The sequence below is a fragment of the Salvelinus namaycush genome, chromosome 9 (genome assembly GCF_016432855.1).
Source record: "Salvelinus namaycush isolate Seneca chromosome 9, SaNama_1.0, whole genome shotgun sequence".
In the NCBI taxonomy this organism is placed as follows: domain Eukaryota; kingdom Metazoa; phylum Chordata; class Actinopteri; order Salmoniformes; family Salmonidae; genus Salvelinus; species Salvelinus namaycush.
In genome coordinates, this window is record NC_052315.1 from 51,963,393 (window position 1) to 52,035,481 (window position 72,089).

Here is a 72,089-nt window from a genome sequence, read left to right on the forward strand (position 1 = left end):
TTTGCCAGCTAGATATCTTACAACGATTAAGTTAACTGTCTAAAATGTGCTAAATGCTCCACAGTTGTGCATTTGGTTTGCTAATTTAGTAGCTAGTTAGCTATCTAGCTAAGTGGTTAGAAGAGAATCCCCTCCTGGATCAAGAACCTTGCTGGCTAATATTATTTTTTTGCATGCAGCAAACTGGGAGTAGCAGTGGAGGCTGCTGAGGGGAGGATGGCTCATAATAATGGCTGCAATGGAGCAAATGGAATGGTATCAAACATGGCGGCAGGTAGCCTAGTGGTTAGGGCGTATGGCCAGTAACCGAAAGGTTGCTGGATCGAATCCCCAAGCTGACAAGGTAAAAATCTGTCGTTCTGCCCCTGAACAAGACAGGTAACCCACTGTTCCTAGGCAGTCATTGTAAATAAGAATTTGTTCTTAACTGACTTGCCTAGCTAAATAAAAATATGGAAACCATATTTGATACCATTCCACCTATTCTGCTCCAGCCATTACCACAAGCCCACTCACCCCAATTAAGGTGTTGTATACTTATACAGTTTAGGTCAGAAACTGTACAAAATGTTAGCATTTGGTTAGCATTCTCTATAGGATTTTACGTGTACTTGTTAACATTGCTAACTTTCAGATTACAGAGTATCAGTGGGGTGAAAACTGCGGCACCTGCGTTCAGTGCCGGTATTACCGTATATACCGGTGTAACAATCTGGATACCACCCAAGCCTAGTGTGTGAGTTTGCTTATATCCTTGGTCTCTTGAGTAAGCGTGTTCATTTTGAAAAACACTCAGATGGGCTCTGGAGATGTCTTTCTTTGAGAGTGGCCAACATTGCTTTCCACGTGACCAAATAAACATTGCCTAACAATCTACCCCCTGCTGATGTCAAATACCAGGGCTGCCAATCACTCTGAGTCCCAGACCCAGAGTACCTTCATTATCAAACCCAAATCTCAAAAACCGACTATATTCGTTTTCTCTGACCAGCTAATGCTTTGACTCCCTAGGGTCTTTGGAAAGCTTGGATTTGGGGAGGGATATCTTGGGACAAATCAAATCTCACAAAAAGTCCTTTGAATGACTTTAATCTCAAATGGCAGCCATCCAGGACTTCAACTTCCCTGCTTTCTAAATCACTGATTTAAGACTAAGAGGTTTAGTCAATTTGTTATGGAGCTGTACGTATTCAGTATATATCACACAAAAAGGACCACATTTCTGAACCGAAGTAGTCCAGTAGTCCAAAGAGCAACACTCAAAGTATCTCAGTCTGAAAATACACATATGGTTCATGTTTTGATGATGTTGCAATTGTGAGGTTGGCATAATGCCTAATAGGCAAGAAGACAGAATAATAGACAAGACTTTGTAGCAGGACCAAGCTCTATTGTGTAGCCCAGGTATTCCCAAACTGGGGTATGCGTATCCCAGGGGTACGCGCCATGCCGTCGGGGGTACGCCAAATAAAAATGTCATTCACATTTTTATATATATATATATATATATATATATATATATATATATATATATATATTATTATTATTTTTTTTTTATTTTTTTAATTGTACTTTTTTTTCCTTCACATTTTCAAACAGTCCATTGATATTTTCCCACAGGGCTATACATTTGAGTGAAGTTTTTTCTCTCGCCTGAGTAGCCTCGTTTCACTGCCAAAGATAAAATTCAACCATCTAGTCTTCAGCGAAATAACAACACAATGTCAAATACAGGTAGCCTAGTCAAATAATTAACATCCAATCACATTAACCGTTACTCTCTCGCGGGAATTCCACTAACGGTCCGTATGTAACCAAACGCAGCTGCTGCTCATGTTGCTATCAGTACTGATGGCGCAAAAGCCATGACAAGGAGACATAGTGGAATGGTAACGCGCGTTCAAGCCGTTGCTCCCGACGCCACTTGGGTACACTGCAGCATCCACCGAGAGGCTCTTGCTGCCAAGGGAATGCCTGACAGCTTGAAAGACGTTTTGGACACTACAGTGAAAATGATTAACTTTGTTAAAGCAAGGCCCCTGAACTCTCGTGTATTTTCTGCATTATGCAATGATATGGGCAGTGACAATGTAACGCTTTTAAAACATACAGAAGTACGTTGGTTATCAAGGGGCAAAGTATTGACATGTTTTTTTAAATTGAGAGACGAGCTTAAAGTTTTCATTACTGACCATCATTTTCACACAACTGGGCTATCTGGGTGATGTTTTTTCTCGCCTGAATGATCTGAATAGTGAATTACAGGGACTCTCCGCAACTATATTCAATGTGCAGGACAAAATTGAGGCTATGATTAAGAAGTTGGAGCTCTTCTCTGTCTGCATTAACAAGGACAACACACAGGTCTTTCCATCATTGTATGATTTTTTATGTGCAAACGAACTCAAGCGTACGGACAATGTCAAATGTGACATATAGCAAAGCACCTGAGTCAGTTGGGTGCGCAATTACGCAGGTACTTTCCCAAAACGGATGACACAAACAACTGGATTCGTTATCCCTTCATGCCCTGCCTCCAGTCCACTTATCGATATCTGAACAAGCCTCATTGAAATTGCATCAAGTGGTTCTGTGAAAATGTAATTTAATCAGGAGCCACTGACAGATTTCTGGATTGGGCTGCGCTCAGAGTATCCTGCCTTGGCAGATCGTGCTGTTAAGACACTAATGCCCTTTGCAACCACGTACCTATGTGAGAGTGGATTCTCAGCCCTCCCTAGCATGAAAACTAAATACAGGCACAGACTGTGTGTGGAAAATGATTTAAGACTGAGACTCTCTCCAATACAACATTGCAGAGTTATGTGCATCCTTTCAAGCACACCCTTCTCATTAACCTGTGATGAGTCATTCACCATTTTCCATGAACAAATAAGGTTTCATATGTAAGATGGTTAAATAAAGAGCAAAAGTATTGATTATTATTATTATTATATTATTATTTGTGCCCTGGTCCTATAAGAGCTCCTTGTCACTTCCCACGAGCAGAATTGTGACAAACACTGACACTCATTCTTGTTTAACAAACATATTGTATAGTGTGTGTGTGGCAGGCTTACAATGATGACAAAAAACAACATCTGAGAGTGCGCTGACCCTGGTGCTAGAGGGGGTGCGCAGCTGGAGGTTCAATGGCTGGAGGGGTAGGGGACAATAAAAAGTTTGGGAACCACTGGTGTGGCCAATGCATTTGGTCTCCTCTCCTCAAGAGGTTCACCGACACCATGATAATGCCACAGATATAAATCAAATCAAATGTTATTGGTCACATACACATATTTAGCAAATGTTATTGCAGGTGTAGCGAAATCCATATAGAAGTGATGTGACACACGAATTTGATTCTGCGTGGGTTTCAGCCATGTAATTCGGGAATGAAAGAGAAAAGTGGTTGAGAAAATAGGACTACATACATGCAAAGCAACTTCATTTTAGTGAGCCCCGTGTTCGGGTGCAGATGGAAGAAAATATGTTTTTCCTTGCTCCTGGCATTTCTGCTGGTGAGCCTTTCTCAAAGGATGCCCTATCTGGATCTATCTCTGGGTTCAGTTGTGTCACAGAAACACCGACAGAGGACTCCCCAAACCCAATGACAGCTCCAACTCCACTGAGGCTGCACATTTGAAATGCATGATAGGACATGATGGTCCTGGGCAGAGCCAGAAATGTCTTGGGGGGGCCAGTGACTGTTATGTAATGTGTTTCTCATATATGCTTCTCTGGCTGCTTTGACTGTGCCGAAACTGTTCCAAAGCAATGAGGGAAACATTTACTGACATCATATTAACTTACTTTCGGGACTATTACACTGGTTCCATTGTGCCAGGCATGCTCAATCAAGTAGTTGAAGTATCCGAGAGAGAAAAAATACTACTTCAACTCAGGTCTGTTATGGTATACAGCAGCAAAGGCCCAGAGGAGCCTTATCCTTCCTCATACACCAAGTCAGAATTTGGTCCGACTTTGCAGGGCACGGGACAGCAGAAGATGCATAACATTAGCAGTCCAGTTTATAGGATTCAGAAACCTATCAAAATGACAAGCATCCCGTGAAATCCTTCTGACAGTTCGCGTCAGATTTATGAAACTGAATACGTTGGGTTGAATTGGCTCTTGGCCAACAGTCCAGCATGTCCATTGCATCTGTCATATTGAATCGTTTATACCTCATCTATCATAGTGCAGACTAGGCCGTCGGTGGAGTCTTCAGTAGCAAAAAATACGGCGAAAACCCAGGCAGGACGCGCCCATGACATGGTACCTTGGCTGACAACCTGGCTGACATTCTAGTGGTTGAGGTGATTGCCGGATGATGCTGTGATATGCTACCGCCGTCTGTTGGGGCTCCAACTAGCAGGCTACAATGAACCCAGCGACCTATATTTTCTGCTCCGGATAGTTCACAATAATTGAAATGTTAATCTCGCAGGGATTGGTCTGTTTACAGTGAATCGCCGACTGTTTCTAAATCAATTACTAGGAAAGAATAGGTGAAGCATTAGATATCCTGCTGTCTAGCCTATAATAACAATATCCTAACGTATAGGGATAGATATTTTATATGTTTAAGGTTTTATGAATGTCATTCATTAACAACGCACACACAGGTGTGTAGCTAATCATCCGTAACGTGAATCAAATGCAATCACACTATTCCTGCCTTCAAGACCGTGGAGCCAGCGCACTGTCTTGTCTGCCCGTGCATGGAAAATGCATGCCACCAAAGTCACCCAGAATAACGTTTTATATCAATGTGCAAGCAGCATCGACTCAAGATCGTCTGTATAGTCTCCGTTTTGCAGTCGCGAATAATAGAGCGAGAATGCAAGATGCACAAACTTGTCTAAATTGTACACGATTCTGCATTGCGGTAGGCTCCATCACTTCGTCCCCATCTCAATCATTGTAAACAACACTGATCCCCCTTGCTTGCCCAGTGCTGCAAAGACACGGCTTTTCTAGGGGGGTAAAAAAATCTAATACATAGAATCGCTGAAGCTGCTCATCTTCTTACCTGCAATAGCGAACGATCCGTCCGTCCGTGTACATTCACGACTCACGCCTGGGTCATCGCCGGGTGCTCAGGAACTAGGAGCAGGGAAGAAACTGACAGGCAGCTGCGTCTCTGCCTTGTCCTCTTCGATTGGACGGATGGCTATAGGGGGCGCTATACGGAACTTTCATTGGGCAACAGGAGCAGCCACCCAGTCCAAAAGATGTGTTCATAACAGAAGAGATCTGACAACATAACGGAGGATCGATCATAGCTAAGTGATGTTTTACATATTCTGCAGTGTGATGGTATCGTTTTCATTTTGCCTAAACATGAACTGTACCTGGGTGATGTCAGTACCTCAATGAGAAAATGCAGTAGCCTATTTTAATATTAAATAGCATACCACTGGGCACAGACATCAATTCAACGTCTATTCCACGTCTATTCCAACGTCTATTCCAATTTCATTGAAATGACGTGGAAATAACGTTGATTCAACCAGTGCGTGCCCAGTGTGCAGGCATCATTATATATGTTTTAAAAATGAGAACGACATTGCCTGAAGCAGTCTACGTAAGTGGAGATATGAGAGAGATGTAGGCTATTATTTTCTCCATCGTGCATCAATGCCCTAAGGTAAAGTGAATGGCCTTGGTGACACGCATGTTGTCATGCGTACTATCACATTGCTCCACATCAAGATTAGCGGAGACAAACAAGGCTCACAGAGAGTAGGTCACTAGTAATTTTAAAAAGTTAAATCCCAATCCACATGACCTCCTCAAAACATGTCTACAAGCATTGCATATTGCTGTGAATGTATACAAGATACTTTAAGGCCCTCAATTATATTTTGGTACCAATGCTTATGCTTAGGCCTACAGTGAAAACATTTAAATCAGCAATGATGACATGCTCAAAAAATGTCTAGGGACTGTGTACATTGTATAAAATATAAGGTCCTCAAGGATATTTTGCTACCAGTAATCCAAGATTTGTATGTCAATCTTTTTCGAATAACTGTCATTCATCTGAGAAACATGGCAGTGTATATACAGTAGGATATGAATGGCATTGTCTTCTATCAATCTCCAGGGTGACTCATAAACAGCTACCACCCTCCTGTCTTTCTAGAGAATAGATAATTGTCACATATGTGGTAAAGAAAGTGCAGAGACAGAGAGCGAAGGTGAGAGACAGAGAGAGTGAGAGACAGAGAGAGTGCGAGAAAGAGAGTGAGAGAGACAGAGAGAGACAGAGAGAAAGGGGGGAGGGAGACTTATGAGAGAAGAAGAGTGAAGAGACTGAAGAGGAGAGGGGGGATGTCGTGATTTAACCCTCTACTGACCCCCTTTGGGACTCAACCCAAGGTATCTCCATCCCTGAAACCCAAATCCACATGGGACGTGTGTGCGCTCGTGTGTGTGTGTTCAGGTTGGTGGGAGGTGAGGACGGGGATACAATCCCCACGGTGCCATAAGGATATCGGGTGGAGGGGAGGAGACAGAGGGCATTAGTGTCAGAGTATTAGAACAAAAGCACTCTCACTTTTATCACTCTCACCCCAAGGAAATAGCTCCTTCGATTAGATAGAGATGCAGGGGGGAACCATCACATTAAAGGGGCATTTCATAGCATTTTGCATGACCCTGAGACTTTGCCAGGAAGTAAACAAAGGCTTGCCAGTGGGATAGCTATGAGGCGTATTTGCAAAATAGGCCGATTAACGGTGGGATATCAACAACAACAAAAAATAGTAAAATTACCCCTTAACGTAGTGCCATTTCAGTCCCTGCCGGAAGCTGAGCCCGCGGTTTATGGGGCCGTTTAAAGTCCCAGGGAGGGTTAAGTAATGTACCGTTTGCAACTCCCTGCTGATTACTGCATTAACCCAACTTTTCATGTGTCTCTCCTCAGGCCAGTGGTGCCTGGTCCCCTCGCTAAGGCTGGACCCAGTGACTCCCCTCCTCCTCCGCTGGACATCGAGGGAGGTCCGGCGTACTCGGTCTTGGATTCGAGGCATCGGGCGGGGCGTCTCCTGTACCTCATCGACTGGGAGGGGTACGGCCCAGAGGAGCGGTGAGGGTTTCCTGCGATGGACATCCTGGACAATTTGCTGACCAGGGATTTTCACCGCCGGCGCACTGACCGACTTGCACCTGTGGTCGTCTCAGAGGCCGGTGACGTCCTTCTCGGGGGAAGGGGAGGGGGTACTGTCATGGATCTCCCCGGTACTGCTGCTCATTCTGTTCACCAGCTCCGGAGGTCTACGTCACCGGCCTTCTAGGCGACACTGAATTTGATTCATTACCACCAACCCCGGACTGTCTTGTCTCATTATGCACACCTGGTTCCCATTCCCCGATTAGTATGTGTATATATGTGCACTCTATTCCACATTGTCCTTGTTGATTATTGCCCCATGTCCGTTGGTCTTGTGAGTACAGTACCTGTGCTCTGTTGTGTGTGTATATATATATATACACACAGTGGGGCAAAAAAGTATTTAGTCAGCCACCAATTGTGCAAGTTCTCCCACTTAAAAAGATGAGAGAGGCCTGTAATTTTCATCATAGGTACACTTCAACTATGACAGACAAAATGAGGGAAAAGAATCCAGAAAATCACATTGTAGGATTTTTAATGAATTTATTTGCAAATTATGGTGGAAAATAAGTATTTGGTCACCTACAAACAAGCAAGATTTCTGGCTCTCACAGACCTGTAACTTCTTCTTTAAGAGGCTCCTCTGTCCTCCACTCGTTACCTGTATTAATGGCACCTGTTTGAACTTGTTATCAGTATAAAAGACACCTGTCCACAACCTCAAACAGTCACACTCCAAACTCCACTATGGCCAAGACCAAAGAGCTGTCAAAGGACACCAGAAACAAAATTGTAGACCTGCACCAGGCTGGGAAGACTGAATCTGCAATAGGTAAGCAGCTTGGTTTGAAGAAATCAACTGTGGGAGCAATTATTAGGAAATGGAAGACATACAAGACCACTGATAATCTCCCTCGATCTGGGGCTCCACGCAAGATCTCACCCCGTGGGGTCAAAATGATCACAAGAACGGTGAGCAAAAATCCCAGAACCACACGGGGGGACCTAGTGAATGACCTGCAGAGAGCTGGGACCAAAGTAACAAAGCCTACCATCAGTAACACACTACGCCGCCAGGGACTCAAATCCTGCAGTGCCAGACGTGTCCCCCTGCTTAAGCCAGTACATGTCCAGGCCCGTCTGAAGTTTGCTAGAGAGCATTTGGATGATCCAGAAGAAGATTGGGAGAATGTCATATGGTCAGATGAAACCAAAATAGAACTTTTTGGTAAAAACTCAACTCGTCGTGTTTGGAGGACAAAGAATGCTGAGTTGCATCCAAAGAACACCATACCTACTGTGAAGCATGGGGGTGGAAACATCATGCTTTGGGGCTGTTTTTCTGCAAAGGGACCAGGACGACTGATCCGTGTAAAGGAAAGAATGAATGGGGCCATGTATCGTGAGATTTTGAGTGAAAACCTCCTTCCATCAGCAAGGGCATTGAAGATGAAACGTGGCTGGGTCTTTCAGCATGACAATGATCCCAAACACACCGCCCGGGCAACGAAGGAGTGGCTTCGTAAGAAGCATTTCAAGGTCCTGGAGTGGCCTAGCCAGTCTCCAGATCTCAACCCCATAGAAAATCTTTGGAGGGAGTTGAAAGTCCGTGTTGCCCAGCAACAGCCCCAAAACATCACTGCTCTAGAGGAGATCTGCATGGAGGAATGGGCCAAAATACCAGCAACAGTGTGTGAAAACCTTGTGAAGACTTACAGAAAACGTTTGACCTCTGTCATTGCCAACAAAGAGTATATAACAAAGTATTGAGATAAACTTTTGTTATTGACCAAATACTTATTTTCCACCATAATTTGCAAATAAATTCATTAAAAATCCTACAATGTGATTTTCTGGAATTTGTTTTCTCATTTTGTCTGTCATAGTTGAAGTGAACCTATGATGAAAATTACAGGCCTCTCTCATCTTTTTAAGTGGGAGAACTTACACAATTGGTGGCTGACTAAATACTTTTTTGCCCCACTGTAGATCATGCTCAAACTCTTCCAGGCACAGACCTGACTAATGAGACATGCTGGGTGCGGTCAGCAGAATAGACCAAAATGTTGTCTATATTAACCACTACGCGCCGTCCCAGCATGTCCCGAAACACTTTGTTAATAAAGGCCTGGAAGACTAAAGGAGCATTAGACAGGCCAAAGGGCATTATGAGATACTGGGGCTCTGTTCTGTTCACAAACTGTCCCCACAGAGCCCCAGGACAGCAACACAATTAGACCCAACCAAATAATGAAAAAACTCAAAGATAATTACTTGACACATTGGAAAACAGAGCAAACTAGAATGCTATATAAAAAAACATTTGGCCCTAAACAGAGTACACAGTGGCAGAATACCTGACACTGACCCAAACTTAAGGAAAGCTTTGACTATGTACAGACTCAGTGAGCAGAGCCTTGCTATTGAGAAAGGCAGCCTTAGGCAGACCTGGCTCTCAAGAAAAGACTGGCTATGTGCACACTAGCCACAATATGAGGTTGAAACTGAGCTTTAACTCCTTCCAAATGTATGACCATATTAGAGAGACATATTTCACTCAGATTACACAGACCCACGAAGAATTTGAATTTAAACACAGACACCCTCATAGATATCATCCTGACCAACCTGCCCTCTAAATACACCTCCGCTGTCTTCAACCAGGATCTCAGCGATCACTGCCTCATTGCCTGCGTCTGTAATGGGTCCGCGGTCAGATGACCACCACTCATCACTGTCAAACGCTCCCTAAAACACTTCAGCGAGCAGACCTTTCTAATCGACCTGCTCCGGGTATCCTGGAAGGATATTGACCTCATTCTGTCAGTAGAAGATGCCGGGTTATTCTTAAAAATGCTTTCCTCACCATCTTCAATAAGCATGCCCCATTCAAAAAATGTAGAACTAAGAACAGATATAGCCCTTGGTTCACTCCAGACCTGACTGCCCTTGACCAGCACAAAAACATCCTGTGGCATACTGCATTAGCATCAAATAGCCCCCGCGATATGCAACTTTTCAGGGAAGCTAGGAACCAATATACACAGGCAGTTAGGAAAGCAAAGGCTAGCTTTTTAAAACAGGAATTTGCATCCTGTAGCACAAATTCCAAAAAGTTCTAGGACACAGTAAAGTCCATGGAGAATAAGAGAAACTCCTCCCAACTGCCCACTGTACTGAGGCTAGGAAACACTGTCACCACCGATAAATCTACGATAATCGAGCATTTCAATAAGCATTTTCCTACAGCTGGCCATGCTTTCCACCTGGCTACCACTACCCCGGTCAACAACTCTGCACCCCCCACAGCAACTTTCCCAAGCCTCCCCCATTTCTCCTTTCTCCTTTACCCAAATCCAGATAGCTGATGTTCTGAAAGAGCGGCAAAATCTGGACCCCTACAAATTAGCTGGGCTAGACAATCTGGACCCTCTCTTTCTAAAATTATCCGTCGCAATTATTGAAACCCCTCTTACTAGCCTGTTCAACCTCTCTTTCATATCGTCTGAGATCCCTAAAGATTGGAAAGCTGCCGCGGTCATCCCCCTCTTCAAAGGGGGTGACACTCTGACCCAAACTGTTACAGACCTATATCTATCCTACCCTGCCTTCCTAAAGTCTTCGAAAGCCAAGTTAACAAACAGATCACCGACCATTTCGAATCCCACCTTACCTTCTCCGCTATGCAATCTGGTTTCCGAGCTGGTCATGGGTGCACCTCAGTATCGCTCAAGGTCCTATAAGACATCATAACCGCCATCGATAAAAGACAATACTGTGCAGCCATATTCATCGACCTGGCCAAGGCTTTCGACTCTGTCAGTCACCGCATTCTTTTCGGCAGACTCACCAGCCTTTGTTTCTCAAATGACTGCCTCGCCTGGTTCACCAACTACTTCTCAGATAGAGTTCAGTGTGTCAAATCGGAGAGCCTGTTGTCCGGACCTCTGGCAGTCTCTATGGGGGTGCCACAGGGTTCAATTCTCGGGCCGACTCTTTTCTCTGTATACATCAATGATGTCGCTCTTGCTGCTGGTGATTCTCTGATCCACTTCTACCCAGACGACACCATTCTGTATACTTCTGGCCCATCTTTGGACACTGTGTTAACAAACCTCCAGACAAGCTTCAATGCCATACAACACTCCTTCCGTGGCCTCCAACTGCTCTTAAATGCAAGCAAAATTAAATGCATGCTCTTCAACCTATCACTGCCCACACCCACCCGTCTGTCTAGCATCACTACTCTGGACAGTTCTGACTTAGAATATGTGGACAACTACAAATACCTAGGTGTCTGGTTAGACTGTAAACTCTCCTTCCAGACTCACATTAAGCATCTCCAATCCAAAATTAAATCTAGAATTGGCTTCCTATTTCGCAACAAAGCATCCTTCACTCATGCTGCCAAACATACTCTCGTAAAACTGACTATCCTACCGATCCTTGACTTTGGCGATGTCATTTACAAAATAGCCTCCAACACTCTACTCAGCAAATTGGAGTCGTGGCCAAAAGTTTTGAGAATGACACAAAAATTAAGTCTGCTGACTCAGTTTGTATGATGGGAATTTGCATATACTCCATAATGTTATGAAGAGTGATCAGATGAATTGCAATTAATTGCAAAGTCCCTCTTTGCCATGCAAATGAACTGAATCCCCCAAAAAACATTTCCACTGCATTTCAGCCCTGCCACAAAAGGACCAGATGACATCATGTCAGTGATTCTCTCGTTAACACAGGTGTGAGTGTTGACGAGGACAAGGCTGCAGATCACTCTGTCATGCTGATCGAGTTCGAATAGCAGACTGGAAGCTTCAAAAGGAGGGTGGTGCTCGGAATCATTGTTCTGTTAATAATGGTTACCTGCAAGGAAACACGTGCCGTCAGCATTGCTTTGCACAAAACGGGCTTCACAGGCAAGGATATTGCTGCCAGTAAGATTGCACCTAAATCAACCATTTATCGGATCATCAAGAACTTCAAGGAGAGCGTTTAAAAAAGAGAGAGAGAGAGCAACATCTGCAACATCTATCAGAGGTCAGAATATAGTAATTGTAGAGGAATACAAATATCTGGGTATCCTTTTGGACAATAAGCTTCAGTGGAGTAAATGTACAGACCTGATCTACAAAAAGAGCCAGCAGAGACTGTACTTTCTCAACAAGCTCGGATCTTTTAATGTAGACTGTACTATATTGACTCTGTTTTACAAATATTTTATTGAGAGTATTTTAACTTCTTGTATTGTTTGTTGGTTTGGCAATGCCACTGTCAGCCAGAGAAATATGTTGAGACGGATTATCACCACAGCAAGCAAGGTACTTGGAGTCAAACAGACAGGCCTGGATGAGATCTTTAAGGTCAGGGCCCTCGGTAAGGCTCACAAAATCATTTTAGACCCAAGCCACCCCCTGTACCAGGACTTTGAACTATTCCCCTCTGGGCACAGGTATAGGGCACCCCTCAGCAGGAAAAACACAACTAGACAATAATTTGTGCCCGGTGTGATATCCCTCCTAAATAGCTCGGGCTAATGTTCCTATCGACTCCGTAAGGCCAGCAGGCTAGTCTTTAAAATAAAAAGTTTTATTTATATATTATTATAATTATTATAATATTTTTTTATTGGTATGTAACTGTTATGAAAGTTGTATTGTCAATTTTGTTTTTTATTTAAACGCCACTTTAAATGTGTCCATGACACTGCAACAAAATTTCCCCATGGGGACACTAAAGTCAGTAGTAGTAATAGAGATGTCGTGTATTTTTTCAAACATCTCCTTTAGTAGATTATTGACCTCGTAGATTGGCAGATTATCCAAATATTTCCCTTCATTCTTCCTCTTTTTCTTCCTGTTAAAAGCAGGCAATGCACAGCCTGACATGGAGCATACCACAGGCTTTTATCTGAAGAGGCAGTAACAGCCAGGAATGAATGGCTAATGGGTGTCATGGCAGACATACTGTCGACACAGAACCTCTGATCAGTCCTCAGAGGGTTCATAAGATTGGTTTATTCATAGAATTTGCAATGCTCCGTTTGCTTCCATTGCATTGCTGTTTAATTAAAAACATTATGAATATTAGAACAGTCAGAATTAAGTTTTACAATAAAGATAGAATGGACATTGAAGAAGATGATAATATTTTATTCATTCATTATATTTCAATTTACTTGGAAATTCATTATTTCACTACGTGGAGAAACTTAAATACAAATAAATTGTTAGTAAAAACCTTGAAACTGTTTTAGAATAAGAACACCAAACCATTTTCAATACTGTCACAAAGTGGAAGAGTTTGGCGGACCTTGTGCTGCTCATATAACCAACATAAACCAGAATGACGCAGTACATCGAGGGGTACTTATCTTACACTCCAAAGTCCATTACATCTGAAGGTTTCCAGAGTACTGTATGGTTTTATTTAGTACAAAATAGGGACATTTCAGAAACACACAACTATATAGCTGACAAATGAAAACCATCCAAATGTGAACTCATGAGCAACTTCTTGTCCTGTTAGTTACAATAATGTACAATGTTCACAGCAAAGTAAAAACAAATACAAACAAAAAAAAATATATGTATTCTATAGAAGTAGTCTATATTGAACACAGCTCTCTCAGCCAGTCAAACCTTCACATGCACAGTTCTGCCTCTCAGGCTCTTAAAGGGATAGTTGATCAAATGTTGTCATTTGGGTGAACTATCCATTTAAGCTCCTCTAGCAGTGGTTTTCTGTACAGTCAATTAGAGTATATATTTACAAATGCAACAAATAATGTTCTGCACATCTATCACTCCAGTGTTTAATTGCTAAATTGTAATTATTGCGCCACTATGGCCTATTTATTGCCTTACCTCCCTAATCTTACTACATTTGCACACACTGTATATATACTTTTCTATTGTGTTATTGACTGTACGTTTGTTTATCCCATGTGTAACTCTGTGTTGTTTGTGTCGCACTGCTTTGCTCTATCTTGTCCAGGTCGCAGTTGTAAATGAGAACTTGTTCTCAACTGGCCTACCTGGTTAAATAAAGGTGAAATTAAAAAATTTAAAATAAACTAATTTAGTTAAACTCCCATATCTATTGGGTGAAATACCACAGTGTACCATCACAGCAGCAAGATGTGTGACCTGTTGCCACAAGAAAAGGGCAACCAGTGAAGAACAAACACCATTGTAAATACAACCCATATTTATGTTTATTTATTCTTCACTTGCTTTGGCAATGTTAACATATGTTTCCCATGCCATTAAAGCACTTACATTGAATGAGAGAAAGAGAGAGAGAGATGTGTATTTTTTCAAACATCTCCTTTAGTCGATTATTGACCTCGTAGATTGGCAGATTATCCAAATATTTTCCCCTTCATTCTTCCTCTTTTTCTTCCTGTTAAAAGCAGGCAATGCACAGCCTGACATGGAGCATACCACAGGCTTTTATCTGAACAGGAACAGTAAATCAGGTGGATGGACAGGGGGGAGGCAGTAACAGCCGGGAATGAATAGCTAATGGGTGTCATGGCAGACATACTGTCGACACAGAACCTCTGATCAGTCCTCAGAGGATTGGGATGATAGGGGGGAGGAAAAGAGGGAGAGTTGGGGATAGGAAGGAGTGGTAGGGGTGGGACAGGGGATGGGGAAGGGAATAAAGATGTAGGGATGGGGTTGGGGTAGAAGAGAGGAAGGATTAGGATAGGGACGAGATGGACGGGAAACGGGGGGGGTTTGGAGGGGGAAGGTTGGGTTTATGCGGTCGACGCTGGAGGATTGAGAACGGGAGATGGCTGAAAGGAGACGGATGGAGGGAAGGGTTGTAGGTTTTAAGAGGGCAGCTGCTGTTTTGGTGGTAATGATCACCAGTAAACACACATGATTATGTTGCCATGAAAATGAATTGCTAAGCTTCTTACCAGGAAGCCCATGTAACCGAGGACCAAAAAGAAAACAATAGCAAATGGGACTGTGTTGTGGCGTATGACCATGTGGTAGAATAATGTCCAATTATTTGGTTATGTTGCAGATATATTGACATTGGTTCGTGCCAGTTCACTTACCTTTGGTGCTCCCAGCAGATCATTCCGCATGTCATGATTTTATTTACACAACATCATCCATCCTATGAAAATCTGTTCAACGAAAGTTGAAATAAAACGTGTAAATGTTTCAAATCAAGTAATAGTTGAATTTGGATGTACACTTCTGCGCTAGTCACGGGAGGTTGGTGGCACTTTAATTGGGGAGAACGGGCTCGTGGTAATGACTGGAGCGGAATCAATGGAATGGTATCAAATACATTAAAAAAAAACATGGTTTCCAGGTGTTTGATGCCATTCCATTTGCGCCGTTCCGGCCATTATTATGAGCCGTTCTCCCCTCAGCAGCCTCCACACTGGGTGATGCTTTTACTTCACATTGAGACGGTAATGATCCTGTTTATTTTCTCATCCGTATGATTGCCTTTTAATCACTAGGTGGCAGTAAAGGCTAGAATTAAAAATCTGTCGTCCACATATTGTATGACGAGATGGCAGTCCACAAATGGCAATTACCATCTATAAGATACTGTATAAGGATTAGAGGACAATAGCCACCTTTCTGTGTTAAAGTCATGATTGTTTTCGTTCATTTCTATCCACAAAATAATACTTGCTGGTCCAATTGCTGGTGAGGAAAGTTTCCCGTTTGAGAGCATCCATTTAGTTCTCTCTGTGCATCCAGGAAGATTTGAATAGCTGTTATATCAACTGCTATAATTACTGAGAAAGCATTCGTGAAATAATTACGCCCAATGAATTTAACCATGCAGTAGAAAGAGAGAGAAGGCAAAGTGAACAGAAGGCAAAGTGTCCTTGCCAAACGGAGAAGTGGTCCAGGAGCCCCCCCACCAGACGTTCTTGCTTCCTGACACCAGTGCAGTGTGCTGTGTGTGTATGTGTGTGATGGCACACCAGATGGTCTGTGTGCTCGCTCCCAGTTACACCCATACATACAGTGCATGACCAAAGTGGAAACGGAAGGGTCAACAAGTGAACGCCAACAAATATGGCTGAACTGTTCTGTTTCATCAGTACTCTCTCTGTCTCTATTCTCACACATTATCTCTCTCCCTGTCTGTGTATGACTCTTTCTCTCCCTCTCTCCTCTTTGCCCTCTCTCTCTCCTCTTCCTGTCTCTCTCTTCCTCTCTCAGCCCCCCGCATCTCTCTGATTCGGAGGGGTTTAGTTAAGTGCAGAAGACACATTTCGGTTCAATCCATTCAGTTGTGCAACTGACTGGGTCTCCCGATTCCTTTCCCACTGTCTCCAGTTTACCGTGAGGCTAGCAGCATACTTCAGACTCTACGGTTGACTTAATACTTTCACTGCATTGCATAAGTCGCCTGCGTCCTTTGGCTCGCAGCATAGGGTGGTGTTGTATCACACCGTGCTACCCTGTGATCTGCTTGTTTTTGGAGCAACTACTCCTACCTGTTCCTGTCAGGGAGTGTCTTAGCCCTGAGGCGGCTTGTAAACTGACTTGCGTTTTCATTTCACCCAAGTTCCCTCGTGTAGTCCTTCATCTCAAAAAAAGATCCCAGGTATAATAAGCACCCCCAAAGTGTTTAGCATTCGTCTCATACCAAAATCTGGTTTTGCACTCACACACACGCTCACAGACCTCCATCCCCCAATACAGAGTGCAGTGGGAAAAGAAGTGATGAGAGATCCAGAGCGAGAGATTCAGTATGAACCCCTCACCAACACACACACACACCTTATCTCCCAGTTCTGTGAAGGTGTGAAATCATCGTCCTCTTCATTGATGCTTATTCCCATTGCCAAGGAGTTGGTCTGTTGTGGAGCAAAACATACTGCTGCTATGACACTTTATCGTAGTGTAATATAATAGAATATTTATGGAGCCATTGTGTAGCACCTACTTTATCATGCCTTCATAAGATTGGTTTTATCATAGAATTTGCAATGCTCCGTTTGCTTCCATTGCATTGCTGTTTAATTAAAAACATTACGAATATTAGAACAGTCAGAATGAAGTTTTACAATAAAGATAGAATGGACATCGAAGAAGATAATAATATTTTATTCATTCATTATATTTCAATTTACTTGGAAATTCATTATTTCACTACGTGGAGAAACTTAAATACAAATAAATTGTTAGTAAAAACCTTGAAACTGTTTTAGAATAAGAACACCAAACCATTTTCAATACTGTCACTAAGTGGAAGAGTTTGGCAGTCCTTGTGCTGCTCATATAACCAACATAAACCAGAATGACGCAGTACATCGAGGGGTACTTATCTTACACTCCAAAGTCCATTACATCTGAAGGTTTCCAGAGTACTGTATGGTTTTATTTAGTACAAAATAGGGACATTTCAGAAACACACAACTATATAGCTGACAAATGGAAACCATCCAAATGTGAACTCATGAGCAACTTCTTGTCCTGTTAGTTACAATAATGTACAATGTTCACAGCAAAAAAAAAAAAAAAAATTGTAACAAAAAATGTATATTTATTCTATAGAAGTAGTCTATATTGAACACAGCTCTCTCAGCCAGTCAAACCTTCACATGCACAGTTCTGCCTCTCGGGCTCTTAAAGGGATAGTTGATCAAATGTTGTCATTTGGGTGAACTATCCATTTAAGCTCCTCTTGCAGTGGTTTTCTGTACAGTCAATTAGAGTATATATTTACAAATGCAACGAATAATGTTCATTAAAAAAAAACAACGTAAAACTTGATGCAAGTTAAGAAATATTTTTTTTCCGATCCCTTCCTTATCACGCCAAAGGCCATCAAATGTAGTTAGTATAAGTGACTAGCATGAATATTATCCCCTCAACACGCACGCACACACCGCGCAAAAATATGACCAAACACTTCGTAGATGACCCGAACCTTGAAAAAAATGTACAGAGCATTGACCGTGTCCAATATGGCAACCCTAAGCCGCTTATCTGAGGGAGAAGCATTTTGAAGCTTTTCAAAAGATGACTGTATGAATTATTCCTTAATTTATGGAGTCCTCCATCCTTTCATCCTTCCTAGCTGAACCCATCATCCTCAGAGTATGACTATTGCTTCATGGGCATTCCACTCACTGAACTCTGAGTAAAACGGTCTTTTTGTGAATGAATCTAGACTGAACTGAAATCAGAGTTCTGTATTAAAAAGGCACAGTACTGCTGAAGGCCACCCAGCACCACAAATAAAACGCAACATTTTTAAAGAAAAGCAAAAGAAAAGAGTTGGATGTCAATACGTGCACTTTGGGTCTCACAGGAAGCGCCATAAGGTCACCGTCAGGGTCATGTGATGTGCAACCACAGGAAGTAAGGTCACGTGCAGGTCAACGGTTATGATGATGATGATGATGTCATGATAGCATGCTGCACTTCGGCATTTGCAGTGATCAAAACAAAGGTGACATGTGAGGGCCAGTGGAGGCTGGTGGCTTCCTGGTGTTTGATACCGTTCCGTTCATTTAACTCGAGCCATTACGATGAGCCTGTCCTCCCATTTAAAGTGACACCAGCATCCCCTGGTGGGGGCGTGGATGCAGCGACTCATGTAACTTGAGTCATGCTTGATTGAGCCTGCTTGGAGTCGGAATTATAGATTCAGGCAGAAGAATACTTTTAGAAGCTCACTAGACATTATCCTGCACTGTAAATGCAACTGTATAAACTGTACAAACAGCCCCCGTCTTGCAAAAAGACAATGAATAATATTCATATACTTAGTGACACGTTTCACCACCATGTCGACAGACACTGACGCCTCCTTACGGTTGCCCTGGAGGGAAAAGTACCTCTAACACACACAATAATATCAAGATAATGCTTTGACCGGAAAAACAATATGGCAAACCCAAATAATTCAAATGTGTACCGCATAGTAGTTCAAGATAGATAGACAATACCTTCCATGTAATAATCTACTCATTTGTGTTAATATATGTTTGTACATCATTTCAGGAAGATGTCTGGTTCTAAGTGTCGCTACTAAGTCAATAGGCTACAGAGAATAAAACAGTTGGAATAGTCTCCACAATCCCTCCACAAATTCAGTGATTCCCAAATGATAACGTACAATCCTCCAGTAGTGTCCTGCAGCATTGCGTTAGTGTACAGAATCTCACACGTGTCTGTTATGTGTCTCTTAAGAAGTCTCCTATGTGTTTGTGACAGTAGTGTGCGGATGGGTGGGGCATGGGATGACAATAAGCCACAAGGTGACGTGAGGAACAGCCCTGTGAAGATGGCGAATAGAACAGCCACTGGAGAGCCCCTACAGGTTTGGATGTCCAAATGTCTGGCTACACAAACCTACGGGCCTGGCTGTTTAACCAGCTGGCTACAAAGGAGTTCAGTTTACTGCAGCACCACCTACTGGCCTGGCTGCCTATCCCTCCACCTGGCTGACCTACTGATCAACCAGCTGGCTACACAAAGGAGTTCATAGCGGAGGTATTAACAGGGGACGGGGCCTCAGAGCTTTCGTGACCCCCAGCAGTGTCCCTGGCGGAGCTCTTTCCGCTATACTGTCCGATAAAAGACCCATCCTCGTTGAACTGGCCGTCACCCCCATCGCCGCCGTAGTCTACTAAACTGTCGTCACTGTTGTCCCTGTGCACCGTCCCGTTAGACGGCGTGCGGCTCCCTTTTAACGGCTTATGGTCCTCAGTGTCACTAGGAGAAAACGACATGCAGGTGAAATGATGACAGATGTAAACAAGGAGTTTAGTGAATGGCGTTTTCTTTAGATGGAGCACTGAAGAATTTCCAATTACTTTTACTACCATTACCCAAGTATTGTAAAGAAAGATAGCCTGGATTCAAATGTGTCTAATTCCAGAAAAAACATATATTATTTCACAGCTTATGAAAATATTTGTTTATATCCTGAATTGGGTTGAAATTTGGACTCAGAAGGCACTACTTCTGACAGTATCGTTTAAAAAAAAATCTAGCCCCAAGTCTAAAAAAAATGATGTGAGCGATTAGTTGGTTTTCATCACGCAACAGGGGAATACAAGCAAAATCATACCCATTCCAAATTTCCCCTGAAGCCATGACATGAGGTGGAAAATAATACATATTTGCTGTATTGCTAGACATAAACGTTTCTCCCCAACAAAAGTTGCAATGACAAACTGAAAATCCAAAGATGTAATAAACAATCACATGAAAAGCGAATTAATTGTCAGCCAAACATCCCCAAGCATAAATAACAGACAATCACACTTTTGCAAACAAATGAAGAAACTGCAAAGAAATCTTTCTTTGAGGATTAACATTAGTTAGTCAACATTCAAATCAATGTCAGGTGATGACTCATGACAGTGAAGAGCAGGTGGACTCTCTTTCATAAAGCCTTCATAATGCTATCACACTTGTATTACACCTGTTATAGCCATTCATAACAGGTTATGTCAGCTAATAAAACTATTTAACAAGACTCCAACGTCATCAGGATGCAATCCTACTGCAGATTAACGACTGAAAGCACTGCAGTGGACACCAATGATGATGATAAGTTATGACACCACTATGTAGGCTTTGTGACAGTTAATGACAGTTTATAGCACAGACAAGGACAGTGGTGTAAATCTGGGGTGGGTTTACAGCAGGCCTTTTTCTCCAAGTGGCAGTAAGTACTGTTTATCAGAACGATATCACAGTATAGCAGCCCTTTGGTCACTCCTCTCAGGCCGGTCTTGCAGTGCCCTTCATTACCTTGTCTGAGACCTACATACCCCAATTAACAAGAGTGCAGAGGAAGTGATCACGCAGAGAGAGATAATCACAACCCCCCCACCCACCCACCAGCATGCACAGATGAGACAAGCCTGCACTGGTTGCTAACCCATCTGTGTTTTTCATGTGGGTTTTACTGTTCCCTTCTGTGTCTAAGCACACAGCACCCACACATCCATCCAAACATAGCAGTATGTATCTTTCTTCAACATCACATTGCCCCCTTGTAAGTGTAGACACTGGCGCATTCAAGGTCAATAGTTACACCATAGTTACAGGATTTATGCACGCCTGCAGTCAAACCGGAACAGCTTAGTAGAGTTAGATGAGTATTTATTGACATAAAAGCTCCATGGTTGGAATAATGGCATGGATGGAACATTTGATTTCCTTTCACAAAGGAAATAACAAGTAATATAGAGTATATTACACATTTAGCCTTGTGTTATATTGTCTAATACTTGTCATTTCAACAACATACACTCTGTTCTATTGTCTATTATTTTGCTATTTGAATGGACAGGTTTAGCTTATTAGTAGCGTATTGTCTCTCACGTTATGATCGTGAACGAGATAAGAGTTATGTGGACCGAATAAGAATAGCTTTTTTGCCTTGTTGAAACTTGACATAACATCTTCCACTCCAACATGGCCTTTTAACTCCAACATGGCCTTTTAACTCCAACATGGCCTTTTAACTCCAACATGGCCTTTTAACTCCAACATGGCCTTTTAACTCCAACATGGCCTTTTAACTCCAACATGCTGATAGCTTCATACTGGATGACATACTGTACATACGTATCTATGACTTCATTCAAGACATTATTGCCTACAGCGAGTTTTATATACGATCTTCATCACGCCATGCACATCACACAACATTATATATCCATAATTCCATATACACTGTGTAAAGTATGTGGACAGCCCTTCAAATTAGTGGATGAGGCTATTTCAGCCACACCCGTTTCTGACAGGTGTAGAAAATGTTGGTGGAGATGGACTAATGGTCTGGGGCTGTTTTTCATGGTTCGGGCTAGACCCCTTAGTTCCAGTGAAGGGAAATCTTAACACTACAGCATACAATGACATTCTAGATGATTCTGTGCTTCCAACTTTGTGGCAACAGTTTGGGGAAGGCCCTTTCCTGTTTCAGCATGACAATGCCCCTGTGCACAAAGCGAGGTCCATACAGAAATGGTTTGTCGAGATCGGTGTGGAAGAACTTGACTGGCCTACAAAGAGCCCTGACCTCAAACCCATCGATTCCCTTCGGGATGAATTGGAACGCCGACTGCGAGCCAGGCTATAATCAGTGTACGACTTCACTAATGCTCTTGTGGTTGAATGGAAGCAAGTCCCTGCAGCAAATGTTCCAACATCTAGTGGAAAGCCTTGCCAGAAGAGTGGAGGCTGTTATAGCAGCAAAGGGGTGACCAACTCCATATTAATGCCCATGATTTTGGAATGAGATGTTCAACAAGCAGGTGTCCACATACTTTTGGCGGTGTAGTGTATTTATGTATTACAGCATAGATAAATATGTTCTATAATATACATTCTATGTTTAAATACATGATACAAAAAGTAATAATATCAAATATAAGAAGGGAAAAAAACTTCATATAAATTGGGAAAAAGCTGGACTAGTACAAAATAATGTTTCCAAAAACGCTATACATAATAAGTAAAGTGCTTCATTTTTCTTAATATCTGCGTGCATGGTTGGAAAAGCAAGCAGCCTAAAAACAGTTAGAAGGCGCTATAGCAAGCATAACTAGATTACTGCAGTTAGTCAGAGCTTATATCAACTGGGATGAGTGTACTTACTGTACAGTATGCATATGTATGCAAATATTAATTTATTAAGTATGTACGTATATTCCATAATACAAAAGCTACTATATATTTATATGCACAATGTATTTGTTACAAGGTACTCATTTGGTTCTAAATGTGAAATTAGTGGGGCAGCTATCTATGCATGCCAGCTTGGAATACTGAAAAAAAAAAATCAAAAAAGCTTTTAAAAGTCCCCGAAAAACCTATACCCCGAAAACGTAGACCTGAATAATACTGTATATCCTGCTTATCGAATGACGCAACACAGTCAAACACACTACAATATCAATCTGGCCCCCAAGCCACCAACGCACTAAGCGGAGAAGAATCCCTCCCCGTCCTTGTCCCTTACCCAACCTCTTCCAGAAGAAGAGGCTTGTGCTTTACAGTGTAGCTCCAAAGGTCTGCAATGCCAGAATCCGTTAGAACGATGGTAGGCCCGCGGCAAGTGGAGGTCAGCTGTTAGGATGGGGAGGCCAGAGCGCCTGCCTTGCTGACAGGAACCAGGTCTGGGGAGGGAGCAAGGGCTTGGGGGGGTGGTTGGGGGGTGGGGCTTGGGGCAGGGAAGAATTAGGGCCAAACAGGCTCCAGGAGAGTCATGTTTCTCACCTGTATTCCCCGAAAGTACAGTCATCCTCTTTCATGGGCTGGAACTCTGGGTCTGTGTGCGCGTCCTCCTTTTCTTTCACTGGGGGAAGAGATTCATCAAATGGGTCTTTTTACTTACGGCCTAAGATGGGTGATGGATATGAAGGCGACAACGTGTGTATGCGTAGGTGTGTGCTGTGTGTGTATGCATGCGTGTTTGTGTGTCAACCAAAAGTACCCACCTGGGTATTTTCCTCCCTTGTTTCTCTGTATGAAGCAGATGATGAGGAGAACGAGGATGAGGAGAGCGATGGCACACATCAGGCCGATGAACCAGCCCTGAGTAGCAATGTCCACCTGTCGGGCTGCCATAGCTGGTCAGGCAGAGAGGGAAGGAAGAGACTATCAGAAAACTGTTCATGACTGGCCTGTTGCTTTAATTGAGAAAGGAAATATAAGTAACGTTTAGTTCCTGTACTGGAGTACAATGAAAATCTAATGCACAATAAAGTTTTGTTAACTTCTAAGTGTTTTAGACATCTTCTATTGTAATCAAGGCTACTAAAGGGGATACGAACCAACAAGTTGTGGAGGAGACATAAGTGCATGATAGTATGAAAGTAGGTTTCCAAAGAGCCCTTTGTAAGTATTTTATTGTTTGGAAATTGTTACATAGTGTTACTGCAAAAGACAATTGGTGTGTTAGTGATGTTATGTTAAACATCTCGTCTCGCGGAAGCTACAGGCACATGAATGCAGAGCGTATTGAAGACGGCTAACAGCTCGACTTCTACAGTGCATGACGCAAACAACATTCGCGTCCCCACACCACACACAGTACACACACATTACAAACAAAACCAAATGTTAACCACAGCGGGAGAGAGAATTAGGTGGATTATTAGACAGTTACACATCAGTCTTCTATATCATGTGAATGGTATCCATCATCTATATGAGAATGTTCTTACTGTGCGTCTCTCCAGAAACAAGACTGTGTTCCTAACTTCAACACAAATATGCGAACAGGACAACATCATGCAGGTCAGGAAACTACCAAGTCTACATCTCTACTGAACATGCCTACAGTATGTTTCCATAAGAAAAACTTCAACAACAGATATAGGGATTGTATACCACAGGCACCGAACAGGTTTCTTGAGTAGTGAAGAATAACAAAGCTTCCGCATACACACACGTTTCTCAATCTCTACAACACAACACAGGGCAAGGCAAAGCGAGGCCGGGCGCCAACCGCGTGCTGCCTCACCTGGAATCATCACCAAAAGCTCTTCTGATTGGTGGAGCACCGCTTGGCCGTTGTGACCCTTGGCGACCACGCGCACCCTATAGGACAGGCCCTCCTTTAAGCCCTTCAGCACATAGGCCCGAGAGCCATTTACATACTCTTTCTGCCACTCCTCTTCACCTAGAGAGTTGCAGGACGAAAGATGTACGGCGCACATATTAGGACATCCATTGCAGTCAGTCGAGAAGTGTTCATGTCCTAATACGTACGCCGTACACTGATAAGTTGGAATGGGCTATTGGTGTTCATGCAGAGATGGTTTTTACTTGTGTATCTATTGAAACGCTATAGGCAGAGGTGGGGTAATATATATAGCATCACATATGGTATCTATATTAGATATTACTACATCTGTACATTTGCGTTATGTTATTTCATGGAGTTCTACGAATGAAGTATGGTGATTACAAACATTTGTGGGATGCGTCTCAGTGAACTGGGGTTACGAGACTAAATACTACAGCGTGACTCTTGAATAGGAGACTGAAAAGAGTCTGAAACTACATTATTGGGATTGAATTGATAGGAATGACGCATCATGCTAATTCACTTCCTGATTATTTTCAAGGTATAGGTGTGAGAGAGCCATACTACACACACTGTGTGTTTTTAACCCCTCACTGCTGGTCAATAAAAACAAGTCCAATCGACATTGAACGTGAAATATTATTTGAGACTGTCTATGCTGCTTTTGACTATGAACCATTTGAATAGGTTTGTGCCAACTGTTTAAAGGCAATATTCTGTATTCTGGCCAATCACACAGAGGATATTTGTATTATCCAATCACAGAAATCAGTTTTTGCTCATATCTGGGCACGAGGCAAAGTAACAGCAGCCAGCCTCATAACTGCCAAGTTTTTAATACACCTGCAACAGTCAGTCATTGAGTAGGAGTCTCTTGCCACCTATAATGTTGAAATATACGTGATAGAGGAATATATCTTACTGTTATCGTTCTCTACTATATATTCTACGTAAACATTTTTTTCCGCTCCCCAGTATTCCCAACTGATCAGCGTTCCGTCCTCTCCCACGGAAGAGCTAACGTTCCCGAATGCCGGAGCCGCTGGATGCACTGAGCACAAGAGAAGAAGACAGCAATGAAGCTAAATTCAGCTTCAATAAAATGAGGAGTCTAATTCACCTTCAGATGGTGCGCCTATCTATGCACTCACCTATTGCGGAATATTAGCTCGTGATTCAACATTTACATCCGTCTACATCACAACATAGTCTACAGATCCAAATCAAAACGAGACGGGCTTCGATTTTCCGTTCCAGCTTCTATCACTCTAAAGTCGATCAATAACCTTACAGTTCCTCTGTTGTTCATGAGCCTTTCGATCAAATTAATACGCTAGAGCCTAAACATTTGTAATACACATTCTATAATACAATGGATGATAACATCAAATCCTTGTGAACCGTCAATCAGAAGAGAAGCAACAATATGACGTACTACGGCATGACTGGGAATGTGACAAGGTCTATAGCAGCTGTACCCTTGTGGAATGGGAGGTGTGTCGGAGGAGACCGTGCTACGGGAGGTGAGGGTTGGGCGTTCCCTGGAACAACATGGAGAGGGATAAGAAACATCACACAACACCACAGGCGAAGACACACAACAGACACACCAGCGGCAGAGGTAGACGACACAAACCACAGGCAAAGATCGGCAGTGAGGTTACACAGGTCCATTGGCATGCAGCGGAAGTGCAAACAGACAATCAGCATGTTTGAGGGGGGGGGGGATCAGTTTGAGCAAGGTTCAAACACGCACAATGTCATGCATGGGACAGGCAGCACCAGCCGGACATAGAAATAGACATAGATCAGCAGTTGCAGGGGGAGAGCTAAAGTCTCCATAACGCAGTTAGAAAATAAGACTCTTGAGGTGTCTTGAGTCTGTTGTATGGCAAAAGGTGTTGCAGCAGCCAAAGATGCATCACGTCACATTTGAACGTCTTTATCCAGTTACGGTGAGCTCCAAAAAGTATTGGGACAGTGACACATTTTTGGTTGTTTTGTCTTGTTAAAAAGAAAAATGCGATTTTTTTTTAACCTCTTGGCAATAAGGAAGTGATACCAAAAGCTCAAGAGAAGTTTCACGTGTTTATTAGCAAGGATGCCGTCAGCTGAGTGCGTACATTTAGAAAGCTCACAATCTTATACTCTTATCCCTCTTGTTAGTCAACACCCTCTTGGTAGGTGTCACCCACCCATCTATACATTTTATGACCCCAGTGAGTTTCCCATATCTCCCATGTGGAATGTCCATGGTCCTCCTTCACAGAGATGCTTTGTTAATAAAGGCTCAGATCAGTGTGAGGAGCATCTGTAGGAGGGGTGTGCACTTTGACAACCACACCGACTGAGGGCTGATGCATTAGGACTTTTGAGAGGGAAAAGGGACACAAAAAAGGGGAGAAAGCGGATATAGAGGTCGATGATCTGACCCCTGAAGTCCCCGGATGTGTCCGTGAGTGAGTCTCAGAGAAGTCCAAATGAACATGCTTTAATATCAGTATAGAAGGTGCACAAGGGTAGAGAATGAGCCAACTGTGTTTAACAAAGTACAACTGGAACACAATCCACTATTGTTATTACAACTGCTACACTGAGGTAATATCATGCTTTGGTACGATTCTGTAGACCTTTTCACATGCTAAACGCTAAAATGATTTTGTACATCCACAAACATCCACAAAAACGACCTACAGTACAAAACAGAGTACCATGCTTTATAAACAATTATAAACTGGGTGGTTCAAGCCCCAAATGCTGATTGGCTGAAAGCCGTATACAACGGGTATGACAAAACATTTTTACTCTTCAAATTACGTTGGTAACCAGTTTATAATAGCAATAAGGAACCTTGGGGTTTGTATATGGCCAATATACCACGGCTAAAGGCTGTATCCAGGCACTCCGCATTGTGTCATGCTTAAGAAGAGCCCGTAGATGTATTGGCCATATACCACACCCTTATTGCACACCAGGCCTTATTGCTTAAGTATAAAACACAAAAACACAATCTAGATGTTTGGGGGATGACATTCCTGAGTTGACTTGAAGCATTCAAAATGGTTGACAGGTAATCCTCATATGAATGGGGTATGCATCGATAGAAACTGACTACAGATCAGGTTGTTTTCTGCTTGTGACCATCATCAACACGTTAACACTTACCTTCATCCATGATAGTGGCGGCTTCCTCTGTAACGACAGGCCCTGCTCCCTGGCCTGTTTTGGCATTGAAATAAAACTTGTAACGCGTGCTGTACTTGAGGTTAATGAGAGTGACGGTGGTCTCGTTGGCTGGCAGGGCCAGCTCCTCCACCGGACCCAGCACGTTGGAGATATTGACTGGAAGAGTGGAAGAGGATGTGGCAGGGGTGTAGCAAGATGAGTGGAAGGGGGAAAAGTTGTAGTAAGAAGGGGCAGGTAGATGGATGGATGGGTGGAGGGAGGGAGGGAGGGAGGGAGGGAGGGAGGGAGGGAGGGAGGGAGGGAGGGAGGGAGGGAGGGAGGGAGGGAGGGAGGGAGGGAGGGAGGGAGGGAGAGGTGAAAGAGGGGGCAAGGGCAGAGGTGTAGCAAGATAATACGGGTGGAAAGGTGGGGGGATGGAGAGGTGGATGGAAGTGACATCAGATTATCCATCAAAGCTATGGAGTGGTTCTCACTGTTCGATGATGTCGTTTCTAGCTATCACAGGCTAGACCCCTTGGTACATACACCTCGCAATAATACCGAATACATATGGCGCTAACAAGACATGTAAAGGAGGGCATACTGTGAACAGCAGACAGGACTACAAGCTACAAATAGAAAAGGTACTCCCTGGCTAAGATACTGCTAACCAGTAAAGGTGCTCCCTCCGTCGAAGCTCTGGCAGAACCTCTAGCTCTTGATGCCTACTATTTGATGGCTGACCTAACCCTCCCTCCGTCGAAGCTCTGGCAGAACCTCTTGATGCCTACTATTTGATGGCTGACCTAGCCCTCCTACAGCCAAAACATAAGTATAAGCTATGGAAGCTCACCTGTCTGATATTTCAGGGTGTAGCCGGTGAGGAGTCCGTTTCGGTCGTAGGGAGGGCCCCACTCCAGAGTGAGAGAGTCCAGGCTAGGCTTGGTGATCTTCAGGAAAGATGGCCGCCCAGGGACTGTAGAGCATGACAGGCGCACAGTAAACGACAGCACGTTGTTTGGCAGACACACAGTGAACAACAGCACGTTTATTGTCTGCAAATGGCAATTCGTATGCAGCATAAAAGCATAGAAACAGACCTGTAACCTTAGCTGAATTGGCCTTGACATGATACCCTCGATACGAACAGAATAGAATGTTGGCTCCTCCTACCTCCCTCAGGGGTCTCGAACTGCTGGTTGGAGCTGGCGGGGCCCTCCCCCTTGCCGTTGAAGACCCTGACGTTGAACAGGTAGAGGCTGTAGGGCTGCAGGCCTGGGAGCATGCCATGACTCTTGTTCCCACTGAAGGTCAGGACCTGCTGCTCCACATGGTGTGGGTTGTGTTTGTGGAGGCTCCGCTCACGCCAGTAGTACACCTGGTAGGACACAAAACGACATGCTTTCAACGGGGGATGATCCAGAGCTGTGTGTGTGTGTGTGTGTGTGTGTGTGTGTGTGTGTGTGTGTGTGTGTGTGTGTGTGTGTGTGTGTGTGTGTGTGTGTGTGTGTGTGTACCTTGTATCCCTTAAGACGTCCCCGTACTGTCTTAGGTGGGACAGGCTCCCAGTGCACCTCAGCCAGACTGCTGTTCAACACTAGAACCTGGACATTGTCTGGTGCCTGCATCGGCACTGTGGAAGCAGAGGTTAGAGGGAGTGGAACACAGTTTAGAGGGAGCAGGACACAATGTAGAGGCTTCATTAAACCCACTGGTCTAGTTACAGTAACTCGTCACAGTACAGGTTAAAGGGAGAGATACTTGTAGTCATGTAGTCTCTTTCGACAACTTTTAGTCTGGCAAGTCACGCAAACACATACTGTATGGGTCGGTTTTCAAGACCAAGATCAAACCTAGCCCTGGACTAAAAATCAATTGCAATAAAAAAAATCTATTTAGCATGCTTTTAGTCCAGGACTATCCTAGGCTTAATCTGTGTTCAAGAAACTGGACCATAGTGTCTCCCTAAAACGCAAAGTTGAGTTGTTCCTCACAGTCCTCCCCGGAGTGTCCGGTGACCACAGCTGGCTCAGGTCCAATCCCGTAGTCGTTGATGGCTTGAACCTGGACCTCGTAGGGTGTGAAGGTGGGCGTGCCAGAGACCATGAACTTGGAGACGTTAGCCACGGTCACTGACGTCCACTCCTTGTCCACGTCCTTCTGTCTCCACATCACCTTGTACTGCAGGCCTGGTCCGTTGGCCTGGTGACCTGACATTGGCTGCAGATAAGATGAGAGAAAGTTTAACCGCATTGTAATTACTGAATCCGAAGGTAATTCATTAGTTTGGCTAAGAGTACATCAGGCACCATCACCCTTACACATACAATGATGCTTACCTTCCATGAGATCACAAGGTTGTCGTGTTCCGTTCCAAAGCCATCAACTCCACTGGGGTTCTCATCAGGAGCTAAATGGGACAAACAAATTCCAATGAAACAAAATGCCAAAATCAACAGCATGCCCAAATCTACATACTGTAAGTCAACACATTACGCAATCAACCACATTAAGCAAGTAAATCCTACAGTCTGTACCTGAAGGGTTGGTCTTGTACATGCGGGAGGGCAATGAGGGGTTGGAGAAGCCCACTTCATTGAGGGCCAGGACTCGGAAGGCGTAGTGGACATAAGGAGACAGCTTAAGGTGGGCCGTGGTCTTAGAGCCCGGAACCAGGGTCAGGTTGTGCCAGTGGCCATGGTGGTGGAGAGAGTCTGTGTATTGGATCACAAACACTGGGGGGGGGGGTAGAAAAGTGGTGAGCGATTGCAGAGAACGCAAGCCATGTTTTTTACACTCCAACCATTAGATTGTATTTGGAATGTATTAGCTAACTCCCGTCTTTGGAGAGTTAACAATCAAATGCAAATAGGCCTAAGCTCTCTGAGCGCACTCATATACTGGATAATTAACAAGAACATCCTGGAAGATACTATCCCCAAACCTGCACATTTTTAAAACCCATGAAATCCATTGTTGAAGACATATGACATGGGTAGTGTGGTGCAAACATAACTAGCAAGTGCTCTGAGTGGTGCTAACCTCATTAAACGCATTCTGAGTTTAACTAGCTACAGTACACTCTCAGGATAATAACGATACAGTCAGCTTCGAGCTTCTGAGAGCTTCTGAGAGTAGGCCAGTAAGGTCATTAACAGACACACGCGCACACATACCGTGAATAGGGCTGTTGTGTTCGTCTCCGGGTATCCAGGTCAGCTGGACACTCCTGGGCTTCTGGTCTGTCAGCTCCAGGTCAGTAGGAGGGTCTGGTTGTTCTGGAGAAGAAACACACAAGACATGAGGAGATAAATCAACTGGGTTTAGGACAGTGCATTGGAGTAGCACTTTAACGACACGACAGCAACGCCACGACTCAATGTTGAGGTTAACGATGAAGCAGCATGCGCTCTCGAGCTGGATGGAGATGACGCATTTTCAGAAGGACCCCGCTGTGTGACGGGATGGAGAGGGAGATAAATGATCTTAGCATTCAAAGGCACTGCTAATTACTTCACACGCACAACCTAGAAGTTTGAATTGTACTACGTCGGTCATGTATCTACTCAACACATGCAAAACAGCATGAGCGTTCGACATATAAGCGGGGGAACGAAAAAAATCTGCAAACCGCAGACAGTAAGACTGAAATCCAAAAGGCCATAAAACACGGTGGTTTAAAATCAAAATGATAGTCCCTCCGGTCCGCCCATCGGTCCAGGGGCTGGTGATATTACAAACAAACAGAATAGATGATCACATCTGCGAGCAGCAGAGCATGCTTGAGTTTGCAGACCAGACTGACAGATCCCACCACACACACAAGCGTGGAAGCATAGCTTAAGCACCCGCTTGTGTGTGATGCTGGTTTACCGTAGACTATAGCTGGAGTAGGAGCTGCCTCTGCCAGGTAGGAGGGCAGGTAGGAGTGAAGTAGGGGTTCAGCGGTTAGTGGTACAATAAGACAGACCACCTTCTCTCTCTCACTGGGTATTATTACACATTTACGACAGAATAATGTTATTTTCCCCCAACAACACTAACCCATACTCTTAACAGAAATGCTGTTATACTTCAAGGAAGGTAAAAACCCAGTTACACTTGTACTTGAAGGATTCACAAAAGCATGTGGAGATTGTTCGTATGAGAGAGTGTACATACCGACAACGATGAGCTCAGCGCTAGCAGAGTCCTGGTCCAGAGTGGTGGCCATGATGCAGGTGTAAGTTCCTGCATCATTCTCTGTCACGTCGGTTATGGTCAGGCTGTCAGAGTCCACCAGAAACCTGGGAAGACATAGTCAATGTCAGTCAGTTTAATGTCTCCTCTTATGTCCTCTTATGTTAGTGTACAACCCTTTTGTTTGGGTTGATTTGTGTGTTTTGTGTATGAAGTCAGGAAGATTAGCCTTGATGGAATAACGGATAAACTAAAATACTGTCACAAGAGGAGACATACTATAAAGCTCGGATTGACCGTTGTAGATATAATTGCATGGTGCTCTATGTTGGAAAATGTGTGTTTGACGACCATTGACCTCTCGTCGTCGGGTAGTTCTCCGTCGTCTTTGACCCAGGTCATGGTAGGGATGAGGGAGGGGTCGTGTTTTACTTTACACTCAAACACCACGTTCCTGTTCCTCTGCACCACCTGGTACTCCGGCTGCTTCAGGATACGCGTGGGCTCTGAGGGGAGAGGGGGTCAGGAAACTCAGTAAAGGAGAGCAGAGTAAGTTGAGTCAAAGGGGTAAGTTGAGCCTCCCTTGTTTCTAGGAAACCATAAACCAAAATTAATCATTTGACAAAATAGTTAGGAAGAGGTCATCATTTCATGGAGTGTCAACCAAGAAACCACATGGGAAAAGTGGTAAGCAAGTTAAGTAAAAAAAAAACGGATTTTCACCAAGTCAAATGAATTTATTGTGTTCAGGTTTCATTATGCTTGTATTTGAACCAACGTAGATATTCAAGATTGTTCTATACATCAGTTGGGGTCTCTATAAGCTTCAATACGAGGTCCTAAACCGAGCATGTAAGTGCATCCTTGTAACTGTGTGGGCTAATATAGTCAAAATGTTTGCTTTGGGGTAAGTTAAACCAATATCCTTAAAATTATTAAAAGACAAAAAAGTGATTGTGATTGTGTAGAATTGTGTTTGGGAAATAAAGAAAGACATTGTTTTAAAAAGATAGTGGTAATATTTCATTCAGTGCAGACATTTGTAGGTGTCTTAACTTACACTGTCCAGCGGCTCAATTTACCCCATACTCGGGTTAAGTTGTACCAAGAGAACACTTTTTTTGGGACAAATGTTTACAAGAATTCTAATTATTTCCAGGGAAACACAACATCCTAAAATATATGTAGGTAACCTATGTTAGAAAGAATACTACATTTCCCTTGACGGAGTAATACTGAATGTAAAACAGGGCTCAGGTTACCCCACTCTCCCCTAAAGGATGAACCCAAGCTTGTTCAGCTGTTATACTTCTTTATTGTAACCGTCCACCAGAAATGATGTCAGGTAGAGTAAGCAGGATATGACAAATATTTTCAGCAACTCTTGGAAGTTGGTTTCAAAAAAGCTAAATAACAAAAAGGCATAAAACAGGGTGTATTGTGGTAATCCTAGGCTCTCACCTTTGACCTCAAGATAGACGTGGTTCTCAGAGATGCCCAGAGAGTTCCTGGCCACACAAGTGTACTTCCCACTGTTGACGGCCTGGGCCACATGTATCTCCAGAGTCCCGTTCTCATGCAGCACGTAGGGGTCCCCGTCCAGGGTGCTGGACCTGCTGTCCTTAAACCTGACAGGGGATAAGGGAACCACCGGCTATGAGCTTCTAAGCCGGGAACATTTTGACTGCGTCACATATTCTCCACCCTTCTCCCACCCCTCCCCTCCTCATCATGGATTTAACAATAGTGGAAACTTTGAGAGAAGGGTGGAAAATCTGGACGTGGTCTTCTAAGAATTCAATGGGTCATGAACTCACCATGTTATTTTGGGGATGGGCGAGCCGAAGGAGGAACAGTCCAGTAAGGCGTGGTTGTTCCTGATCACCTGGTAGACCTTGTTAGCTGGAGTCAGGACTCTGGGTGTTTCAGCTATAGAGACAACAATGATTATATACTTAAATTCTTCATGATAAACCATGTGACAACAATAGTGAGTGCTGAGTTCATGCAGTGTAGATCACGTCAGGATGCAATCCAAAGCAGAGACAGAAAAAGCTGAGTTCTAAATTCAAGTATGTGCTGACTCACAGAGAACGTTGACGAAGGCATTGGACAGCAGATATCCATATTCATTGGATGCGTTACACTGATAGACTGCACTGGATCCAGTCTGGACTTCCTCAAAGATGATGGTGTCACCCTCCACCTTCCTACTAGGGTCCTTAGGTGAATCTATCAAAGGATTAAAACAAGTGTCAAAAGTGTCATCATAAACCTATAAAAATGATTCACTTGAACCTTGTCTAAACCTCACATTGGCACATACAATGACTTCATTGCAAGTATTTGGGGAAATATACTTTAGTGTGTGTGCACAGTGAGTACACTGTACGAGATATAGGCAATGCCTCTCAATCAATCAATCAATACTGAGTACTCACTTTCTATGGGGATTCCGTTCATGGCCCAGGTGATGGTGGGTTTGGGGGTACCACTGGCCCTGCAGATCATATTACCCCTCTCCCTGGGAGCCAGCACCAGGTTTCTGGGGGTACTGATCCAGTACGGGGCCGCTGGGAGGGGAACACAAGGCAAGCCGATGGTTGGGTTATTGATTACCTCACATCACAAAAGGGTCAGCAACAATGGCACAGTGAACAATATCGAAAGGCAGGCAACCGGTTAATGACTGAACCCCCTGCTCCAGATAACACAATTTAAAAATCTATACGGGAGATAGATAGACAGCATACAGCATAGAAGCCCAGAGGGCAGATAGAACAAGTCAGCCTTGCGTTCCCGACCGATTTCAGCCCTGCTCATCACTGACCGTTGTTTTGTGGTGCTATTGAACAGCATAGTGAAAAGCAGACAGGAAAAGTAGGACGACCGCAAGTCAGAAGAGCAGCGGGTTGAATTCTAACCCATGACCACTCTGCTATAGGCTACATGTGTGCCAGCCAGTCAGTGGCACTAACTGCTAAGTCACATGACCAACCTTTGACGGTGACGCGGATGGTGTGGTGTACGGAGGCCAGGCGGTTGCGGGCGGTGCAGCGGTACTCTCCGGCGTCCGCCTCAGACACGTCAACGATACGCAGTGTCTTCTGGAAGTGCAGGAAGGAAGTCCGCTTGGCAGGGAACTCCCCGCTCACCTTACTCCATGACACCTCTGGAGTGGGTCTGGAGGGGGGAGGAGAGGGAGGGTGGGAGGGAGGGGGAGGAGAAAGAGAGATAGGGAACACATTAGAAGTTTCCAGTGAACCCCCCCCCCCTCCTTCTGCTTTCAGAACAGCCTCAATATCTCGGGGCATGGACTCTACGAAGACGTGGATGTCGATTAAGGCATCCCCCCGCACCTCTCTGATTCCGAGGGGTTGGGTTAAATGCGGAAGACATTTCAGTTGAATGCTTTCAGTTGTACAACTGACTAGGTATCTCCCTTTCCCTTTCCCTTTTCCCTTTCTACAAGGTGTCGAAAGCGTTCCACAGGGATGCTGGGCCATGTTGACTCCAATGCTTCCCACAGTTGTGTCAAGTTGGCTGGATGTCCTTTGGGTGGTAGACCATTCCTGATACGGGTAACTGAAAAACCCCAGCAGCGTTGCAGTTCTTGACACAAACCGGTGCGCCTGGCACCTACAGCAATACCCCGTTCAAAGGCATATAAATCTTTTGTCTTGCCCATTTACCCTCTGAATGGCACACATACACAATCCATGTCTCAATTGTCTTGACGCTTAAAGATCCTTCTTTAACCGGTCACTTCCCCTTCATCAACACTGATTGAAGTGGATTTAACAAGTGACATCAATAAGGGATCATAGCTTTTACCTGGATTCACCAGGTCAGTCTATGTCATGGAAAGAGCATAATGTTTTGCACAGTCAGTGTATAAGCACACATACAAAATGGTATAATGCATTAATAATAGAGGTATATTAAAAACATAATACAGGTAAAACAAATGGACATTTTCTCATTGACACTGTGTCCTTACAGTCCCTCAGCGATACACTCCAGCTCCAGGACCTGTCCTCTCAGCACCATCTTGGAGGTGCTGGAGCCAGACGGAATCAGGAAGGTGGGTCTCCTCTCCTCCGCCGAGCCATCTGCAGTCACAGGGGAGGGGTCAGAGACACAGTTAGTCACAACAAGACTTCTACTGTTCTATCTATTCTATTTCTATGGCTCTTCTACCACAGTCAGCGCTGAGCCACTGTGGAGGACCAGGTCAGGGCTCACACTCAAACCCAGCAATTGACTTTCAAAGGTGATTCCTGTTTGAGCAGAGTTTTTAGTGAACCTGATCTCCGCAAGCATATAGGAAAATGGCCTTTAATTAAAAGTCTATCGCTGTGTGAAGGTGCTAAATCTGTATTGGATTGAATCCTCGCCTTCATCACTTACTGTGAAGGTGCTCTTTGGACGAGGGGTACTAAGAGGCGGTATACATTTGTAGAACATGTATTTTCTTATGCAGCTATAACAGTAAACTACTTTCTAGTAGTGTAAGATATGGATAACAAATACTTTGAGGACAATCAAAAGGATTATTGGTGGTTATGATTTCACGAGTTCAACAAATGGCGCTTGTGACTGTGGCAACGATGATACATGTAGACATTAATTGAGGCACATGCAAGCATTACTTTGAGAATCGACTCTCTCCGATTGGCTTTGATGTAGCCTCCTGACAAAATGACTGACTATATCTATTCACACGACATGTATCTTCAGGGTACCAGACAGACAGACACACAGGAAGTGATGCTTTTACAAACAATGAGAAATGAACTGATAGGAGATGAAAGAGTGTTTTAAAAGTGGATTGGGAGGAAAGAATTAGGTTGGCTGGTGTGAAAATAATCAAATAACAAACTGGGGTGTTGGTAGTGGTTGGAACATTCACAGTTTGGAAGCTGTCAATCTACTTTGCTCTAATTCAATATATTACTATAATAGAGAGAAAGTGTAAAGTAATCTACTGAATAAAATACACTGCTCAAAAAAATAAAGGGAACACTTAAACAACACAATGTAACTCCAAGTCAATCACACTTCTGTGAAATCAAACTGTCCACTTAGGAAGCAACACTGATTGACAATAAATTTCACATGCTGTTGTGCAAATGGAATAGACAAAAGGTGGAAATTATAGGCAATTAGCAAGACACCCCAATAAAGGAATGGTTCTGCAGGTGGTGACCACAGACCACTTCTCAGTTCCTATGCTTCCTGGCTGATGTTTTGGTCACTTTTGAATGCTGGCGGTGCTTTCACTCTAGTGGTAGCATGAGACGGAGTCTACAACCCACACAAGTGGCTCAGGTAGTGCAGTTCATCCAGGATGGCACATCAATGCGAGCTGTGGCAAAAAGGTTTGCTGTGTCTGTCAGCGTAGTGTCCAGAGCATGGAGGCGCTACCAGGAGACAGGCCAGTACATCAGGAGACGTGGAGGAGGCCGTAGGAGGGCAACAACCCAGCAGCAGGACCGCTACCTCTGCCTTTGTGCAAGGAGGTGCACTGCCAGAGCCCTGCAAAATGACCTCCAGCAGGCCACAAATGTGCATGTGTCTGCTCAAACGGTCAGAAACAGACTCCATGAGGGTGGTATGAGGGCCCGACGTCCACAGGTGGGGGTTGTGCTTACAGCCCAACACCGTGCAGGACGTTTGGCATTTGCCAGAGAACACCAAGATTGGCAAATTCGCCACTGGCGCCCTGTGCTCTTCACAGATGAAAGCAGGTTCACACTGAGCACATGAGCACATGTGACAGACGTGACAGAGTCTGGAGACGCCGTGGAGAACGTTCTGCTGCCTGCAACATCCTCCAGCATGACAGGTTTGGCGGTGGGTCAGTCATGGTGTGGGGTGGCATTTCTTTGTGGGGCCGCACAGGCCTCCATGTGCTCGCCAGAGGTAGCCTGACTGCCATTAGGTACCGAGATGAGATCCTCAGACCCCTTGTGAGACCATATGCTGACACATGCACATTTGTGGCCTGCTGGAGGTCATTTTGCAGGGCTCTGGCAGTGCACCTCCTTGCACAAAGAAGGAGGTAGCGGTCCTGCTGCTGGGTTGTTGCCCTCCTACGGCCTCCTCCACGTCTGGGGGTCCCATTCTGTGAACTTGTGTGGTCTACCACTTCGCAGCTGAGCTGTTGTCGCTCCTAGATGTTTCCACTTGACAACAACAGCACTTACAGTTGACCGGGGCAGCTCTAGCAGGGCAGAAATCTTGTCGGAAAGGTGGCATCCAATAACGGTGCCACGTTGAAAGTCACTGAGCATTTCAGTACGGGCCATTCTACTGTCAATGTTTGTCTATGGAGATTGCATGGCTGTTTGCTCGATTTTCTAGCCGAATCCACTAATTTGAAGGGCTGTCCACATACTTTTGGCCATGTTGTGTATGAGGATGGCAAAGGCAGAGTCATCATGCAATGGTTCAGCATTTGAAATGATGTTAATAAATAGTTGCTGTCGAAAAGAATGTAGTCTCTCACAAAATGTTATTTCATTGGACAAGTCAGGATCAGAAGTTGGGAGCCGTTTAAGGGTTGAATGTTAGTGGTTTGAGTTCTAGTGTTGGTTTACTACTACGGGAAAGGGTATCACTAGGGTAAAGGGTTAATGCTAGTTATGTGTTTGATTGCTAATATTGGTTGCCAACCAACGTAGGGAGAAATCACTAGGGAAACGGTTAAGGGGTTACTGTAACGTTAGAGGTTGGTATCTAGTTGGTTGATTACTACGGGAGGAGGATGACCACTAGGGGGTACCAAAACTCACCACTAAGAAAATCAGTTTCATTGTATAAAGCAGCAACAGTCTCATTGATTGCATCCACTGTAACAAAACAGGAAATAATCAAACATGCCACATGTTGAAATTGAGTGATAGTAAACAAGCAGTAAAGGGATTGGGCAAAATTAACATAAATGCTTGATTCTAAAATCAAACCGTGTGAACGGAACAAAATACTGGATACTGATCATACATTAAAAAAGCCTACAGTTGAAGTCGGAAGTTTACATACACGAGATATTAAAACTCGTTTTTCAAACACTCCACAAATTTCTTGTCAACAAACTATAGTTTTGGCAAGTCGGTTAGGACATCTACTTTGTGCATGACACAAGAAATGTATCCAACAATTGTTCACAGACAGATTATTTCACTTATAATTCACTGTATCACAATTCCAGTGGGTCAGAAGTTTACATACACTAAGTTGACTGTGCCTTTAAACAGCTTGGAAAATTCCAGAAAATGATGTCATGGCTTTAGAAGCTTTTGATAGGCTAATTGACATCATTTGAGTCAATTGGATGTGTACCTGTGGGTGTATTTCAAGGCCTACCTTCAAACTCAGTGCCTCTTTGCTTGACATCATGGGAAAATCAAAAGAAATCAGCCAAGACCTCAGAAAAAAAATTGTAGACTGGTTCATCCTTGGGAGCAATTTCCAAGCGCCTGAAGGTACCACGTTCATCTGTACAAACAATAGTACGCAAGTATAAACACCATGGGACCACGCAGCCGTCATACCGCTCAGGAAGGAGACGCGTTCTGTCTCCTAGAGATGAACGTACTTTGGTGCGAAAAGTGCAAATCAATCCCAGAACAACAGAAAAGGACCTTGTGAAGATGCTGGAGGAAACAGGTACAAAAGTATCTATACCCACAGTAAAACGAGTCCTATATCGACATAACCTGAAAGGCTGCTCAGCAAGGAAGAAGCCACTGCTCCAAAACCGCCATAAAAAAGCCAGACTACGGTTTGCAACTGCACATGGGGACAAAGATCATACTTTTTGGAAAAATGTCCTCTGGTCTGATGAAACAAAAATAGAACTGTTTGGCCATAATGACCATCTTTATGCTTGGGGGAAAAAGGGGGAAAAGGGTGAGGCTTGCAAGCCGAAGAACACCATCCCAACCATGAAGCACGGGGGTGGCAGCATCATGTTGTGGGGTGCTTTGCTGCAGGAGGGACTGGTGCACTTCACAAAATAGATGGCATCATGAGGTAGGAAAATTATGTGGATATATTGAAGCAACATCTCAAGACATCAGTCAGGAAGTTAAAGCTTGGTCGCAAATGGGTCTTCCAAATGGACAATGACTTCAACCATACTTCCAAAGTTGTGGCAAAATGGCTTAAGGACAACAAAGTCAAGGTATTGGAGTGGCCATCACAAAGCCCTGACCTCAATACTATAGAACATTTGTGGGCAGAACTGAAAAAGCGTGTGCGAGCAAGGAGGCCTACAAACCTGACTCAGTTACACCAGCTCTGTCAGGAGGAATGGGCCAAAATTCACCCAACTTATTGTGGGAAGCTTGTGGAAGGCTACCTGAAACATTGGACCCAAGTTAAACAATTTAAAGGCAATGCTACCAAATACGAATTGAGTGTATGTAAACTTCTGACCCACTGGGAATGTGATGAAAGAAATAAAAGCTGAAATAAGTCATTATCTCTACTATTATTCCGACATTTCACATTCTTAAAATAAAGTGGTGATCCTAACTGACCTAAGACAGTGAATTTTTACTCGGATTAAATGTCAGGAATTGTGAAAAACTGAGTTTAAATGTATTTGGCTAAGGTGTATGTAAATTTCCGACTTCAACTGTAGATATTGGTCATCAAACCTCGTCTGTGAATCTGTACGGTCTGGACAATTTGGCATCATGGCAATCAGTCAGTGGTAAACGCTAGACTGTATGAGAAGGCCTTTTGTTGTTGAGAGTGTACACTATACAGAGCAGTCATGAAAGCAGAGGCTTTACAAATTCAGTTAACTTGGTGGTGGGGCTACATTGCACGTAATGCAGAGAATAACCTGTAAGTTATTTTACAATGTGTCTTTTCATCATAATGACTACTGGACTACTCCTGGCGACGCTGAGGTTGGGATCAGAGATAGGAAACACACTTTCCCTCCTACCCAAACTGACACACACATTCAACGCGCAAGCACGTTCACACCCACACGCAGGAACACACATGCTCGCATTCACTCGTGCACACATGAGCACACGCACGCACTCACGGTTGAGCACTGTGACGGTGATGGGTTGTTTCTGCTGGATGGTCTGTGTGTGAGGAAAGCGGGCGTAACAGATGTAGTCGTTCCTCGAGTCCTCCTTCAGGACGTTGGAGAAGTGCAGGTCTCCGTTCAACGCCTGGGACACACGGATGCTCTGAGGCAGCCTCTGGAAGTCTAAGGGAGGAGAGGAGAGATGTGTTTCAGTCGAAAGGGAAGGGGGAGAGACATGGTTAAGGCCTGGGATATCCTAATGATCTGAGTCGGTCTCTGGGAGACTGAGGAAGAGGTGGCAATTAGGAGGAATGTCAGTGAGCAACAGTTTGGAGACTTTAGTAAATATCTCATTTAATTTCATCAATTACAAGCAAAGAACCCAGAAAGAAACAGGACAGGCAATCTAAGATTTCCCCATTCAGAAACTCGGGTGTTTGCATTTCTCCTTCTCTATGTACAGTATGTAGCTAACAGGCCTAGACATAACAAATAGCATGCGACTTACTGATGTCCATCCAGAAGATGATGGGAGGGGGCAGGCCGGCAGGGGGCCGGCACTGTAGCACCAGAGACACGCCCTCCTGAACGATGATCGGCTCGTTTCTTTCCTTCGACCACAAGGGGGACCCTGAAGAGGTGGAGAGGAACACACCTCATAAGTTAGATAGCCCAAATACACACGAGGAAAACATGGTATACTGTACCAGTATGTGGTTTCTACAGTCATCGGATGTCACCAAAAGGTCTGAGAGAACAAGGGGACATGGAAGTAGTGAGTTCTAGCTACGTGGAAGGAATGAGTTCTAGCTACGTGGCAGGAATGAGTTCTAGCTACGTGGAAGGAATGAGTTCTAGCTACGTGGAAGGAATGAGTTCTAGCTACGTGGAAGGAATGAGTTCTAGCTACGTGGAAGGAATGAGTTCTAGCTACGTGGAAGGAATGAGTTCTAGCTACGTGGAAGGAATGAGTTCTAGCTACGTGGAAGGAATGAGTTCTAGCTACATGGAAGGAATGAGTTCTAGCTACATGGAAGGAATGAGTTCTAGCTACATGGAAGGAATGAGTTCTAGCCACATAGAAGGAATGAGTTCCAGCTACATGGAAGGAATGAGTTCCAGCTACATGGAAGGAATGAGTTCCAGCTACATGGAAGGAATGAGTTCTAGCTACATGGAAGGAATGAGTTCTAGCTACATGGAAGGAATGAGTTCTAGCTACATGGAAGGAATGAGTTCTAGCTACGTGGAAGGAATGAGTTCTAGCTACGTGGAAGGAATGAGTTCTAGCTACGTGGAAGGAATGAGTTCTAGCTACGTGGAAGGAATGAGTTCTAGCTACGTGGAAGGAATGAGTTCGAGCTACGTGGAAGGAATGAGTTCGAGCTACATGGAAGGAATGAGTTCGAGCTACATGGAAGGAATGAGTTCTAGCTACGTGGAAGGAATGAGTTCCAGCTACGTGGAAGGAATGAGTTCCAGCTACGTGGAAGGAATGAGTTCTAGCTACGTGGAAGGAATGAGTTCTAGCTACGTGGAAGGAATGAGTTCTAGCTACGTGGAAGGAATGAGTTCTAGCTACGTGGAAGGAATGAGTTCTAGCTACGTGGAAGGAATGAGTTCTAGCTACGTGGAAGGAATGAGTTCTAGCTACGTGGAAGGAATGAGTTCTAGCTACATGGAAGGAATGAGTTCTAGCTACGTGGAAGGAATGAGTTCTAGCTACGTGGAAGGAATGAGTTCTAGCTACATGGAAGGAATGAGTTCTAGCTACATGGAAGGAATGAGTTCTAGCTACATGGAAGGAATGAGTTCTAGCTACATGGAAGGAATGAGTTCTAGCTACATGGAAGGAATGAGTTCTAGCTACGTGGAAGGAATGAGTTCTAGCTACGTGGAAGGAATGAGTTCTAGCTACGTGGAAGGAATGAGTTCTAGCTACATGGAAGGAATGAGTTCTAGCTACATGGAAGGAATGAGTTCTAGCTACGTGGAAGGAATGAGTTCTAGCTACGTGGAAGGAATGAGTTCTAGCTACATGGAAGGAATGAGTTTAAGCTACTAAATCGCATCAAGCTAAAGGTTAAATAGGTGTATCCAGGTAACAATTATTATCATGCTGTCTTTCCACATGTAACCTTTACCTGCCATGAAGAGAGCATTGATGATGGAAAATACATCTTATTCGTTTCAAGAAAAGAGAGAAAGAGACAGATTGAATGGTCACAAATCAGAGACACGTCAGAGATGAGCTCAGTGGAGAATAGAGTGAGACAGACATGAGGTGATATGAGATGACTGAGAGGTGAGATATCGGAGAGACAGAATGGTGAGAGGCCCAGCCAGAGAAAGAGAGAGGGAGAGAGAGGGCGAAAATGAGAGAGGGAGAGAGGGAGACAGAGAGAGCGAGAAAGACAGAAAATGACAGCGAAAAGGTGAAAGCGATAACACATCTTAGAGATGCTTACTGGACTGTCTGATGACGATATTGTTTGATACTGCAGTCCCATGTTCGTTCCTGGCCGTACACTGGTACACCCCCTCATATGACTCAACCTTCTCTCCACTGATGTCCACCACCAGGGTGCCAGAGTGGGGTCGCATTGTGACCTTGGGGTCCTGGTCAATGTCAAAGTGGGTCCCGTTCCTGGTCCACGAAAAGCTGTAAGTGGATTGATGTCAATGTTAGTGAACATCTAAATCACTTTAACTCTCATTGTAGCACAGAGTATTTTATATAGCTAATAAATTGGCTAATCAATATATCTGTTCGGGATTTAGCCAACTACTTTGCCAATCGACACAAGTGCGAGCGGAATAACAATTGGCTTTGTGTGTGTGTGCACGTGTACATGCGTATGTGTGTGTGTGTGTGTGTGTACCTGGGATGCGGCTTCCCCTTGGCATCACAGTGGATGACGATGTTCTCCCGAGGGTCGATGATGTAATCCTTGGGAGACTGGTGGGTTATGGTTGGTGGCTGCGGCACTACGGCAAGCACAGAGGGACACAGTCATATCAATCCCTGCCCTTTCTGCATAACTAAGTTTTCAACTGTTATTGATCAAGCACACAGCGAGCAGGGCTGGACCGGCTCACTGCACTCAAATTGAATCGGGCTAAATTGCTGACCATAACATTAAGCTCAAATAACCAGTTGAATGACGGGAACATCAAAGCATGCAGTGGACTGAAGTACAGTCCTGGATATTCTGCTTCATAATCATCTTTCTTGAAATGTATTTCTCTCCAAAGGAACAGAAGACGGATTTACTATTTAAAATAACTGATATGAGGAATCATGCCTTTGTGTTCTACGGGACATGACGTTTACCTACTGAATCACAGCAAAACCACACCACACAAAAGAAGCATACAAATCAACAACAAGAGCACTGCATGCAAGTCAGGCCGATGTTCAAATCCACACGGATAAGCGCAAAACCAACAGCAACAATACAAGAAATCCCCAAATTCACAACGCAAAGTGCTCAAGTCACAGTCTCTGTGGTCACACTGAATTGACACAGGCATGGTGACAGGGGAACTTAACTTACATCCTTCCAGAACTTTAGCTTTTCCCCCCAAGAATCCGCATACATTTTTTGACATAATAAAGAGAGCCAGACATTAGTGTTGAAAAAAGAAACCCCCTCTGTTAATCCCCTTCAGAACATGGTGGACAGAAGAAGAGTTAGTTACCTTTTCCAGGCATTAGATAGCTTCCGACACGGTCAATGATTCCAAACATTACTCACACAACATACAGTAGTTATAGTTCCACATTATGACTTTGGGGCGGGTATGGGTCTCTGAGCACTTAAAAAACGACAAGCAAACCTACTCTTCTTACTCAGCGAAGGTATACAAATGCAATGAGGCAACAAGGTATGTGTTCATTACGAAAACCTAAGTAGCCACATTTACAAAAGCCTTGGATCAATAAAGAATATTATTCTCTCTTACTGACTCATCTTACAGACTCTGTACGCATATCAATACAACTTTGACTTTGAGAAGCAGCGAGGAAGAGTGAGGCCAAAGGAGAGAGAGAGAGAGAGACTATGATGTGTTAAGTTCTTACGGTCTAGTGGGAGCCAACAGTTACAAAGAGATGACTCTTTCGAGGTTATTACAACCTCTACCAGACTCCACAGTGCTTGAATGTTCTTGACTGTGATGTGTTAATAGTTCTTACGATCTAGCGGGACCTCCAGAGGGTTGCCGAGGTTACCCAGGAACAGCATCAGGAACACTGTTGCTCTCGCCCTCGTCCTCTCCATGATTGGTTGTCTGACGCAAAGGTCCTCCCCCAGACAGAGATAAGTCCCGCCTCTCCACTCAATCAGAACGCCTCGGCCACGTGCACATACACAACTAGAGAGAGAGAGAGAGAGACATAGAGACATAAAGAGAGAGTGGCAGAATGGGAGAGAGGGAATGGCAGAGGGAGAGAGAGAGAGACATAGAGACATAAAGAGAGAGTGGCAGAATGGGAGAGAGGGAATGGCAGAGGGAGAGAGAGAGAATGGCAGAGAGAGAGAGAGCGACAGAGAGAGAGACAGAGAGAGAGAGAGACACAGAGAAAGAGACAGAGAGAGGGGCAGAGAGACAGAGAGAAACAGAGAAAGACAGACACAGAGAGAGAGGGAGAGAGAGAGACAGAATGAGAGAGAGAGACACAGAGAGCCAGAGAGGCAGAGAGACGGAGAGAGAGATGGATGGATACAAAAATAGAAGGGGAGAGGGAACATACAGAAACATACATTATTGCGATGAAAACCAAATCCAGTATGCATGGTTGTAAAACAATCATGAATATGAGACTGACACACTTCAGAATTACAGTTATATCAATATGTGAATGAGAAAGTCACAATTCACTCTAGAGAGACAGATATAGATGGCTGTTGCTGTGACTGTGGATCGATGGCCCTTGCCATGCAGATGGTGAGGGACTTGGCTGGGAGGCTGGGAGCTATCGTTTTGATCTAGATGTGTGTGTGTGTGTGTGTGTGTGTGTGTGTGTGTGTGTGTGTGTGTGTGTCGTTGTGATGTAGTGCACTGGAATAGGGAGTGACATGGCCCATATGGCTTCATTTAGCTCAGATAGTCACTGCAATGAACTGCAATGACGACAGTACCATTAGGCACCTGCCATATCGATTATATCAACCATCACCCTCAGACGACATCCTGCCAGTGGACAGACACTCTCTGCTCTCCTCTTTTCTCACTTTCTGTCTATCTATCTGTCTATCTGACTGACTGAAATTAAGTCACTGACAGAACACCGGCAGCCGCTGGTCTCAATTCACCCCCCCCCCCCCCCCCCCTCCACCCTTGGTCTGCGGTTTTGAGGCCGGTTGGACAAATTCCGGTTGGACAAAAAAACGGAATTGGAGGCAGCTTATGGTAGAGAAATTAACAAAATTATCAATAGTCTGGCAACTGCTCTGGTGGACATTCCTGCAGTCAACATGTCAATTGCACGCTTCCTCAAAACTTGAGACATTTGTGGCATTGGGTTGTGTGACAAAACTGCACCTTCTAGAGTGGCCTTTTATCGTTCCCAGCACAAGGTGCACCTGTGTAATGATCATGCTGTTTAATCAGCTTCTTGATATGCCACACCTATTAGGTGTATGAATTATCTTGGAAAATGATACATTCTCACTACCAGGGCTGCAAACAAACATTTTAGAAAAATACCCTTTTTCTGCATATGGACAATTTCAGCTCATTAGCCTTCAGTATTTATGCTGCAGTAGTTTATGTGTCGGGGGGCTAGGGTCAGTCTGTTATATATGGAGTATTTCTCCTGTCTTATCCGGTGTCCTGTGTGAATTTAAGTATGCTCTCTCTAATTCTCTCTTTCTTTCTTTCTCTCTCTCGGAGAACCTGAGCCCTAGGACCATGCCTCAGGACTACCTGGCATGATGACTCCTTGTTGTCCCCAGTCCACCTGGCCGTGCTGCTGCTCCAGTTTCAACTGTTCTGCCTGCGGCTATGGAACCCTGACCTGTTCACTGTGATTACTATTATTTGACCATGCTGGTCATTTATGAACATTATAACAGAACATGGCCAAGATGTTCAAATCTCCACCCGGCACAGCCAGAAGAGGACTGGCCACCCGAATAAAATATGCCTGAATAAAATAATTAGATTGTGTCTATAAGTACAATGTAAAGTTACATGAAGATATGGAGCTGAAAATCACATGTGTCAGTATGAAGGGGTTTGGCTGTTGCCAGGCAGCTTAACAATGTAATTATGACACTATCCACCCGGGGGGGGGGGGGGGGGGGGAGAGAGAGAGAGGAAGAGAGAGAGGAAGAGAGAGAGAGAGAGAGGAAGAGAGAGAGGAAGAGAGAGAGAGAGAGAGAGAGAGAGAGAGGGGAAGAGGGAGAGGAAGAGAGAGAGAGAGAGAGAGGGGAAGAGGGAGAGGAAGAGAGAGAGCGAGAGAGCGAGAGAGCGAGAGAGCGAGAGAGCGAGAGACAGACTGAGACTGAATTGCCAAAGCAAAAAGGGAACAATTGCAAAGATGACAGAATAGGAGAATAGGCTTAACAGTTGTCAGTTCCTGGACTGACAATCAAGGATTCTTCTAAATACCAGCCTCTTTCTCTTTCGTAAGCTTGGTAGAGTTATTCACTCACTAGTGCTTTATTTAAAGAGAGTATCCTTGCATCTTACATAAATCAACAGTTGCAACAGTATCCCAAATCATAAAATAGTCTTGATACACTTGGTACGCATGCACACCCTACCCTCAAACAGTAGAAATACTACACAGCTCTAAGGAGGAGAGTGAGACATTTTTGTGAATCAGAAATTGGAGTTTGACCTGTTTTTCTCCTGCTGCCTGCCTTCTTGCCATCCTCCTCCTAAGGCGCCCCAGTGTGTGTCCCACTAAAGCTATAAAAATGGCACAGCTATTTTCTCGGCCTAGGCACTATAAAGAAGACTGCTCTGCTCTGTTATCTCAGCCTGTGATATTTGAATTGGGATTTTATAGGTGTGTTACTCAATAAAGGAATAATATAGTCCAATTAAACCAGCCCTGTCTCCGTCTGTCTTCATCTCCATCTTCCTGCCCCCATGGCCGTAGGGTGAGTCAGGGGCCAGGACTGGGGGAGTCTGGGAGTGAGGCCTCTGGGGGCTCAGCCTCAGACGGATTATACCCTTTTTCACACAATTGCTCAGATATTTTCATTTCACATGGTCCTTTCCAGCACGGTTCCAGCAACTATGGCGGATGCTTAACCAGGCCAGGCCTGTAGGCTACAGCTCGGCTTGCCTTTGCTTGACTCAGTAGTGGGAAATGGAATCAACCCGTACTGCTCCTCAGGCAGCTGATGTATTGGTTGGTCTGGAGTGATCAATTCAGGGCTAGTCTCAGCCCCCAGCAGCCCTGAGCGAATGGCTGGTGCCTGATAGAGTAACGGCGTAGCTAGCGGGAGGAAGATGAAGGAAGGGGTAGAGGAGGGTTAATGTCTTCTACGTGGCCCTGGCCGCTGCTCCCCAGGGGAACCCTGTATTAGTCGCCTAAGGCAGACAATCACGGGGCTGTGTACACCGGCCGACACAACAAGATCCATGGGAGAAAATTCATCAAGCTCATTTGCAATTGCTAGGGCCATGAGGCTAGGAGCCCTGGACCTGAGCCTGAGAGGGGAGTCTGTAGCAGAAACACAGTGTCACGTTTCTGACCTTTATTTCCTTTGTTTTGTCTTTATTTAGTATGGTCAGGGCGTGAGTTGGGGTGGGCAGTCTATGTGTGGTTTTCTATGTTGGGGTTTTGTGTTCGGCCTGGTATGGTTCTCAATCAGAGGCAGCTGTCAATCGTTGTCCCTGATTGAGAACCATACTTAGGTAGCCTGGGTTTCACTTTTGGTTGGTGGGTGTTTGTTTCCGTGTCAGTGTTTGTCGCCACACGGTACTGGTTCGTTTGATCATCGTTTATTGTTTTTGTTCCTGTGTTCAGTTTTTGGGATTTATATTAAAGACACGAACACTTACCACGCTGCGCTTTGGTCCGATCCTTCTACCACCACAGACGATCGTTACACACAGCCTTTATATCAAGCTACAAAGTGTATATGCTCAGTCTCAATTTTATTGTAGTAAAGTGCTGAATGCTCCTTATAAAGTTCATAATGAAAGAGACTGGACAATATACCAGATCATTTACTGTAAAATACATTGTATCGTACGCTAAGTCAATTCACACCGGCCATAAGGTATTGTCAGCACCATCTTTATACCGAGACAACTGAAGATACGTTACAAACGCCACACTGCGGTGGCCACTTTATTTATTTGAAGCCGTGAAAAGTAGCATGGACTGGCTGATTTATAGTATCGAGTGAAAAAAGACCAGGAGGACCGAATATGACAGGCCTGGACGAGGGAGAGAATAAATGTGTTAATTATAATTGGATGTGGAATCCCAAAGCCCCCTGGATTCTTATCTGAGAGGGAGCCATTGCTCTGAGCCAACGCTCCGTACAGAATTAATATCCCAAATTAATGAGGTGTAACAACTCTCCTCCAGCTGGTCAGTGGAGAGGGAGAGAAAAAGAGAAAGGAGGAGGAGAAAGAGAAAGGGGGAGTGTGTGTGTGGGGGGGGGGGGGGGGGTAATAATCCCTAGGAGAAGTGTTGCAGTGTGACAGTCTGGCTCCACTGGGCCCCATACCCCCCCCCCCCCCCACCCACAGTACGACCACTGGCAGGAGAAGTAGAAGACCAACCATGGGACTACGGGCCTACTCATCTCCTGAAAAGCAGAGTGCTTAAAACAAGCAGGCAAAGCACAACTTGTCTTCTCTCTGCTACCTGGGAATTGAAATGTGAAACTGCCACGTAGAGGGGGGGGCGATGTTGACAATTTCCTCCTGAGACGAGAGTCCTTTCGGATACACTTCCTCAACACTCTGTCTCCAAGAGGTCTAAACGAGGAACGAGACATCAAATATTTTCTAGAAAATGTGTTCTGCTCACAGGGGGATGCTTTTTTCCATTTTCCCTATATAATATTCCATACAAAATGATTGATGCTTTGATTTTCCATATACAGTGTGTCTACTGTGCAATATTTATTGTGATCTTAATGCAATTTAGGTATTCAATTGACAGGATGTACATGCCTCTAGAGGTTAGAGGCCTCTAGAGGTCGAGAGGTCGGTGTGTTATACAGCGGTGTAGGACCTGACGAAGATTCAACTCGGATCGAAAAGTTACCTTTATTATGCGTCTGATTAAATCCCAATGAGAACATACCAGCTCTGTGGTCAATCCTTTTGTCCTTTTCCACTCATCTCTGCCAGATCTCCTCCACACCACAACCAACCGGGGTCCAGAAACACCATCCCTACTATACATCTAAAGCCTAAGAACAGACCTAAAGGATTGAGCAATGAGGATGGAGATACTGTATGGTTGGTCACAGACGTGGTTTTTTTTTGTGTTTTTTTTTTACACACCGTATTGGGAGGGAAAAAAAATCCCTGCTCACGACCGACTCCGCTGCCACTGCCGTGTGCCCCTCACACAAACACACCTAGAAACACCCACATGGCACACGTACCACCCGCATCAAACAAACCCGACACTAGCCACTACCCTTAATGCCAAATGATGATGCCTTGACATTGCTCTTGTTCCACCCTAATGCCAAGTGCTGACACAACCAGGGACGCCACAGTCTATAAAGCTCAGATGGCAGCAGACTGCTGAGGCAGCGGAACAGTGAGTAAAACCCAGTTGTTGTCTAGAGCTGATAATGGCCCTTGTAAACGCAATATACTAATACAGCATCAACTGTCCTGTTTGCTATAAGCAGTGTTAAGAGATGCTCTTGACAGGGTGACATGAGGAGACCGTAGACTAAAGCTGGTGAAAGTATCAATACATACTTATATATTATTCGAAGTATAATTCAACTAAAGCAGGACATTGAAGTTGAATTAGACTTTTCCATCTGCTTTCTAATGAGAGAGGGGACTACGGGCTTCCATTAGTAAAACGAATGACTAGTACTAATTACTAATAGTAACTCTAAAGGCATCGTAACACTAGCAGCAACTAGTAACACTATAAACACTATAGTAACACGACTAGTAACTAGTGATTGAGTGGCTTCTAATGTGAGTGGAAACTATGCCATTACTACAACTAACTGAACAGGTTGTTAAGTAACTACCGACAACACTACAGGCATTGAGTGGTCTGTTATTTCAACTTAAATCATTACTGTCAACTAGCTGAGAGGCCAACAGCAATTGCTGTCCAGTTCACCATTCATTAATTTACCCAGATCTCTCCTTCTTCTTTCTTGTATTCGGTTCCTTATTCCAGGGAAACACTCGGCCCTTGTGTTCAATGCTGCATTGAGCTGTCTGGGCACGCACGCACGCACACACGCACGCACGCACACACGCACACACGCACGCACACGCACACACAGGCACACACACACGCACACACACAGGCACACACACACGCACACACACAGGCACACTGCGATGGCCTCTTCAATTAGCCCATTGTCCTTTTCCCAGGGAGAGCCACTTCACAGTCCCCAAACTAATTGGTTTTGTGCACATGTCAGAGGGTGTTAGTGTGTGTGTGTGTTTTGTCAGAGGCTCAACACCACCACAGCACATGGAGCAGTACACACTGCCGGTGGAAGGTGAGGGTCAGACCTGGTACATAGCCCTCCGTTACACAGACCTGGTACATAGCCCTCCGTTGCACAAAGACAGCTCGGTGGACACGGGACAGTTCACACAACAGACGGAGCCGACCAGGAGCCGACAGGGGAACGGGATGTTACCAGGCTACCCTCTGAATGTAATGCAGTGAGAGAAAAGAGAGAGAGAGAGAGAGAGAGAGAGAGAGAGAGAGAGAGAGAGAGAGAGAGAGAGAGAGAGAGAGAGAGCAAGAGAGAGAGAGAGAGGGGTGTAGAAAGAGAGAGAGAGCAAGAGAGAGAGGGGTGTAGAAAGAGAGAGAGACAGAGAGAGAGAGAGAGAGAGAGGTGTAGAAAGAGAGAGAGAGGGGTGTAGAAAGAGAGAGAGAGAGAGAGAGAGAGAGAGACAGAGACAGAGAGGCAGAGAGAGAGAGAGAGAGACAGAGAGAGAGACAGAGAGAGACAGAGGGGTGTAGAAAGAGAGAGAGAGAGAGAGAGAGAGAGAGAGAGAGTGAGAGGGGTGTAGAAAGAGAGAGAGCGAGAGAGAGAGAGAGAGAGAGAGAGAGAGAGAGAGGGGTGTAGAAAGAGAGAGAGAGAGAGAGAGAGAGAGAGAGAGAGAGAGTGAGAGGGGTGTAGAAAGAGAGAAAGAGAGAGAGAGAGAGAGAGAGAGAGAGAGAGAGAGAGAGAGAGAGAGAGAGAGAGAGTGAGAGGGGTGTAGAAAGAAAGAGAGAGAGAGAGAGAGAGAGAGAGAGAGAGAGAGAGAGAGAGTGAGAGGGGTGTAGAAAGAGAGAGAGAGGGGTGTAGAAAGAGAGAGAGAGAGAGAGAGAGAGTGAGAGGGGTGTAGAAAGAGAGAGAGAGAGAGAGAGAGAGAGAGTGAGAGGGGTGTAGAAAGAGAGAGAGAGAGAGAGAGAGAGAGAGAGGGGTGTAGAAAGAGAGAGAGAGAGAGAGTGCACAGGGAAACGCTCGATGAAACTTGACTTAACGTTACAATTTATATGCTAAGCATGAGATGATTCGGCATTGTGTCCCAGACAATATGATGCGTTCACAAGAACAGTCAAATAATCAGCACCCTACCAACAGTAACTTACTGTACTAGGTGCTGTGGCTCATAAGGAAATAAAGAGAACTTCTGCAAAACGGTCCTAATTAACTCCAATAATCAGCACTAGTGACGGCACATGCAATCAGGTTTGTGAGCCTCTGTTTGGCAGTAAAAACACCACAAGGTGTCCCGTACTACCGGTGACAGAATGAGGGAGCATCAAAATGATGACCACGTCTCCCCAGTCACAGAATGCAATCAGGGTCGTGATGAGAGAGAGGAAGTAGGACATGGCCTAGAATATATTTCTGACATTCGTATTACAGGATTATACATCATGTGTACGACTGCGTCGACAGATATACACTACCGTTCAAAAGTTTGGGGTCACTTAGAAATGTTTTTTGAAAGGAAAAACACATTTTATCCCCCTTGAAATTACATCAAATTGATCGGAAATACAGTGTAGACATTGTTAATTTTGTAAATGACTATTGTAGCTGGAAACGGACGATTTTTCATGGAATATCTACATAGGCGTACAGAGGCCCATTATCAGCAACCGTCACTCCAGTGTTCCAATGGCAAGTTGTGTTAGCTAATCCAAGTTCATCATTTTAAAAGGCTAATTGATCATTAGAAAACCCTTTTGCAAGTATGTTAGCACAGTTGAAAACTGTTGTTCTGATTAAAGAAACAATAAAACTGGCCTTTAGACTAGTTGAGTATCTGGATCATCAGCATTTGTGGGTTCAATTACAGGCTCAAAATGGCCAAGAAACAAAGACCTTTCTTCTGAAACTCGTCAGTCTATTCTTGTTCTCAGAAATTAAGGCTATTCCATGCGAAATTGCCAAGAAACTGAAGATCTCATTCAACGCTGTATACTACTCCCTTCATAGAACAGCGCAAACTGGCTATAACCAGAATAGAAAGAGGAGTGGGAGGCCCCGGCGGCACAACTGAGCAAGAGGACAAGTACATTAGAGTGTCTAGTTTGAGAAACAGATGCCTCACAAGTCCTCAACTGGCAGCTACATAAAATAGTACCCGCAAAACACCAGTCTCAATGTCTTCCCAGGATGCTGGCCTTCTAGGCAGAGTTCCTCTGTCCAGCGTCTGTGTTATTTTGCCCATCTTAACCTTTTCTTTTTATTGGCCAGTCTGAGATAGGGCTTTTTCTTTGCAACTCTGCCTAGAAGGCCAGCATCCTGGAGTCGCCTCTTCGCTGTTGACGTTGAGACTGGTGTTTTGCGGGTACTATTAGAACCACGGACAGAACTCTTGTTAACGGGTATGCTAGAAAACACAAGAAAGCGAGAGAGCTCAACATTACATTTAAACTACTCAATCAGTGTGAGGAGTGAAGTCTCTGATGGGCATTGACTAGAGCAGTGAAGTCAAGTATAGTCAGGATTGCTGAGAGGTGAGAGTCAGTAAGAGATGATTTTCAAACAGCTCTTTCTTGTTAGGGGCAAAGTATTGCTGCAGAGTCAATTAAACATTCTTTAATGATTTCGCCCTCAGCGAATGGCTTGCTAGGTTTAGCAATTTTGTGGAACAGTACATAGCTAGCTCTCGCAATTCCGTCGTTTGCTGAATGCAATTTTGTGAAAAGTCCTTGCTGCTTTTGCAACTGAGAAAGCAACTCTTTCAATGCACTTGCCCTCTGCTCAGAAGACATATTCCTACATTTCTCTGCATGCTTCGTCTGGAAGTGTCGGGACAAGTTGTAGTCTTTCTAGACAGCGATGCTCTCTTTGCACACTAAGCACACAGCTTTCCCTGATTCCTCAATAAATAAATATTTCGATGTCCGCTCTTGCTGGAACACCCTACATTCATTGTCTACTGTTTTATTTTTTGAAATCCTTGAAAAAAAAATTGCCGCAATTTCTAGCTAGCTACTATTTGTAACTGTGACGTGTGTGTCAGCCTGTCAGTCACTGTCTGTCCTCGTGCAGTTGTTATTCATACGTGCCTTCAAAATAAATGTCCCACAAGCGGTGGGAGTTAAGTCATTACATAAAGGCGAGTATTCATTGGGCTTTTAATTTGAATAACGCTTTCAAAACTTTACGATCGCATTTATGTGAGCATAAAGAATTGATGCTCTACTCAGCGGCTCGCTTGCTGGCTGGCTAGCTTCTCTCACTGAGGACTGCTTGGGATGTGATCTCATGTCATTTAAAGGGAAAACCCACTTCCACTGTTTAACAAAGGTTTTCATACAGACGGAAGTGAAGAGTCGATCTACTCCTCTCTGAGCGAGCCAATATTCATCTTACTGTCTCATTAGGTGATCTATGGAGGTCTGAGAGAGGAGGAGGGGGCTTGTCTAGACTTGTGAGCCTGACCACGCTGGGAGACGCATCCACAAACCACTTATTCTGAGAATAGTGCTGTTGTCCACTAATAACTCATTGGTCAACCATGGGTTATCACCAAGTAGTAGTGGCCCGATAACCACCGAGACAAGTGTCTGGACCAGAGAACAACAACCACAGTTAAATCGCTACTTACCCTATTCCTTACGTCAATAATTGCCTTGGTTTATTTCCAAGCCCCAGTGGTTGTGAAGCATTTGGCATCTGGTTTATAGCAGTAACTAGCTGGCCTATGTGATATATTTGTCCGATTTTTGAGAAGGTGTTTTGATGATTATTAGCCAGAGAGAGAAAGAGAGAGAGAGAGAGAGAGAGAGAGAGAGAGAGAGAGAGAGAGAGAGAGAGAGAGAGAGAGAGAGAGAGAGAGAGAGAGAGAGAGAGAGAGAGAGAGAGAGAGAGAGAGAGAGAGAGAGAGAGAGAGAGAGAGAGAGAGAGAGAGAGAGAGAGAGAGAGAGAGAGAGAGAGAGAGAGAGAGAGAGAGAGAGAGAGAGAGAGAGAGAGAGAGAGAGAGAGAGAGAGAGAGAGAGAGAGAGAGAGAGAGAGAGAGAGAGAGAGAGAGAGAGAGAGAGAGAGAGAGAGAGAGAGAGAGAGAGAGAGAGAGAGAGAGAGAGAGACGCTCTCACGGGCCCCTTATCTGTGGAAACAGCATCCCAATGGAAATTTCACGGACTCAGTATCAGCATATGTTACTTATAATCCTCCTCATTAGGTTTTATAATTGGGGGGGGGTTATGCAAATAAGTCCTGTTGTCAAGGGAGGCCCACAGTGGACACAGAGCTCAAAACAAGCGGACCCTTTCAAATCTATGACTACAGGGCTGAACAATAAAACACATATTTATCCAGTTACCAACAACAACACTCATGTTATTTGTATCCTCTCATTTTCACTTGCTGTTCTAGAAGGATATGTACACCGATATAGCCAATCCTGCAGTCTGGCACCAAAGTCAAAAGTCGTGAGCAGAATCATTTCTGAATGCTTTACAAGCAATTATTTTTCCCACTTTACATTTGTCAATAATGCATTACCTACACAGGCTAGTAAGGCCATTAGTGTATAGGGCGCTACAGGGTGAGTTCTATAGATTGCATTACCACCTCTAGTTAGAGCAGGTTAACGGGAGACCAGTGTTAATGTGAACACAGTGTGTCTGTGTCCCACATCGTGTTGTTACCTCCCCTCTATAGAAAACACACATTGCCATTCACTAAGCGTCCCCCCACCTCCCACTACACACATACGCACACGCACAAACGCGCGCACACACACACACACATGCTCGAGCACACATACACGCACACACACACTCTCTCAGATTCCCCTCCACCCAATGCCAATCAGCAGAGCCACTTTAGTGAGAAGCCTCTTTGTATTCAGATGAGAGATGTGCCGCTCTGGCAGGGCACACACACACACACACGCACGCACACACACACACACGCACACACACATTACAGAGAGAGGCAATCACTGCCTGTTCAATCTGAATGGAACATGATAGCATTTGCTTTCATCTCATCCTGTCACCATTTCAATAGCTCAATAATGGCATCATCCTGTAGCAGTCAGTCATGTCCTCACATACAAATGACGCTATAACATTCCAGCCACATCTCCGGGAGAGATGGCTGTTTTTTCAGGAACAGCAAAAATGAAAACGTGATGAACTCTGTGTTCCTGAACAAGCTATCAATATGATAATCATGAGGAGACAAATGTTAGCAAATGATCTATTTGATGGCAGGTAATGAAATAGTGGCAAGTGCAGATTGCTGCAACGATGAGCCCCTGACTGTAGCCTTTGTACATTAGTCTGACTCCTGCCTCTTGCACAGTATCTCAGTAAGGGAGAATGGAGCGACCCGAGACACTACAGAAAGGCAGTCATTAAAAGCAGATTAAGAATCAGAGGAAGGAGGTTGTGGATCTGAACTTGACCTTCGATAGAGGGTCCCCACACTGTAATTACTAGGAGAGGGTCTGCTATCCCTGGCAAGTCAATGAGACTGAACGGAACCCGGATGTGTGCGTGCGTGCGTGCGTGCGTGCGTGCGTGCGTGCGAGAGAGAGAGAGAGAGAGAGAGAGAGAGAGAGAGAGAGAGAGAGAGAGAGAGAGAGAGAGAGAGAGAGAGAGAGAGAGAGAGAGAGAGAGAGAGAGAGAGAGAGAGAGAGAGAGAGAGAGAGAGAGAGAGAGAGAGAGAGAGAGAGAGAGAGAGAGAGAGAGAGAGAGAGAGAGAGAGAGAGAGAGAGTCTGGTCCTGTCTGGTGTGAGAACAATGTTTTATTTAGGATTTGTGTCTAATAAGATCCTGGTGTGTGTGGATCTTAAGCACATTAGGACTGCTGTGAGTGTGGACAGCATGACTGTGTTAAGGGTCAATGCATTCATATGCTGAGCAGTGGCAGAACATTACCATACACAAACACAGGAGGAGAGGAGGGAGTAGGGAGGAATGCATATGGACTGGACTATCATCAGTTGAATAGTTTGGGAACTTCTTTTGCAGTTCAGAAAAACAAGCCCTTTACAACCCTACTCTACGATACCCTACTGTCAGTGAGTGAATAGTAAAAAAAAACAAAAAAAAACATGGCTTACTCCACAAACAAAATGGCACACAAAAACATCCCAGCTAAGAATAAAGGTTGAGGGAAATGCATTGCAAGTCCTTGAGAAGACTCATACAAACACGTCACTGTCTTGTCACAGGGCAAGCTAACACCTGGACTTGGAGGACATTGCGAACGAGTACAAAACCTTTGTTTACTACGCCACATGACACTTGTGACTCTCCAAATATTGCAATGGCAAAGCCGCCTGAAATTGCAACATTTGGAGATTCGCCAAGACACAACGGTTTCTGAATGGCAGCAGGGGAAAGTTCACTCGATGTAGAAGGACTGGGATCCCTCAAGGCTAAAGTCTCTCCCTCAAAAACAACATCTGAGGAGCAGCTAGTGGAAATAGCACTTTCAAAGTGCACTCTGTATCCATGGCAGCCCACTGCTATTCTCAGATCTCCAATACCTACAGAGATCCTTCATCAAACACAGACGTATGAAAACGGACAGAACCCAAAGCCACAGACAGACAAAGCCTCCATTTCTCAACTCACCGGAAAAGTTGGGAGCAAAGAAAACTGTACACTTGACATTCGCTCCCACTAAAACATCTGCTTCTTCAATAGCAGTGTGATTCAAATCTTACTTCGCTAACTAAGGCGTTCGGAAACGGAGGCGGCGTATTCTCCGATGGGTGGAAGCCCTCGGAAGGGAGCCAATATGGGGAGTTTGGTTTAAGCTTAGGTTTATGACAAAAGGCTATGGCGAGACAGAGAGGAGGAAGCAGAGGTCCTAGCGGTCTTAGATACACAATGGCAACTTTCAATGAGGATGTTATGTATGATAGCAATTCCTATTTTGTCCTGACTATTTTGTCACACTGATTACCTTCCATGATGTTATGCATCATGGTCTTTATAGCAGTTCCTATTATCCCATTTTTTCGTATCCCTATTGTCGTAGTAAATCCGCCGTTTTGTAGGTTGTGGGTGAATTACATTCTTGATGGTTGCTGTGTGCTGGTTAACATACCGTAGCTAGGATCTTCTAGCACAGTCCTGTATCAAAGAGCATTATTTGAACTGCTGCTTTGTAATCTGCTGATGGTCAGCACTGGGTCATTCGGGCCTGTTAACCGGGTTGTTGTGCTGTATTAGTCTAGCACAATCTGCTTCACAATATCACATACGGTGGACACAAACTAAGGCTCTAGCACAATCTGCTATCAGCTCCTGGAACATGTTCTGCCTGTTGCTATTCACAATATCACATGTATCAATACAACAAGGGTTCAGTCTGAATACCCAACAGGCCTCTCTTTAGGACAATCCAGCTATCGATCACTACAAGGTACCAGAATATGTTACTATTGCCTGTGGGAAAGTTTGGTGAGAAAATGTGTCTAGTGGCAGGTGGCCGGGGTGGGAGTATAAAAGGGAGGTGGAGATAGACCCGGTGTTGTTGAGTAGGCTTTCCACCTCCACATTCATTGAGCTCCTCCACAATAGGGCCCTCCTACCTCTCCAACTCAGCCCCTCACTAGCCCCTACACACATACACCCCAACCCACCCTCTCGCCCCCTCCCTGAACCCACAGCTCATACCCAGCTCCCACTTCAAAAAACAGGCTACCACTGGATCCCATCTCACATCCCAGAGCCAGGAAAAGTAATCAAAGGCTCCTCAGAGGGGCTACGGAGCTCTCAAACCCTTCCATTGTTTTCTATAGGATTCCCTACACCGCTTGGCCCAGGCCAGTGTGTGTGTGTGCATGTGTGCGTGTGCGTGTGTGTCTCCAGTCCAGGTCCTGTATGTAACACTGTATGGGGAGTTCCTTTCCTCATTACCCCTAAAACTCTGTCCCACTTGGTCTGCTTTGCGTACCGTCTAGCACAAAGAATTGAGTTGCAGGACCGAGCCGAGACAATAAAACGGAAAGCGGACAGAGGAAAGAAAGAAGACGAAGAGGAAGGGATTCATTCTAGTGAGTGGGACGTGGGCTAATGAAAGAGCCAACACGTGTTTCATACGTCCCACCTTTAGATCGGAGGTTCAGTCTGTGAACACATAAAATACAGAAATGTGCATTGAACATGGCCTACTGCTGTAAAATACTGTACACAATAGATTCAAAAGAGCGTACACATATGTTTCATGGCTCTTCACCTGTGAGCTTTCTTGTGGACACATACAATTGCACACACCTCATTATGTACACCAGAGATCATCAACTAGACTCAGCCATGGGCTGATTTTTTCTTGAGGTCAGGGGGACCGGAACGTAATTACAAATAATTTGTAGACTGCAAATTGACTGCAGAAAGCCCAAACAGATATAACAATGGACTAAAACATAATCATTTCAAACCTTGCTTACATGTGTATACGAACACATACATGTGCGTGTATATCTCTCTATTATGCTTGGGAATACTTTGGAAAAGTTTTCCACCATTAAAATCACTTGGAGCTGATTTGCTGAAATTTTTAGTCTTTTATGTCCAACAATAAAAAATAAAAAAAAATGTTGTTTTTTTTTGCTCAGAAAACTTGGTAGGCCCAAATAAAATCACCCGCAGGCCGTCAGTTCGGGAACCCTGATGTACACAGGAGCTTAGCTCGTTGTGTCTAAAATAAGATAGTGATTATGATTCCATTCATGTATACTGAAGTTCTAATTCCTGACGCGATGTGGAAGGTGGGCTGTCTACTGATTGACAGAGACTACAAACTGATCATCAGTGTGTGTGTGTGGATGTCAAATGAATCCACTATCACTTAAAGAACCACCAAACTAGCCAAACTCTCCCCCTCCCTCTCTTTCTTTCCTCGGCTCCATTTAGACAGAGCAGGTGAATACAAATCATTTCCCCTCCGCTGCTCTCCAAAAGCACCGACCATCCACTCTCAGACAGGGAGGCCACAAACAATGCTCCTTTCAAAGTGTGAGAAAATCTAATAATGCTGTTTCCTGGTGGGAGAATCACTCCGTGTTAACTTCCCCCCCAAAATCCTGTCTAAGAAAAGCTGAGAGGGAAAAAACAAAGGGCGTTTTCACACATAGTTTTGAGGTATAGTTCGAATCAGAATTAAACTGTTTTCTTACATTGTATTTTTTTTCATTTGGTCCGGTTGGTTTCACATTGCCAAAAATTCATAAACAAAACCACAAGTCATTTGTTTATTGGAAGTCAAGTCATGTGTTAAGTCCATTTATGATCACCATGAAACATCACTTGTGTGTCCCAATCTTCACTTTTGCTTTGGTCTTCCAACAACATAGATGAGGAAGCCACGCATAAGCAACTCTAACTGTGAAGTGAATAGACAATATTCAGTAGCCTATATCCCCGGTATAGCCCCCGTCTCCCGTAATATGCATCACATTCAATATGCACCCTCGACAACTTCTGTGATTATTATTATTTGACCATGCTGGTCATTTATGAACATTTGAACATCTTGGCCATGTTCTGTTATAATCTCCACCCGGCACAGCCAGAAGAGGACTAGCCACCCCTCATAGCCTGGTTCGTCTCTAGGTTTCTTCCTAGGTTTTGGCCTTTCTAGGGAGTTTTTCCGAGCCACCGTGCTTCTACACCTGCATTGCTTGCTGTTTGGGGTTGAAGGCTGGGTTTCTGTGCAGCACTTTGAGATATCAGCTGATGTAAGAAGGGCTATATAAATACATTTGATTTGATTTGATTCATAAATGGACTGCTACGCACAAAATGTTTCAGAAATCACAAGCTATGGTGCTGGTTCTTTTCCTGTATTTGGTCCGGACTGCGTTGTCACCTGCAGCGAACCGCACCACTGTAAGAATTGAATCGGACCGAGAACACCCTCTTAAAGCGAACCACAGTTCATTGTTTCGTGCACTCCCTAGTGCAGACAGAATGTTCACACCAGTCCAAATGAACCCGACCAAGGGGTTAAACACAATGGGAACCAATAGGACAGTGGCAAAATTACAAAACCCCATCCATTTGGCATTCCGGACAGGCTAAAACAAACGCTCCAAAAGTATTGATTTCAAATGGTATTTGAACCCAGGTCTGCTGAAAGACGCCTTCCTGGCTTCTGAAACCAAGGCTTAGAGTGAACATAATGTTTTCCCCCGTGATGTGTTCGACTGAAATGTTCTCTAACGTGATCTAATAGCCGTAATCAGGGGCTGTTCTGAACTGTTCATGGAGATCTCCTCTGACTGCTACATGTATTAGTGACTGAACGTACAGCCCCCCGTCTCCCTGAATCTGCATCGGACGCGCTCATAAACGCGCCGCTACTCACAGAATGTTTCAGAGATCTCAAGTTACGACGCTGGTTCTGGAATCGGACCGAGAACGTCCTTTTTGAGTGAACCACAGTTTGTTGTTTAGTGTGTTCCCGAGTGTGAATGGAGTGTTCACACCACCAATGACCCGAACTAAGGGGTAAACAGACCAGAGTTCAGAAAAAAACGCACCAAACCAATTTGGTGTGAAAGCCCATTAAGAAAAAAGAGAAACTTAGAAGGTAGCAAATGTGTTTATCACTCATTGTACATGTTTTCAGTAGAACTGTATGACAATTCCATAGAGACATTTGTTATGTTAAATGATTTGAGTTTGGGGTAATCTACCTTTCTGCATACCACCTACTGTATATCCACAGCATTATTAATGATGCAATTTAGAGACTGTAGACAAAACCATTTTACCAAACAGGTAATACATCAGAGAGCAGCGAAGGATACATTAAGTTATTCATATATTTAGTATGGAGCATGGGTCCCAGAGATTTCCCCAGAGATGATACGCCAAGTGAAACCCATAACGTGAGGAAATGTAGTGTAATGTGAAAATAATCATGTGCAGCCTGGTGCCTCCTAGTTTAAACACCCACTTTCAGCCCTGTCTCAATGAGCTGTGCTTACACTGGCCGGAGCTATCGCAACTCTATTCCACCAGGTTTTCATATGCTAAGTTCAACAAACAGCAACCAAAGACCCAAAGAAAGCAACAATTCCTCAAAGATAGTCCTGAGTAAACTAACTACTACTGTATTTGAATTAGAGGGTTGACAGATAGCTCGTGTCCTGAATACTTAGTTGCTCTCTCTCTCTCTCTCTCTCTCTCTCTCTCTCTCTCTCTCTCTCTCTCTCTCTCTCTCTCTCTCTCTCTCTCTCTCTCTCTCTCTCTCTCTCTCTCTCTCTCTCTCTCTCTCTCTCTCTCTCTCTCTCTCTCTCTCTCTCCTCTCTCTCCTCTCTCTCCTCTCTCTCCTCTCTCTCTCTCTCTTCTCTCTCTCTCTCTCCTCTCTCCTCTCTCCTCTCTCCTCTCTCCTCTCTCCTCTCATTTTCTATTTTTCTTCTAAAATATAATTTGATGGGAATTGATCTAATGAACTTTTAGAGGCTGAGCAACTCATGATATTTTACGGAGAACAATATAACTGTGAGATAGAGATCTCTCTTCACTAAGCGGATTGGATGTTCTTATTACTTGGCTGTGACCTCATTTCATTACAGAAATACTTTGGAGAAATTAAAGGGAGAATGCTAGTGATTAAAAGAACCCCAGTCTCAGTGGTTTAGTAGTGAAAGATGCTTGGGTTGGCAGACCTGTGTTCATAAAGTACCTAAAATAATAGAATATCCTTTATCTGGGCTTGGTTGAGCTTGCCTGGCGCAATCTAACCAATAGGATCGTGGAAAAACTGCAAAAACCATGTCCATTTGGCATTCCAGGCAGGCTAAAGCAAACACTCCAAAACTATTGGAAATTATTTCAAATAGTATTTGAACCCAGGTCTGCTAAAAGATGCCCTGCTGGCTGGCTTCTAAAACCAAGGCTTAGAGTGAACATAATGTTTTCCTCCGTGATGTGTTCGACTGAAATGTTCTCTAATGTGTTCTAATAGCCGTAATCAGGGGCTGTTCTGAACTGTTCATGGATATCTCCTCTGACTGCTACATGTATTAGTGACTGAACGCTTCACCTGTTCACCTCTGAGTTGTGTTCATAATGGCACACGATGTAAAGGTTTTGTAACAGAAAACTAAAAGTACTTATTGGACAAGAGCAGATAGTTTGTCTATTTGGTGCCTATGACCCAGATTCATGTGCATAAGAACTGAGACATATGGCAGTGGTTCTGAGTGTAACCGATGTGAAATGGCTAGCTAGTTAGCGGTGGTGCGCGCTAATAGCGTTTCAATCGGTGACGTCACTCGCTTTGAGACCTTGAAGTAGTGGTTCCCCTTGCTCCGCAAGGGCCGCGGCTTTTGTGGAGCGATGGGCAACGATGCTTCGTGGGTGACTGTTGTTGATGTGTGCAGAGGGTCCCTGGTTCGCGCCCGGGTCGGGGCGAGGGGACGGACTAAAGTTAAACTGTTACATGAGCACTGTACCTACTTTACTTTATTAAGTAAAATTTTTGCAGAAATATCAGCCCACAGAGAGAAGCACGAGATTGAACTTCACTCAACTTTCTAGAGCAGTGGTCACCAAACGGTCACCAAACTGGTCGATCTCCAGGACATTCCTAGTCGATTGCCAAACATTTCCATAAAAAACCCAACGATAAAGCCTTGTGTTCCTATTTTATTTTATTCGTCTCAGGCTGTTGGCGGTAGGTGCACCCGATTCAGCTGCCCCCGAGTAGGCCAACTGTTGCCATTTTGAACCATTTCATGTGTCTGAAGGTACAAATTCTGCCTTCCCGGCAGAGAGCAAATCAAGTGCACTTTACAGTAGGCCTACCGCTGGCCAATCAGATGTCTCAGATTACCATGTCTGAAGTAACGTAGCAGGCATAAAAGAAAGCTATAGCAACGTTAATACTGTGAGATATCGAAACATTTAAAACCATGACTAGAGAGACTGTCAACGAATACAGCAAAGAGATGCTGTTTTAATGAGTGAGTTCATGTTTAAGTTCTTACTCAGCACTGTCAACACTCTGTAGTCAACACTTTTATAAACCATAAAATGAGCATTCTTCCTATTTCTACTCAGCGCTACAACAAGCACTGCAGCAGTAATGAATGAGTAGGAAAGTGTATCGGTAGGCTTGTGTTGTTGTTATTATTAGCAGCTTGGGTCTTTTTTAATATTGAAGAATATTTCACTTTCTCTGTTCATAGGAGTAACGACATGAATTTTTGCATGACGCAGAAATAATGCATTGCGACTCGAGTTTCGCAATCAGCTGGAAGACGGTGTCCCTTTTTGGTCAGTGTCAGTGGAGGAAAGGGGGAGCAGAGGGATTTTGAGAGACGGAACCTCAGTTTGCTTCTCTTTCCCTCCGCTGAGACTGACCATCAGATGCAGGCACCATCAGCCCAGTAAAATAAAAATAAAAAGTAAATTATAGCTCACTCAGCTGGGCCTCACAAGTAATACAACAACGGATCTATTACCGGTGTGATCATACAGCCTACCTCAAATTGCCTCAAAGAATGCCCATCATTCTTTTCAAAATTCTTCAAGCTCTGTCAAATTGGTTGTTGATCATGGATAGATTTTCAGGTCTTGCCAAAGATTTGAAAGTAGATTTAAGTCAAAACTACAACTCGCCTCTCAGGAAAACTCACTTTGTTCTTGGTAAGCAACTCCGGCGTAGATTTGACCTCGTGTTTTAGGTTATTGTCCTTCTGAAAGGTGAATTAATCTACCTGTGTCTGGTAAAAAACCGACTGAACAAAGTTTTCCTCTAGGATTTTTCCTGTGCTTAGCTCCATTCTGTTTAATTTTTATTATGAAAAACTCCCCAGTCCTTAATGATTACAAGCATACTCATAACATGATGCAGCCACCACTATGCTTGAAAATATGGAGAGTGGTACTCAGTAATGTGTTGTATTGGATTTGCCCCAAACATAAAACCTTGTATTCAGGACAAAAAGTTAATTGCTTTGCCACATTTTTTAAATACCAAACTAATAACAGTGTTCCAGTCAGTGTTGACTGGGATTGGGATTCGGATAGGAAGTGGGTGCTTATTCAAGGGAGAGGTCTGTCTAAGTGGTGTACTGTACACAGTAATGGGTGGGTGAAGCCAGCATGGCCCCTGGTGCTCGGAACCACTCTGAACAGGCCGACAGAGGGCTGAGGGCAGCCTTAAGCGGTTAGCCACCCAACTGGGTATCCTGGGTCTGTGTCTATCTAATGACCTCTATACCCGAACCCCTTCAACTTTTGATGTCATCAGCCACCACTGGTTTGTGTGCCACACATCCAGGACTGGGGCTTAATGCTTAGGCCAGGGTCATTCCACTGTCCTTAAACACCAGACAGAGGGAATGACAGGAGCATAAATCTTTGTAGTGTAGAGTCAGACCATGGACATCTCCACCTCCAAAGTAAATTCTACTCACTATGGTGGATATGAAGGATGAATGAATGCATTTACACACAGGTCACAGTACGGGCAATGCAAAAAATAAATTACATCTCAACTGGTGATACAAATCCCTGATATAAAGTGAGATAAAGTGTAACTGTAAGCTCTCAGTCTCAGATTGCATTAAGCAGCCAATGTCTTGGGGGAGAATCACTCCGGAGGCTAAAGGTGATTTCTCATTATGAGTCTGCAGAGATCTAGGCACGCACACACACACCCACACATGTTTACAAAGACGCAGTGGACTTAGTGATTTAGAGGCCAGTCCCCCAACATTTTTTTATGCGTTTTATAGTAAAGCCAAAATATTAAATTTTAATGTGCCATGAGCTAGTGCTGAGCAATTAACCCGAAATGTTGGTTATTTTTCGTTTTTAAGCAACTAATTGACCGACTTCGGTTCAGCTATTTGACTTCCATTTCATTCCGTTTATTTCTGTGAGCTCAACGTGCACATTGCAGCTGCAGTTTCTCTAGCGATAAAACTGATCATGCCCGAACTGCGTGATATAGTAGGGAGTTGTAGTTTCCAACAGGCCAATGTTCTACATACAGTAGTATAGCGCAGAAAACAAGATAATGAACTACAATGACCATAATCTATTGCGCAGCTACGTGTCAGGTCTGTGTTTCTTTCACGCCTGCTACGTACAGGACAGAACAATGCCCCATCAAGAGGATAGATAGAGAGCAGTTTTTTTTGTGTGAGGTATCTCTACCTGAAAATACATGATCTCAGTGATTGAGAGTTGGTATTCAGCAATCATAAAAGTGTGCCTTATTTACTTTGAAGAACTACTAAAATAGTGATTTTGTAAGACAGCATGGGCAGCAGCTCCATGGAGATGAGATGATGACTTGGAAAGAAGTAGTAAAGTCATCAAATATAACAAGTGTAATATACACAACAGCTGAAATATTTTGTTAACCTTTTACTGCAGTGGGGTAAATCAGGGTCACACAGTGTTTCTTGGTAGTCTTAAACGAATCTACTTTGAAACAAAAGTATGCACCTGACACACATGGTTATGGGCTTAAAAAAAGGAGACACCTGCACCATGTCAGATGTAGAGTTGAAATGTTTTCAATTTTGAGTTCACATGCCAATATTGCACTTTCTATACATCACAGAAGACTGAAATATGACAAAACCGTTTGACATGGAAACACCAGATTTTCGGCATTTATTATTTGTTTTATGTTTATTAATGATGAAATAATGAAAAAATATGAATAACATTCCACCCATGAGTCCTCTAGGTCATTTGACAGCAGGAAAGGGCTACAGTAAAGTAATGTGAATAAGTGATGGTTAATAAGTGATAAGCAGTAACTGGCAGACTTTTATTATTGTTGTATTCTATATTGTTACAGCATTCAACCCACACAATTTATAGTGCATTTAATGTTTAAATATTTTTTTTATTTTTTATTAATATTTTTTTATATTCGAACCCAAACCGAACCGACCTAAAAAGGTACTAATCGCTCAGCACTACCGTGAACACATCCTTACATTATGTTTTCATCTGATTGTCAAACAAATCACTTCAAAAGTCGGTTACCTACACGACTTCATCCAAAATAATTCCTAGCATCCGAACAACTTTCCTTCAATTCGCAAGTGGCTGAAACGAGCGAACAAAACAGCGCCCCTCTGTCTTACTATGTAGCCCATGACATGCCATAGTCTTTCCGGCCAGACAGCATCAGATACATGGGCTACATATAGATACAGTATAGGTCCTTTTGTCACGCACGGATCTGTTTCACCTGTTCCTGTGATTGTCTCCACCCCTTTCAGGTGTCGCTTATTTTCCCCAGTGTATTTATCCCTGTGTTTCCTGTCTCTCTGTGCCAGTTCATCTTGTATGTTTCCAAGTCAACCAGCGGTTTTCCTGTTCTCCTGCTTTTTGCATTCTCCTTTTTCTAGTCCTCCCGGTTTTGACCCCTGCCTGTTTCTGGACTTTGTACCTGCCTGCCTGGCCATTCTGCCTGCCTTGACCACGAGCCTGTCTGCCACTCTGTACCTCCTGGACTCTGATCTGGTTTTGACTTTTTTGCCTGTCCACGACCATTCTCTTGCCTACCCCTTTTGATTAATTAACATTTTAAGACTCCAACCATCTGCATCTGGGTCTCGCCTTGTGTCATGATACCTTTGCCTCTGCCTCGACGACGATGGCAGTATCAGCAGCACCCGTCTTTTTAATAAAGAAATGTGTTAACTAATTTTTCTGTCAAAATTAAATCTTCTTTCTTTGTTTTCCTTTTCTCTGACCCGCTCTGAACGTGCCTCATTGCTGCCGGCTCTGAAAGTGCCTCATTGCTGCCGGCTCTGAAAGTGCCTCATTGCTGCCGGCTCTGAAAGTGCCTCATTGCTGCCGGCTCTGAAAGTGCCTCATTGCTGCCGGCTCTGAAAGTGCCTCATTGCTGCAGGCTCTGAAAGTGCCTCATTGCTGCAGGCTCTGAAAGTGCCTCATTGCTGCAGGCTCTGAAAGTGCCTCATTGCTGCAGGCTCTGAAAGTGCCTCATTGCTGCCGGCTCTGAAAGTGCCTCATTGCTGCCGGCTCTGAAAGTGCCTCATTGCTGCCGGCTCTGAAAGTGCCTCATTGCTGCCGGCTCTGAAAGTGCCTCATTGCTGCCGGCTCTGAAAGTGCCTCATTGCTGCCGGCTCTGAAAGTGCCTCATTGCTGCCGGCTCTGAAAGTGCCTCATTGCTGCCGGCTCTGAAAGTGCCTCATTGCTGCCGGCTCTGAAAGTGCCTCATTGCTGCCGGCTCTGAAAGTGCCTCATTGCTGCCGGCTCTGAAAGTGCCTCATTGCTGCCGGCTCTGAAAGTGCCTCATTGCTGCCGGCTCTGAAAGTGCCTCACTGCTGCCGGCTCTGAACGTGCCTCACTGCTGCCGGCTCTGAACGTGCCTCACTGCTGCCGGCTCTGAACGTGCCTCACTGCTGCCGGCTCTGAACGTGCCTCATTGCTGCCGGCTCTGAACGTGCCTCACTGCTGCCGGCTCTGAAAGTGCCTCATTGCTGCCGGCTCTGAAAGTGCCTCATTGCTGGCGGCTCTGAAAGTGCCTCATTGCTGGCGGCTCTGAAAGTGCCTCATTGCTGGCGGCTCTGAAAGTGCCTCATTGCTGGCGGCTCTGAAAGTGCCTCATTGCTGGCGGCTCTGAAAGTGCCTCATTGCTGGCGGCTCTGAAAGTGCCTCATTGCTGCAGGCTCTGAAAGTGCCTCATTGTTGCAGGTTAATTGAAATGAAAGTCACGTTTGCATTCGTATCGCGTGAAAAAAGCGAGCGGAGCAGATAAATTAATATTCTTTCATGTATTTGATTAGTAGTACTATATTATTTAGTTATGCCCTGCTCACGAGGTCACTTGATGATGTGAGGCCAGAGGCAATTGCCTCTTCTGCCTAATGGTAAGTCCGCCACTGTATGGAGTTACATCAAAATGCAGCCATTTGTATTCTGCAACACCTAGCACTATGAAGCATGTGGTTTATATTGATGAGCAGATAGACTTGGCCTTGGGACCATGACCCAGACTTATCGACCACATAAATCATTGAAATTCTCAGCCAGCCCTGCACACCAACCACTTCCAAATAGATAGATCACGGCATAACACACCAGGCCAGTCGAACGTGTGAGGACAATCCTCTCTGTCCAGATACGTGGATACTCTGAATTACTGGACAGGGTTTGAATTTGTCCGACTGAGACCATCCATCCAATAGGATTTTGTGGTGTTTTCATAGAATGGCTTGGAAACGTTTTGTCCCTGTGCTTAAGGTGGATAGATGGATTATAAATGAAAGGCTAGAAGCAGAGGAAAGGAGTGATGGAGAGGGAGATGGAGAATGATGGGGAGAGGGAGAGGGAGAAGGGGAAAGAGAAGGAGGGGGAGGGAAGTGAGGGAGAGACACAGTGATGAGATGGAGATGGAGAGGGAAAGCCAGATATAGACTGGCAACTCCTCTTCCTCTCCATCTGTCCATCTGTCCACCAGTGTGTCAGGCCAGCTCAGCTATACATGTACCACACAGAACCACACAGGCCAGAGGAAAGAGTGCCCCCCTAGGAGAGCTCTCTCTCTCTCTCTTTATCCTTGTCTCTTCAGGACACAGCCAGATGCTTCAACCAGAAGAGAGGTCAGAGAGATGTGCTCTAGTCTGTGTATCTGTCTGAAGTCACTTGTGTCCTTGAGGCCCCCCATCTGCGCTACAGCTGACCCTAGAACAGCTGAGAGGTTTCTGTGTGTATGTGAGGCATACCCTAGATCTGTGTTACAGCTGATCCTAGACCTGATGCTGGTTAATCTCATTGCTTTCTCCGCTGGGGAGAGCATCCTGCTGCTCGACTCACAGGGAGAGGCTAATCCATTACACCAGGCACCAGCACACTTTGGCAGATGACTGTAGCAGCTTGGTGGCATGGAGGGAGGAACATTTCATGGGGGGGGGTTTCATGGCGACATCTTATATTTGCGCTTTGGTTATTTTGAACCTAGTGCACTGTTTTGAGTGTTGGAGGCTGCCAGCGTGTAGTGAAGTGGGTTATTAATCAAAACAACAATAGACATTGATTTGATTGTCTCGTGTATGTGACATAAAAAAATCCAATGCTACGAAAAAGATATGGTGTCATTTACACACCTATTCATGTGTGTTGATCTGAACTGTGGCAACAACTTTTCATTCTGGGTGGATCCTCCCTCAGCTTTCACCCCCAACCCCCTGTCTCTGCCAGCTGACACCAAAACGCACAAAACACAAACAACAATACCAACAAGCTCTCCAGAAGCAAGCAAGGGAACACTGTGAAAGAGAGCCTGGGCGACGTGAATAGAAACCCCTGCATCGACCATATTCGTCCCTCTGTTCTGAATACTGCCGCTCACAAAGACCCGTTGGTTCACACCTCAGTGTGTTTCAAACTGACGATTCAGTCTACAGCCTCTCCCTGTAGCCCTCTCTCTTTGTCTCTCTCTCCTCTCTCTGGCCCCCTCTCTCTCTCTGCCGGGGTGGTGATTCAAAAGTGTAGACTCAGCCTCTCTTGCCTGGAACACACAGCGGTATTGACCAACACATACACAACAAGCGGCAGAGAGAAAGAGAGTGAGCGAGAGATAGAGAGACAGAGAGTTTGAGAGAGAGAGATAGGGGTTAGAGAGAGAGAGAGAGAGGGAGAGAGATAGGGGGTAGAGAGAGAGATAGGGAGTAGAGAGAGAGAGGGGGTAGAGAGAGAGAGAGAGAGAGGGAGAGAGATAGGGGGTAGAGAGAGAGATAGGGAGTAGAGAGAGAGAGAGAGAGAGAGAGAGAGCAATGGAAAGACAGAGAGAGTGAGTCAAGAGAGATTAACAAACAGAGAGAGGAAGAGACAGAAAGCGAGATAAAGAGTGAGAGGAGCGAGGGAATGTGTGTGACTGTGGGGTTAGTGTTTGTCATCCAAATGCGAGCTGTGAGGGGCTAGATGAGCTCAGAGATGTCAGTGTTCCTTTACATGTCAGTTTCCCTTTACATCTCTCTCCCCTTCCATCTCCCTGGCTCTAACACCCTCCTTCTCTACCCCCACCCATCTCCCTCCTTCTCTACCCCCACCCTCTCTCCCCTCCATCTCCCTCCTCTACCCACTCGTTCCCCCTCTCCCTCTCTCAGCTGTGCTGCATCTAATGGATCTCGCTGCAGTGTCCTCCTGCACTGCTGTTTGCGGGGCAGTAGGATGAACGACCGAGGTGGGAGGTAGGATCCTTCACAGTCCACTGAACACACCGACTTCATGTCCCCTCCTCTTAAAGGCAATGTACTATCACTTCAACAGGACCTTATAACAGGAACTGCATTGTCATCATTTACATTTAACATTTACATTTAAGTCATTTAGCAGACGCTCTTATCCAGAGCGACTTACAAGTACATACATACATT

The 72,089-nt window shown here is 44.4% G+C and overlaps 1 protein-coding gene across 1 annotated transcript; it reads right to left on the reverse strand.

The window, feature by feature from the left end:
• Positions 1-17,228: 17,228 nt before the first annotated feature.
• Positions 17,229-43,743, reverse strand: LOC120054170 (neuronal cell adhesion molecule-like). Its single transcript, XM_039001609.1, has 24 exons — positions 43,550-43,743; positions 41,590-41,712; positions 41,094-41,264; positions 38,824-38,880; positions 36,027-36,138; positions 35,025-35,209; positions 34,457-34,599; positions 34,115-34,247; positions 33,844-33,955; positions 33,488-33,654; positions 32,385-32,532; positions 32,009-32,133; positions 31,024-31,125; positions 30,385-30,582; positions 30,187-30,257; positions 29,842-30,067; positions 29,365-29,480; positions 29,021-29,225; positions 28,701-28,823; positions 27,848-28,024; positions 24,617-24,775; positions 23,589-23,720; positions 23,368-23,446; positions 17,229-19,845 (listed from the first exon to the last, which is right to left on the reverse strand). The coding sequence occupies exons 1-24, from the start codon at positions 43,683-43,685 to the stop codon at positions 19,599-19,601; spliced, it is 3,447 nt and encodes a 1,148-aa protein (XP_038857537.1). The 5' UTR covers positions 43,686-43,743; the 3' UTR covers positions 17,229-19,598.
• Positions 43,744-72,089: the final 28,346 nt, after the last annotated feature.

Bases quoted from the DNA above. Each gene is read 5' to 3' on its own strand.
- LOC120054170 (XM_039001609.1), bottom strand. From the start codon at position 43,685: ATGCGACCCCACTCTGGCACCCTGGTGGTGGACATCAGTGGAGAGAAG. The intron at 33,956-34,114 runs GTGAGTCAGCAC...TTGTCTCTATAG, and splicing joins TGCCTTCGTCAACGTTCTCT to CTGAAACACCCAGAGTCCTG. The intron at 23,447-23,588 runs GTGGGTACTTTT...CTCTTCCCCCAG, and splicing joins CAAGGGAGGAAAATACCCAG to TGAAAGAAAAGGAGGACGCG.